The sequence below is a fragment of the Marmota flaviventris genome, chromosome 6 (assembly GCF_047511675.1).
Source record: "Marmota flaviventris isolate mMarFla1 chromosome 6, mMarFla1.hap1, whole genome shotgun sequence".
Lineage (NCBI taxonomy): Eukaryota > Metazoa > Chordata > Mammalia > Rodentia > Sciuridae > Marmota > Marmota flaviventris.
The window spans coordinates 158,540,411-158,612,499 of record NC_092503.1 but is presented as its reverse complement, the minus strand read 5'-3'; the positions used below and the strand labels follow the sequence as shown (position 1 = coordinate 158,612,499).

The 72,089-nt window shown below is 34.5% G+C and overlaps 1 protein-coding gene across 1 annotated transcript; it reads left to right on the top strand.

Annotated features, from left to right (window-relative positions):
- Positions 1–17,241: 17,241 nt before the first annotated feature.
- LOC139706087 (zinc finger protein 420-like) lies at positions 17,242–54,561 on the top strand. Its single transcript, XM_071613737.1, is given in 4 exon segments — positions 17,242–17,356; positions 40,836–40,962; positions 45,837–47,292; positions 47,294–54,561. Coding segments are annotated over 4 exon segments (1,905 nt in total). The 5' UTR covers positions 17,242–17,296; the 3' UTR covers positions 47,556–54,561.
- Positions 54,562–72,089: the final 17,528 nt, after the last annotated feature.

The window sequence follows — 72,089 nt, the reverse complement described above, 5'->3', positions numbered from 1 at the left end:
GAAGAGCTAAGCTGAAGTTCTGGAATTTATATTGTTGTTCTGAATTTGTGATACTGCTTCCCCTACATTTAAAAAGCTCAGGAGTCATGAGGAGCATTGAGTTAAATTCCAGCATCAGCAACTTAATGAGGCCCTAAGAAACTCAAAGGGACCCTGTCTGAAAGACCCACCGATTCCCTGTCCAAGAAAGACGCACGAGGCACTGGCTGCAAACGCAAGAGGTTTATTCAGACACAGACGCCTGTGGGTGCTCAGCGAAACCTCAGCCGGAGCTTTGGTGAAATGGCACACCGGGCTTTGGGGTACAGGTTTTTTATAGGGTCAAGGGGCAGGTTTCGCGCGCGCGGTAAGCAACAAGTTTCTTATTGGTTATTTTGAACCCAACATACAGGTTACCTAAAGGGTAAAGTTATTTTTCATTTTATGTTCCTGGAATTACACCATATGACAGTTACATATGAGCACTCTGATTTTTCTATTCCTGCTTATTAGCCCCTGTTTAGTCAGGCATGCCCTGGAATCTATTCTTCTGCTCTTTCCCAACCATCCTGTTTTTCCCTTTTAATCGGTTACACTTAACTGATTTCAAAAACACTTCTGGTGCCTGCGCAGGTTTGTGACATGCCCTGGTTATTCTGTAACTAAGCCTCGGGGTTACTGGGCTAGGGTCTTTCATGTCTTCATATAAAAATATTTTAAAAGGGCTGAGGATGTGATTCAGTGGCTGAATGCCCCTGGTTGAATTCCTGGTACCAAAAAGAAAACAAAACAAAAAAACCTCATGAGTAACAAGCTCTAAAAGTACAATCTCTCTTGCGCATGGAAACAACAAATGAAGTTGGGGTTCTCTCCAGATAATTATCCCAGCCTTCACCACACAATGTGGGGACATGCTGGACTCATGGCACTTGGATGCCCACAAAGGGCTTTAGAGACAAGCTGAAAACACCATACAATTATGGAACAAAATGCCCAGGTTTTTAACTGCTGATCTAAGCTTCACTAGACTAGTAAGGGGAGGGGGTGGAGGTTGATCTTCCACAGAGACCCTCTGAGGAGTCCTGTGAAGATGGCCTTAGGCCTGAGCCTACACAACTCTATTTTAAAAACTCTAGTTTCAATCCTGCAGTCTCACCAGGCACACACACAGAGCACTCCAGTATGGCCTCAAACAAGTTACTTCCCCTCAACCTGATAAACAGAGTGAAGCCCCTGGCAGGCTGTCCTAGCCTGATAAGAGAGAAAGGCAAAAAGATCAGGGTGGAGACCACCAGACCAGATGTTTCTGACCCCAGGGTAAATGATAAGGAGGAATCTGGTGGTAGCTGAAGAAGATAGCAAGGGGGGTTCAAAAGCCCAAAATTTTATGTAAATAATAGAGCTAATGAAGAGGGATTCAGCCAGCCAAAACAAAGATGCACTGGAGCTGGAGAGCCTGATGAGGACCTGACATCCCATCACTGGTCTTCATTTCCTGATCCTCTGCATAATCCTCACCACTCTCCAACTCTGTGCCCTTGTCTGGACCCTGGTGAGAGCTGCAACTTCTCCCTATCATCCTGTCCTCAACCAGTCATCTGCTCCACACCAGGAAAGGCCTGCCTTGGTTTTTGTCCTGATCACCCTGGTCTGAGTGAGTGTGCATATGCTGGACATAAAGCCTAAGGCTTGAGACTTTTGAACTTAGCATGCATAGGGGGCGTCTGTAATTAGCCTGTCATTATTACATGTGCTTTGCAGTGCTTAGAATTAATTTATAATTGTTTGCTGTGAATGGATTATGTCTATTGCAGTGCCTAGCATTAAGAATTGTTGTTTTTTTGATTAAGAACCTATAGAGTGAATTTGTATCCAGTAATTGTGTGAATAAAGCATTGAAAGGGGCAGAAGTGCATGGACATCCTTTATTTCTCTCCTGTACTGCATATGTCACAATTTTTGCCCCCTCACTGAAAGACCCACCGATTCCCTGTCCAAGAAAGACGCACGAGGCACTGGCTGCAAAAGCAAGAGGCGATTTATTGATACACAGGCGCCTGCGGGTGCCCAGCGAAACCTCAGCCGGAGCTTCGGTGAACTGGCACACCGGGCTTTGGGGTACAGATCTTTTATAGGGTACAGTGGTCAGTTTCCCTCCTAGCACAGTAACAGGTATCTCATTGGCTCTTTTGAATCCAGCATATAGGTCACTTAAAGGGTAAACTTGTTTTTCACTATAGGTTCCTGGAAAAACCACATAAAAAACATTTGTTATTCATTGTATGGTTTTTTCATTGTATGATCCTGTTTGCCCAATCGTGCTGGTTCCTTTCCCAACCATCCTGTCCTTTCTTAATCGGTTACACTTAACTGATTTTCTGAAAAATACATCTGACGTCTGTGCAGGTGTGGAAGCAAGCCCTGGTGATTTATTACTGGGCCTAAAGTTATTGGGCTGGGGTCTTTCATCACAACAAGTCCCTAGCCACAATTTTCATTTTTCGCCATTGCCACTCTAGCCAACTTCAAACAACCTACTTATCCAGTCTCAAGATAACAAGGCACATTTATCATTTTCTTGCTTTCAGGGTTTTCAGAGTTCTCCCTGTGATTTGTTTTCAGCTTCTTCTTAGCACAGAAACTTGGGCTCCTGATCCATGACAGAAAGCCTACAAAATGATTAAAAGAATGGCACCTAGGAGACTGATTGGACAAGTCTTCAGGCACTGCCTCCAACCTAAGCCGAGTGGGCCCAGAATCAAGTCCAAAAGGCAGGCTGTCGCATTTTCATTTTTAAAAGACTAAGGATCAGGGCTGGGGATATGAACTTAAATAAGAGAAATTAAAATACTACTTATAAGATATCTGCTGTTTTCCAGATATTCTCTGTATCACATGTGATTAAAACCTGACATTTTCCCTCCAGTGGGTATATTGTTGTCTATAATTGTATAAGAAGTCACTCTAAAACTTACTAGTTCACATTTGGATTGAACTGCATTCATCTGCAAAGTTTTTTTTTTTTAATTTTTTTTAATACTTATTTATTAGTTTTCGGTGGACACAACATCTTTGTTTGTATGTGGTGCTGAGGATCGAACCCGGGCCGCAGGCACGCCAGGTGAGCGCGATAAGGCTTGAGCCACATCCCAGCCCCATCTGCAAAGTTTTTGCTCCATGTGTTTAGCTGTTAAGATTACTGAAATTCAGAGGGTGATCTGACTGCCAAAAAAAAAAAAAAAAAAAGCACCCTGAATCTTCTTCACATGATATCTCAGAATCTAATAAATTAAGGTGAGCTTGTTCTCATTGAGGAGACAGTGTTCTAAAAGCAAAAGCAAAAACATTAAAAAATATTTCCTGACTAGGTACCTGACTAGTACTCTTTCATAGCCACAACTTTATATAAGCCATAGGAAAAAAAAAAAAATAAGAAGAGCCCTGACCCCAAGTTTGTAGAATACATTCTACATTTGGCTAGAGTAGGAGTAAAATCGCATTACCAAATTTCTGTACACAGATAAGGCTAAAGGACTGCTGATAGTATATCACTAATTCTGCCTTTTGTAATAGATGAGGTTTATACAGCTGTTCAGTGTCAAAAACTATTTTGAATATCCCACAAGTACTCTGTGTGTGTGTGTGTGTGTGTGAATGTATGTGTTTATATGAGTGTAGTACTGGTGGTTAAACTGAGAGAATTATTATCCCTGAGCTATATCCTCAATTTTTTTTTCTTTTATTTTGAGACAGGATCTTACAAAGATGCTTTCTTGTGTGCCCACAATTTTTAAGTACATATCAAGATCAAATATGCCTGACCCAAAAGCAAATCTTATCTCCTTTAGGAGCCATGATTCATCACTATTTTTAAATTCTCTTAAAAGTTAACTAGTGACATTTTTTTTTTCAAAAAGGGGGATTTATACACATATGGTGGCTCATGTCAGCAATCTTAATAATTTGGGAGAATGAAGCAGAAGAATCACAATTTCAAATTCAGCCTAAATAATATGAGAGAGTCCTAAGCAACTAAGCAAGACTTTGTCTGAAAACTAAAAATAAAATAAAATAAAATACAATTTAAAAAGCCTGGTGATACAGGGGTTTAGGAGAACTACCCTGGGTTAAGTATTCATTCCTCTCCCCTTAAAAAGAAAGAAAGAAAGAAAAGAATTTAAAAAAAGAAAAACAAAATTTTTACATCTGATGAACTCTTTATTCAATGGGGATAATATGTTTGAGAAAAACTTCTAAAGCTTATAGCAAGGATTTAAAATAAACTAGGGAAATTGCTGAAAGTTCAATTGAAAAATCAAGAGCAAGCAATATTTTTTAAATTTCTTATCAGGAGAAATTTGAAAACAGGCATATTTCATTTCAGTCATGATGAAAATGCAGGATGCTATGGAAACTGCAACAAAAGGACTGTATCTGTATCACAAAAGTTTTGTAAATGGAGAATATGAAACTACATAAAAAAAGTGAGGACGAGACAACATTAAGGCTATATATGTAATCTAAAATAAATAATATACTAAATCTCCACTATACGAATTTTATCTATGAGTATGTCTACAAAACAACACAATACTCCTTGCATAAAGCAGAGGATTTGTGATAGTCTCAAATTAAAAATGATTTCACATCTGTGGCTGTTGTGCAGGGGCTCATATAACAAAAGCAAGGTTTGGGGCTCAAGCAGTTGAAAGAAGATGTGGGATGGTAGGCATGCTACTTTTGAAGGCAGCAATAGCCCATAACCAGCCTCTAGCTTCTACCCTTCAGCCCCCCAAATTATTAGATAGAACTTTTTTTTTTTTTTTTTTTTTTATGCAGGTCAGACAAAGAAGGCACATCAACACATTTTACTGATGTAAGAACATGCTCACAAACAAATGTTTTTGACCTTGAGTACATAGCTTGAATATGAGTGGGGGTTTTTTTTGTTTGTTTTTTAATATTTATTTATTTTTTTTAGTTTCGGTGGACACAACATCTTTGTATGTGGTGCTGAGGATCGAACCCTGGCCGCACGCATGCTGGGCGAGCGTGCTACCGCTTGAGCCACATCCCCAGCCCCTTGAATATAAGCGTTTATGACCTTGGCTACTTGCTAAAAATACAGCCCTCTGGAAGCCTGGCCAGGTACTAACATACTTAGTCTTTTTTTGTCCTTAAATGCCTCATGGCATTGAGCATTTTACAACTTCTACTGTAAGGAGTAATGCTAACCTCTCCATTCTTAAGGTGCAACACAGAATGCTGTTTATCTCTAATTCTTACAGACAAAAAATAATAATCTTGCTCTCTTGCCACCTGGGTAAATTATTTTTTAAGTCCACCAGTTCTACTTAACAGGTAAAATGGGGTAAACTTGGATACCTGGGCTGGACATGCCAGTTGTTCACTTGGCTGCTGTTGTTTCATTTTATGCATCATCCATTGACTGGACTTGAAAGCCTTCATTCTTCTTTTTCTCCCCAGACTCAATCATCACAATGGGGAAGGCTGATGGGTATTTTCAAAATACAGAGATCTTACTCTACTGGATGTACTTTGGATTCCTAGACTTCTTGATTATCTTGCAATTCCTCATTCTAGTAGTCTCTCATACACTTGCATCAGTTTTTGCTGTCAGATCTATAGAAACCATTCATCCCATGGCCAGAGCAGCTGCACATGACTCATTTGACTACTTCTCCAAATCATCTATGCCACTGCTGCCACTTTTTTCTTTGGCCAGGGCCTGGGGCCTGGGCTTCAGCAATCCATTGATAGTTCAACTTCCAAGGTTCATGTTTGCCCACAGTGCAGTCAGAATCCTTATTTCTGTTTACAAGTGACTCATTCCATTATGTCACAGCTCTCCATAGGAGTTCACTCTAATAGGACTGAGGCAACTAAGTGTTGTATGCTTCTTGGTGTCCATAGGTGCCACTACTCCCCTAACAATCTCCATTAATCTATCAGGACTGAGATATCTCTCACCTGCAAATATCCTAAAGACTATGCCAGTTGCTGTCTGGGTGTTGAGACCCAGGATGTAAAATTTTGGTCTCTAGCAATTGAGAGATATGAGGCAGAGTTGGCAGTGTAGTCATGCTTATGCAGAGGTAACAATAGCTCCCAGGTAGCCCAGAGCCTTCAGCCCTCAGACTCCTGCATCATTCTATAGGTCTTTTCATATATAGGCCAGAAAACAAAGGTGCAGGATCAATATTTTACACAGTGAACACATCCTCAGAAGAAAATGTTTATGACAATGAATGCATACACTAAATCAAGTTATTTATTACTTGAATAAATGATAATAATATTAATCTTCATCATCATCATAATAATAACAGTAACCTGTTGGAAGCATCAACAACAGAGTAGCTATAGTCATGTCTGGCCTTTCCAATGATCCACCCTTTTAGGATTCATATTCAAAAAATCTACACACCTGAAGTCTCCTGCAATGATCTATTAGCAAGGAGGGAAGAGCTCTGCATCCACAGGCCTCAAAAAAATATGTTGTATTGTGATATGACTAGAACACAATCCCCCTGTCTAGGATTACTAAAAGCCATCTCCAGATGGTATCTAAACAAGCTCATCATTCTTGCAACATGTCATTGATCAACTGCTGTATGGCTGCATCTAATTTTTACATAGTTTCTTCTTATTCAGTGATAGATATCTAATTCACTAAACCTAGGCTGAATGTCAGGATTTAATCACATGTGGAACAGAAGTTATAAGAAAAACATATTGTGCCTTATAGGTACTGATTAAATTTTTATTAATTTAAATTTAAACTTTAATCTCTTGACAGGCTTTATTGAATTATATAGAAATATGTGTAGATATTTATGCCTTTAATGTTTGATGATATTCTCAGCGTACCCCATACTAAAGAAGAAAATTGAAATCACAACCCTGCATTAGGCTAAAGACAAAACTTCAAAATATATTTTTTTAAATGTTTAGATTCCAGTTTCTGGGTTACTGATGATCTGATGACCTAGAGTCTTCTCTCCAGTGATACCAATCTCTTTTGGTTAAAGTATAATATCTAAAATGAAAATGGATCTGTGCCCAGAATCCTGTGAGAAACAGAGTCCACTTTTGTACACTTATGAGATGTAGATGGCTGCTCTCTCAAAGTGCAGAGTCTCTCTCCTGTTCTTTGGCCCTGAGAGAATGTTGTTTGGTATGTTTATTCCATAACCTATGACACAGAACTGAGTTGTCCATTTTTTTCACCTTGTTGAGGTCAGGGTATTTATGGATCTCAAACATGGAATATAGCTGTGGTGAACATAGATATCCCTGAGAGGTCAAGAGTGAATTTTAGGATGAAGCTTGAAAAATACATTTATTTATTAGTCAATTTATATTTTCAAAAATAATAATATTTTGGATATAGTGCTTTAAATTATTAAATTGATTTAAGCTGTCCTTAATTTTTATTATGAATACTAGAAATTTTTAAATGATACTAGTGCATTATATTGTTTTTCCCTCTGGGAAAATATTACTGCCTTAGGTCATTGCTTAGAAGTTTAAAATAAAATTTGCTTTCTCATAAGACCAGACAGCACAAAAGTTAACTGAAATTTTAAAGTAATTTTGATAATTTTTTTTTCATAAAAATATATATTTTGGGTGTGTGGGAGACCTTGCCTCTTGGTTTTATTTTCCCAATTGGGTTTCTCCCCACTGAAATGAAGTTTTCATCACATGAGAAGAACATCACATACTCTTTTACCTTTCCCCCTCTCACTAAGGTGTGGCTGTAGAGGTCTAAGAGTGGTGAGGATAATGCAAATGATGAGAAGTGATGATATGTCATTCCAACTCCTCATCAGCCTCCCCAGCTCAAGTGCATTTTTTATTGAGCTGGCTGAACATCTGTTCATTTGCTCTATTATTTATACTAAATGTTGCAGCTTTTTTAACCTTTTTTCAATCATTGTTAGTTATCACCAGATTTTTCCATGACATCATTTACTCTAGGGCCAGAAACATCTGGTCTGGTGGTCTTCACCTTGGTCTTCTCACCCTTTCCTCTTATTAGGTGAGGACAACCTGCCAGTGGCCTCACTCTGTTTATCAAGTTGAGAGGAAGTAATTTGTTTATGTCTGAGGGCAATATTGCAGGGCTTCTTTAGGCATGCCTGGTGAGACTGCATGATTCAAACTGAAGTTTTTAAAATGGAGTTTTTTAGGCCAGGCCTAAGGCCATCCTCACAATAGTGTAGTTAATTTGTCCAAAATTAAGGTTTGTTTTTTTTTGTTGTTGTTGTTGTTTGTTTGTTTGTTTGTTTAATGTATTTGTCCTCAATTGAGTTTTTTTCTTTTCTCTCTGTCTCTCTCTTTTTTAACCAGGTATTTAACTCAGGGGCAGTGAGACACATCCCCAACCCTTTTTTGTATTTATTTAGAGAGAGGGTCTCACTTAGTTGCTTAGTGCCTTGCTTTTGCTGAGGGTGGCTTTGAACTCATGATACCCATGTGCAATTCTTCTGAGCCACAGGGGTTATGGCCTGTGCCACCAAGTTTGCTTTCAACTGAGTTTTTAAATATGTAAGACAACTTTATTAAAATGACATTAGAAACATTCCTAATAATAAAGGAAACTCCTTTGTCCTGGTGTGGCAGGAAATAAAAGTGGAACTGGACTTTAATTTAAATAACAAGAAAGTTCAATTGCAAGGGCTTAATTAGAACACAGTTAATTAGAAGATTATAGGCCATAGCACTGTTGTACTTTGTTAAAATATTTTTATTCTTAGTTGTAGATGAACAAAGTATCTTTATCTTTATTATTATGGTTATTATTATGATTATTATTAATGTGGGTCCAGTATCAAACAGACTGCCTCATGCATACTAGCCAAGCACTCTACTACTGAGCAACAACCCTGGACCATTACCTGGTATTTTTTAAAATATTTATTTATATTTTATTTATTTATATGTGGTGCTGAGAATTAAGCTCAGGGCCTCATATATGCTAGGCAAGCACTGTACCACTGAGCCACACCTTCAGCTCTTTCTTGGTACTTTTTAAATACCTATTTTACATAAATTTTAATTAGTAGCTTTGACGCTTTTTCCAATATCTGTTTGGATTAAATCAATAACCTAGAAATCATTCAAGCAAAGTCTAGTTTTATCTCAAACTCTGATTTTACTTTCTCTTTCTTCCCCAGACTCAGACACCTTATCACAGTGTCTGAATTAAGATTCCTGCTTGAAGAACTTACTGTATGTTGTTCACATTCCAAACTCCAAAATTTACCTGTTCCTTAGTTTTAAAAAAGTCTTACACAATTTTTCCAGAGGTACCAAAATCTCTTGGAGTACTCAGAAATATCCTTATCTGAGTCTTTCCTTTTAGGGAGCAGTTTGAATTATAAGTATGCAGCCTTTAAGGCAAGTAGATAAGAGGAACATTTTCATCAATACCTTGTATCTAAAATGCACTTCATTTAATTCCTTTTATTAGATACTGTGAATAAACCTACAGTAAAAATGGAAATAAAGTAATGTCTTTAATAAAAATGTCCCAATTTCTTTAGATATATATCCAGAATTATAATTACTGGGTTATAGGGCATTTTGTAAACCAAGAATTGTTATTTATTTTTATTTATTTAGGCACTTATCCACTGTGTTACATCCCTATTTTTTTTTTTTTAATGAGACAGGATATCACTGAATCACTTAAGTCATTGCCAAGTTTCTGAGGCTGGTTTTGCATTTAAGTTCCTCCTGTTTCATCCTCCAGAGCCACTGAGAGTACAGACATTCACAATAATACCCTGCTTTAAAAAATATATATATATATATTAGTGGATTATATGGCATTTTTATTTTGAGCTCTTAAGAACCACGATAGGGGCTGGGGATGTGGCTAAAGCAGTAGCGTGCTCGCCTGGCATGTGTGCGGCCCGGGTTCGATCCTCAGCACCACATACAAATAAAGATTTTGTATCTGCTGAAAACTAAAATGAATAAATAAATCTTAAAATTCTCTCTCTCTCTCTCTCCCTCATAAAAAAAAAAAAAAGAACCATGATAGTTTTTTCAAAAGTATCTTTATTAACTTTATATTGTAACCAAAATTTTTATCCATACATATACACATATACTCTGGAGTCCCTACTATCTTTCAGGTATTTGTTTGGTTTGGTATGGTTTGGTGGTAGGAATTGAACTCCGGGGGTGCTTACCACTGAGTTATGTCCCCAGCCCTCCTCCCCTTTTTTTTGAGACAGGTGATATATCACTAATATCTCACTAAGTTGCTTATAGCCTTGCTATGTTGTTAAGGCTGTCTTTCAAATCACAATCCTCCTGACTCAGCCTCTCCAGCCGCTAGTATATTTACCACCACACCTAGCTCTTTCATATTATTATAATAACCTTTTCAACAACACTGCCCAGGCTACAGAAAATCTCTTTGACTGATGCATTTTATCCCTGTGGAAAGTTTATATGAAGTAGCCAATGTAGGACTATTCTGTAAAGATTTGTTGGAATAAACAGGGATCATTGGTTTTCAACCTCCTTTTTAAACTACTGTTTGGTATCATAGTTCATAAAAGTGCTGGGAAAAGAATGTAAATTCATTTGTTTGAAATCTGCATAAGCTCAGTCACCTTTTGTTCCAGAGTTTGGAACTTCAGGACACAGTAACGTAAACAAAATATGTTAAAGTTGAGACATTCAGTACACACATCCACACACACACACACACAAAAATAAATAAATAAATAAATAAATAATAAAATTAAATTAAAAAAAAAACCTTTCTAGGAACAATTGGTTGCTCTGGCATTATTACTAGTGTATCAGGGACATGGTAATATAAACAAAATATGTTAAATTTGAAACATTCAATACACACATACACACACCCACAAAAAAAACCAAAATTTTTTTCTAGGAGGAATTGGTAGTTCTGGCCTTATTACTAGTGTATCAGGGTTGGGGCGAGATTCAAGAAGTGCTAAGATCTCACTCAAGCTAAGAGTAGTTTACTGGATTCCTCCCTATATCACCTATAGTACAAGCTAGAGTGAACTTCATCTGTCAGCAATAGCAGTTGGGAAAATATGCTGGCAGATTTTTTTTTTTTTTTTTTTGAGATAAGTTGACAACTTTGATATTTGGGTATTTTTGTGTCTTAGTCACAGCTGATGAAACACTTGTGAAGGCTTTTATGGCTCCTAGATATCACCACATTTTTTTGGTATCATTTCTTTCATATTTCCTTCTTCTTCTTTTTTTTTTTTTTTTTTTCTTTTCTGGTGCTAGAGATTGAACCCAGGGCCTTGTGCATACAAGTCAAGCACTCTAAAAACTGAGCTACATCCTCAGCCCCTCTCTCACATTTCTGTTCACTAGAGGTGATGATGGTAATTGGGGATTTTGTCCCAAATGTGGTACATTTCTTAAGACAGGACTAATATCCAGTGTATGTAAATCTCTCTACTCATTCATGATTTTGCCAAAGAGACACTCATAGTAGTTTTTTTTTAAATGTATCTATAGATGGAGGGAGAGTGTCTCATTTAATATTCTGCTTTATTTTCAACATCATTCCCTCTTAATATTTGCTTTTTATAGTGTTGTTAAGGTTGGAACTGACTATCTTGCACATTCTGCATACACACTCTAACAGTGAACTTTGCCACTAGGTCCCAATTCTAACTTTAGGTTGGATAGATTCATTCACGTCTAATGTTATTTTTTATATGATCAGTTTTACATATGCCTTTCTATTGCTCTTAACAATACTATTGATCTACATATGGTTTCAGATTTGATTAATATTATGATTTATTGGTCTGCATTATTGCAATATAGTTTCATAATATACATTAAGTGTGTCTCATAAAAATAACTACATTATTTGTTTTTTTTATTAAAGGTTTTGGGGTATTTTACATATATTTTATTTCAAAGATAATTTTTTTGGTCCCTTCTTTTCTTTTATTTGCTACTTGGAATTAAACTCAGGGGAATTGAGCCACATCCCCAAACCTATTTTGTATGACATTTAGAGACGGTGTCTCACTGAGTTGCTTAGGGCCTCACTTTTGCTGATGCTGGCTTTGAGCTCACAATACACCTGTCTCAGCCTCCCAAGGTGCTGGGATTACAATTGTGCACCAACACGTCCAGCTCTCTTCTTGTATTTAAAGAAAAACATGCTAAAATTTTGATAGGAAAATATTGTATATTAAATTGAGTTAAAATTGTTGTCTTTGTAATGATTAGTTTTATTTACGTACATGGTATTTTATGTGCTTTTGTAAATTGTTATTTAGTTTGTGATAAGTTCCACATATTTTCCTTGAAAGCCATTATACATGTGATGTATTTAACAGATGTAACTTCAGTATAATACTTATGTGGTATTTTGTTCTCTAATTAAACCAAAAATCTTTCTGGGCTCTAGAAACCAATCTTTCTCAAACTTTATTATTTTTATTTTTCTGAATCACCTCCTCTTTCCTCCTAGGCCCCAGATTTCCACTGTATTGACAAGTATAGCTCTAGATTTATGCTATCACATAACTGTACACTGTCATTGTACACACATATTATAATTTCTAAAGGTCTAAGCTGCTTGGTGAGGAGTATTTCATCTTTATATAAACAGTTTTCATGATGAAATAACAGCAATTTCTACTCCATCTTTAGTTCATGAGAATTTATTTTGTGTCCTCATCAATACTTTGTATTCTTTTTGTTGTTATTGTTTCTTACTGGAATTTTAAATCAGGGGCACACAGAGATTGGGTCACATATAGTTGCTTAGGGCCTTGCTAAGTTTATGAGGCTGGCTTTAAACTCAGGATTATCATGCCTTAGCCGCACAATCCAATGGGATTAGAGGTGTGTGCCATGGAACCTGGTTCTATTTTACTTTTATATTGAAATATACATCACTTCTGAAAATAATTTATTCTTGATATTAAGAAAGCATAGAATACCATTTCCCCCCACAAATAACCCTTCCTTTTTTTTGGAAAAGATGTCTTTTTTTTTTTTTTTTTTTTTTTTTTGGAAAAGATGTCAGTAGTGCCAGATGTATAATTTATTAAAGTCTAAATGGCAAGGTTGTTATTATTATTATTATTATTATTATTATTATTATTATTATGCTATGTATTAGTTACAAAACTTTACCTGTTCATATTATTATAAGGTATATACTCTTTTCTATAACTTCATAGCATACATCAGTGTGTATAAAAATGACATTTGGGGGGTTGGGAGGTGAGGGGAGGGATCATGGGGTTAGAAATGATGGTGGAATATGATATATATTATTATATAAAGTACATGAATAAAGGGGTGAATTCATGTAAATATAATTTGTATAAAACCAGAGAAATGAAAAATTGTGCTCTATATGTGTAATAAGAATTGTAATGCATTCTGCTGTCATATATAATTAAAAAATAATTAAAAATTAAAGATAAATGATGTCATTATGTTCTAACTGAAAATAAATACCACTCCTTTTAAAAATTGAAAAAAAGGTCTGTTGGTCAGTTGTAAACTTTATAAAGTACAAAATGTATCCTGAACATTGGTAATACATAAACCTAGATGTAGGTATTTATAGTGGTGTCAGCAAAATTTAAAAAAAAATACTGTAGAGTTAATTTTTTGCAATGTATACTCATAATTATATGAGATGCATTTTGTACATGTACATGTATACTACCATTATACATAATTAATAAATGATTACTACATCTCGCATTAACCACATATATTTCAAATTAATTTGTTTTTTGAAAGCACCAATATATGACACTCTTTGATATATACACATGGTGTGTCTTCAAATTTGTCACTTTTATATATTATGTTCTTTTCTTTATTCTCATTTTTATAGAATTTCTTTTTCCAAATTATTGAGATTAATGAATTTTAGACACTTCAGTTTAACAGTGCAGTCTGTAGATTTTCTTTTTTAACCTCAGATAAAATACATTCCAATTTTAATAAGCTTATTGTTATGTAAATGACTTCTAAAAACCTGCATATATAACACCCTAGCCTGACCTTACTCTGGACTATTGATATCTGGGTGGAGGGGATCTCAAAGTGATTCATGGAAAAGGCAGAACAGGGATGGGTCAGGATGTGAGATGATAGATGCTGAGTATGTAGTAGTGAGTATTAATGAAAAAGTATTGGTAGAATAGATACGGGTAGAGAAAAAAAGTGCTGTGAAGAAAAGAGGGAAAGAATGACCAGCTCAAGAGTTCAGATTTAAAAAGTCTAATGGTGGATCAATGGTAGTATGAGGGTAAGGGGTAGTTTCTTTGGAGGCAGAAATAAGGTAGAAGTGAAAGAAGAAGGCAACTCTGGCACAGTCCCCACAAGAAAGAGTCAAATGAATGGGTTATGTGTTTATTTCTTCCCACCTCCAAGTGGAATTGATAAATCAGAGTATAGGTAGTATAAAACCATTTCCAAGTAGCTTTACAAATTTATATGGCCACAATCAACATTTGATAATTCCAGTCACATAAAATCTGTGTACATTTTTATCTGTTTTGTTTATTTATATATTTATTCATTTCATTTTTTTCATTCACTTTTGCTTTACTATTATTGTGTAATAGTAAAGCAAAAGTGAATATATATATATATATATATATATATATATATATATATATATATATATATATATTGCAAACTTCTATAACATTAGATTAAAGTCAGCCAGCCTCAGCAACTTAGTGAGGGTCTAAGAAAATCAGCAAAACCCTTTTTCTTTATAGAATAATTTATTAAAGGCTGAGAGTGTTTCTTAGTAAAAAAGCATATCTGTTTTCAATTTGTCATATGAGAGAGAGAGAGAGAGAGAGAGAGAGAGAGAGAGAGAGAGAGAGAGAGATCTTGCAAAAATAAAAAAAAAGTAATCAGTGACACTCTTAGTGTCAAGGATGTAAATAATTTCAAAGTAATAGTGAGCTAGTTGGAAAACTCATCTAGGTTATTAACTACTGCTTGGGAAGTTGGTCTGCTCTCCAAAATATAAAAGTGAGAGAGGAATTCTTTATTAAAGTGTGCATAAGAAAAAAGAGGAGTTTTGACACAGCTTTTAGTTGATCCAGACTGGGTCAACTTTAGCGGGTGATTAGGGTTCTGCCAAGATGATAAATCCTTGAGTTATTTGGAATAATGTGATTTTATCTAGTCTTCATAAATGAAGATTGAGGTATAATATAAATAAGGCTTGGCAAAGGAAAAACATTTCAATGAAAAGTAAATGTATGAATAAACACATAAAACAATATTTAACAAAAAGTTAACATTCAGAATATTTATGCAATTATGTAATCACCAGTAATGTAAAAACAATGACAACTAAAGAAAAAGTGAATTAATAAAAAACAAATAAATAATGTAGTGAATGAATTAATTAATGAATAACTAACAAGTACAAAGATTTAATGTGACTGAAATTGTCAAAGTCAGCTTGTAGCCATGAAAAAGTGTAAAGGTACATAGAAGTGGTGTTTTACTACTTACTGAGACATATCCTATGAACTATAAATTCCACTCCTAGGTGGGAAGAGTTGAACACAGAACCCATTCACCTGGCTCTCTCACTTGGGAACTGTGCAAAAAATTACCTTTTTCTTTCCCCTCAAATTTTATTGCTGCTTCCAAGAACACTACCCTCTATATTCACGTTATCATTGTAGACTTGTAGCATCTGAACCCGTCTACTGTTCAAGTTTTTCTTCTGTTTTTTTTCATTGCTCTTTTTCTCCCTACCCCCATATCGTCCACCAATACTTATTTTGTATAGCAAAATCTACATACTCAGCAATCACTAGTCTTATATTTTACTGTATCCATTTCCTACCTTGTGCATGACCACTTTGAGATCCCCTCCATCAAAACATCAGTAGTCCAAAGTGATCAGAATGGGGGTAAAATATGCAGAATATTAAAGGTCAGTTACACAACAAGAAAGCTATAAAAAGTGGGCCTCATTTAAAGGTGAAAATAAAAAGAAAATCTTTAGACTTCACTAGTTAAAATAAAGGATCCAAAATTTATGAGTCTCAATAATTTGAATTATACCTGTGAGTCACTTTTTTGGGGGAAAGGGATATAAGGACATTGCTAATGAGTTTAAAGCTCAAACTTTTTTTTTTATGAGACAAAAAACAGAAAAATTAAAAAAAAATATTAAAGTAATTGTTATATAATTTTCATATAAAATGCATATTTATTCACAAATTGCTTTAACCTTATAAACAGTTATAAGTGTCAGTACACTTCTCTCTGGGCTAGGTCCTATTATTGGAAGAAAACTTTACCTTAAAATAACCCCATACAGAGGCACTTAATGCAATTAACAGGCCATCAAATAATAATAATAATAATAATAATAATAATAATAATAATAATAATAAGTGAGGTGTGGCGGATTTCAGGGTTGTGAAACATACCTGTAATATAAGTTACTTGAAAAGCCATCACAGGAGAATTTTAAACACTGTCTGAAGACATATATGTAAATATTATTTATAAAAAGTGTTAATGGGTTCTGTAGTCAGGGTGCACAAGTCCAATACACAGTCTTTTTGTTTTCTTGAATATTTTTTGTTGTATATGGACACACTACCATTAGTAATTTGTTTGTTGGTTGGCTTTTTAATGTGGTGCTGGGTGTTTAACCCAGTACCTCACACATTCTAGGGAAGCACTCTACCATTGAACCATAACCCTAGGCCCCAAAGTCCTTTACTTAATTCATTTTTTGGTGGGATTGTATGCGTGTAGTGCAGGGCATTGAATCCATGGCCTTATATAAGCAAAACAAGCACTCTACTGACCTAGCTATATACTCAGCCATGATCTGTAGTCTTTTTTTTATTTAAAAAAAAAAAAAAAAGCGAGAAAATGTATTTGTGCAGACACAGCACCTTTCTCTGCATGTCATAGGAGAGGATCGAACCTGGGATTCATGGATACCAGGCTAGCGCGCTACCGCTTGTGCCACATCCCAAAACCCTAGTGCGGTCTTTTAACCTTGATAATGGAGCCGCATGTCATTCAGACTTTGATTCTGCACCCACTTGGCTCAGGTTGGAGGCAGTGCCTGAGGCCTTGGCCAATCAGTCTCTTAGGCGAGAACTGTCCAATGCGCACCCAGCTGGTGATGAGGGGGCGGGCTTCCACGAACTTACGTTCCCTTCCCGTCTGGAGCCAGCCATTTTTTCGATCATTTTTAGGCTTTCTGTCCTGGATCCGGAGCCCAGGTTTCCGTGCTATGGAGAAGCTGAAAACAAACCACAGGGAGACCGCTGAGAACCCTGAAAGCCAGGAAATGGTAAGTGTGCCTTGTCATCTTGAGACTGCGTAGGAAGGTGGCTTAAGGCTGACAGGAGTGGCAATGGTGGAAACTGGCAGTTGTGGCTAGGGACTCCTCCTGGTCCTCTCCAGAGGCTTGTAGCCAGAGGGTCTCTCTGTAGCAGCTTAGCCTTCACCTCCCTCTTACTAGTCTAGTGAGGCTTAGATCAGCAGTTGAAATCCTGGGCATTTTGTTTCATTATTGTATGGTGTTTTCAGCTTCTTTCTAAAGCCCTTTGTGGGCTTCCATGTCCCATGAGTCCAGCATGACTCCAGATTGCATAGTGAAGACTGAGATGATCATCAGGAGAACCCCAAATCCTTTTGTTGTACTCATGCATGAGATAGGCTGTTGATTTTAGGGCTTGTTACTCATGAGGGTTTGTTTGTTTGTTTATTTATTTATATATTTATTTATTGTGTGTGTGTGTGTGTGTGTTGTTTTCTTTTTGGTACCAGAGATTCAACTCAGAGGTGTTCATCCACTGATTCACATTCCCACCCCTTTTTTTTAAAAAAAAATATTTTTATTTAGAGACAGGGTCCCTTTGAATTTCTTAGGGCCTCACAATTTGATGATGCTGGCTTTTAACTCATTCTCTTCATGAGTCCTGAGATTTTTAAATGTAGGGGAAGCAGTATCTCAAATCCAGAACAGACATCTGAAATCCAGAACTTCAGTTTAGCTCTCCATAGGTCTCAGAATAAACCCCAAGTTTTCTAGCTCTCTGTTCACATATCCAAAACTAGGGTTCTCTGTTCACAGAGAATAAGTAATAGAATAGAATAGATAGTATAATGACCATGTAATGTGGATAATGTGTCTCACTCAAACACATGTGGCCGCTAACTGAAAGATATGTTAATGAGCACCATTAAGGCCTATTTCAAATGTAAAAGACCTTGAAGCCCACTTGTGGGAACACCTTCAACAAAGTCCTTTGTCCCAGGGGTGATTCCTGATTGAATTTGAACATAAAAGAATTGGTCACAGAAAGAATGAAAGTGAACCCCTGTGGTAGTCAGGATGCCTTTTCCAAAGCCTATTCTAAATGCATTATGCTCAGGTGTTCTGCCCAAAACCATTAGTAAACTTCTAAGATGGCACATCAAGATGAGTTTTTTTTTTTTTTTTTTTTTTTTTTCTTTTCTGGTATCATTCCTCATATCACATAGTGGGAATTCTATTTCTTAGATTTTTTTTTCTTCAAAATTTATGAGACAAGCACCCAGGTGCAATTGGCAAACTGAGAAATTTTGGTTCTTCTCAAAACTCCACTTTCAGCATTATCAATCATTATTTTTTCATATTTTATTTTAATTGGATGCATCATTTATGTTTTTCTACAAGAAATGAAGGGCATTTTTAAAAGAGTTTAATTTATCATTCTGAGATTTTCACATCATGAGAAGAAAGCAGAATAAAATTTGGTGACATTAAAAAGAATGAATCTCTCCTAAATGAGGTTTATGTGTCCCAATTAATAAATTTTAAAAACTGTAATGGGTCATCAATTGATGTTTTATTTATTTATTAATGTATTTGTTTACTTATTTATGGCCAGACCATTTTATTAAAATAACCCACAGAAGGGGCTGCTGTTGTGGCTGACCTATAGAGCACTCACATAGCACGTGAAAGGTCCTGGGTTGGATCCTCAGCACCACATAAAAATAAATAAATAAATAACCCACAGAAACATTCCAAACATTTCAGGAAACTCTTTTCCTGCCTGGTGTGGCAGGAAAAATAAAAGTGGGACTAACTTGAATTTAAATTACATGCAAATTCAATCTCTCTCTCTCTCTCTCTCTCTCTCTCTGTACTGGGGATTGCAGGGCCTCATGCTTAGAAGGCAAGCACTCTACAAGCTGAGCTATTTACTCAGCCTCATTTATTTTTGGAGGGGGGGAGACCAGGGATTGAAGTCAGGGGCACTCTACCACTGAGCTACATTCCTACCCTTATTTTGTATTTTACTTAGAGACAGGGTTTGAGTTGCTTAGTGCCTCACGATTGCTGAGACTAGTTTTGAATTCATGTTCCTTATGTTTCAGTCTTGTAAACAGCTGATATTACAAGCATGCACCACCATGCCTGGCCAATTTCAATCTTTTGGGCTAAGTCTTACACAGCAAATTAGATCAAAGTCCATGTCAATAACGCCGTACATTATTTAAAAAAAATATATATATATATATATATATATTTTTTTTCTTAGTTGTTGATAGACCTATATTTTATTTACTTATATGTGGAGCTGAGAATTGAACCCAGTGCCTCACATGTGCCAGACAAGTGAGCTACCACTGAGCCCCAGCCCCAGCCCCCTGGAACATTTTTTATGGGGGATATTGGAGATTGAACTCAGGAACACTTGACTACTAAGACACATCCCCAGGGTTTTTTTTTTTTTTTGCTTTATTTAGAGACAAGATCTCACTGAGTTTCTTAGCACCTCATTTTTGCTAAGGTTGGCTTTGAACTTTTGATACATCTTCCTCAGCCTCTTCAGCAACTGGGATTACAGGCTTGCACCAACACACCCTGCCCCTGGTACATTTTTAATACCTGTTTTACATAGATTTTAACCAGTAGCTTTAACTTTTTTCTAGTATATGTTTGATTTGAATCCATAACCCAGAAATCAGTGAAACAGAATCTATTTTTTATCTCTAACACTGCTTTCAGTTATGAGAGTGTCTGAGTTAAGATTTCCCATTAAAGAATCTACTATGTGTTGTGTTCTCATTCTGATCTCCCATATGACCTAGTTCTGAGTTTTAGAATATCTGAAACAAGGTTTCCAGAGATTCCTTTTTTTTTTTTTTTTTTTTTTTGGAGTATTTAGAAAACACCACTCTCTGAGTCTTGCCTTCTAGGGACCAGTTTGAATTTTAAGTGTGAGCTTCTGAAGGGATGGACTAATTGGATGCTTTGCAGCTGGGAGGCATTTTCTGATATACTTTCTATCTAAAAGGTACTTCATTTGTTTCCTTTTATTAGATACTGTGAATAAAGATACAATGTGGCAATCTTTAGCAAAAGGATTCAAATTCCTTTACATATATCCAAAGTTATTATTAGTGGATTGTATGACTTTTTTTTTTTTTTTAACCAAGAATTATTATTTATATCTTTTTATTTATTTAAATAATGGAGATTAACCCCAGGGCACTTTACCATTGTGCTACATACCCAGTCTCCAACACTTTTATTTATTTATTTATTTTTGAGAGAGGGTTTTACTGAGTTTCTTAGGACCTTGCCAAGTTCTTGAGGCTGGACTTTAACTTGAGAATAAACCCCTAGTTTTCTACCTCTTATCCTCCTAAGCCACTGGGAGTTCAGGCATGTAGAACTTTGCACTGCTATCCCAAATTATTACTAGTGGATTATGTGGCATTTTTATTTTGGGCTTTTAAAGAACCTTAACACTTTTATAAAAAATATATATTTATTGGTTTTATATTGTCATCAATATTTTTACATATTTGTCTACCCTGGAATCCCTATTAATTATGGCATATTTACTTGGTTTTGTTTGGTTTGGTGCTGAATATTGAACCCAGGGGTACATACCACTGAGACACATCCACATTACTTTTTATGTTATATTTTGAGACAGGCTGTCACTAAGTTGATTGTAGCCTTGTTATGTTAATGAGGCTGTCTTTGAACTAACAATTCTCCTGCATCATTTTTCATAGCTTCTAGAATTTCAGGCATATGCCACCATACATGACAATTTTAGATTTTTATAATAGCCATTCCAACATTTTCTGCATAGGCTGCAGACAATCTATTTGATTAATGCATTAAATCCCTGAGGCAAGTTTATGTGAAGTAGCCAATGTAGGAGTGTTGTGTAAAGATTATCAAGGATTGTGGAATGTGATAGACATTATTATCTAAAGTACATATATGAAGATAGGAATTGATGTGAACATACTTATGATGTGAATATACATATGACAAATTGTTCTATATGTGCAATAAGAATTGCGATGCATTCCGCTGTCATGTATTTAAAAAATAAAACAAAATTAAAGATTTCTTTATATGTATTGCTGAGAATCAAACTCAGTGCTTTGCACATGCTAGCAAAGTAGTCTACCACTGAGACACAACTCCAGTCCATGTACCCAGCTTTTTATACTCTTTGTAGTAGTCAGAAACAACTTTAAAAATTGCATTTATATCACTTTTCCTAGTACAGTAATGTATTGCTAACTAAACTTATCCTTAGTATTTTTAAAAAAAATAATCTAATGGATGACTGTTATTTTTTTCCAGAGATTATTTTATCACTTCTTTAGGGCTTGGTGAAGGGTCTTCTTTTTTTCAGAATGTAGATGTCTCCTATTATCAAATGGTTCCATGCTAAGTGTGTTGAAAATAATGATTCTAAAAGTTTACAATTCACACATTTCCAAGACTATAGGGGAAAGGGAAAGGACAATATTCACAACCAGGAAACCATTTCCCATGGAAGCATAGTATCAGTGTCCAACCTGGAGTGTAATCCAGATCTTTCAGTGATAAGGTTGTTTAAGAACTACAAATGTAGGTTTTTGGGATCCTCTAAAGTACACTGAATGGCTTTAAATCATTTACTCTTCTTCAAAATAAAATTTCTACTACCTACTTAAATAATAAAACAAGGTGAATGAGATTTAAGTTCTATGGAGGTACTAAGATTGACCTTTAATTATAGTTTATAAATAGTCAAATAAGAAGGGCCTTAGAGTTGTCTCATCTTTTCCAATGCATGATATGGAATACTTAGATGAACTGACATGAAATAATGAAAATGCATTTCCGGGAAGTGATATCACAGAAATTTTCAGGGTAGAATCTTGGAAATGTGGGAAAAATATATTCATATACATATGCATTTCTACTGAAAAAATAAGTGATAAATACATGAGTATGAGAGTAAATTCAGTGTGCCTCATGCATTGTAGGTTGAAGGTAATGATAAAGGAGTAACTGAGGGATCCAGAACTCTATAATTGTGGGAGACATTAATAGCAATTTAGAAAAAGAAAATATAGTTAAATCCTTTTAGACTTGCCTCTGTCCTCTGTTCTTCTTATAAATTTAATTCTGTCAAATGAGATTATGTGGGTATGGTTGTCTCTGAATTTATGTTTTCTCTTATTTTTAGGATTTTGTCAGCTATGTCATGTAAAGCCCTGTCCTAAATTCACTTTGGGGCTCTTTTACCACCTGTTCTGGACTGCAGAGCAGAGACTCACCTCACTCATTCTGTGCAATGAATTGACTTTTGTCAATCTTTGCAAACAATGGTTGGGAGAACAAGGATATTGGAGGTCTTTCATATCCTATAATATGGTTGTCAGACCCTGTGGGTTAAAGGGTAGTTACTTGCTATGTTAGAAACATCTTCCCTATGAGAAGGGCTTATCTATATTTTATGTTTTGGAAGCCCCATAAACACAGTAGAGAAGCATTTATGGTCACAAACAAAGGAATGCCAGAAGCCATTAGATGTGAGAAAAAAAAAAAAATCTTAGAGCTTTCAGAGGTAAAAAGTTTATTACTGTTTTCTGTAAGAAAACTAAAATTTCTCTTTGGCCTGACAATATTTTGATGTTTTAAACTTGCTTGCAATTTCTACCTGTGTTTTGAATTCACCTATGCCTGGCTATCCCTTACCAGATATCAACCCTCTCTAAAACCTTACTGGTGCCTCATAAATCCTGGCTCCCACTGACCAAAATACAATTCTCTCTAAATCTCAGTGGCAGCTCATAAATTCTAATGTCTGCAGCTGAATTTATTCCCTCCCTTGAAATGTTATCCATGTAGATCCTTAACCAGCTATCTGCCTTTGTATTATGATTGTCAAAATCTTGTTAGCTGTAAGTACCTTAGACACCCACTTCCTTTGTAACCTTTTGTGCTGTAAAAACTTTTTCCTGAAGGTCAGGGGGATGATGTCTAGCATGGGATCTTGTAAGAGACAGTCCTGGCCAGCTTTTGTGTACACGATACAGTCTTGATTTAATTTGATTTAAAATTTGAGTTGGTGGTCTTTTCTTTGTGTTTTGGTTCAACATTAACTTTTTTTTTTTTAACTTCACTGTAAATAAAACCAAAGAACACAACAAAACTCCTGTAAATGAGCCAGATGCATAATAATAGTCATTCTTTCCTGAAAGCACAGTATTCATTAAAGAAATAATATAAGCTTAAAAATTAAAAGATAGCTCAAATATCAAGGGAGTTTAGGAGTTAGAAATTTTTTCTTTCAGAATATAGGTAGTAAAATAGGAAAAAAGATAAAATGTGAAGCATAAATATATAAAGTAATATGCAAAAAATATCACCAAAATATTTATTACAAAAAAATCATATCTACAGAAATGGTTCAAAAGAAGCAGTCTTTTTGTCAGGGAATAAACATTTGGACAGGAATGGAAATTTTGGTTCTCTTTTTAAGTAGTTTTACCAATAGTGAATAATCTTTACACTATTTCTGCATTTTACTGGTTGGAATTAATTATAATTCATATATCTGTGAAAAAGGTACTGAATGCAGAAAAATATTATTGCTCATGTTTAAATCACCTACATTATTTGATCTTTCCCTTTTTAAACTAAAAATCTGCATAAAACCATCTCTTAATAAATATCTCTATCTCTGTATATTAGCAGCAACTGAGTTATAAAATTTGCTATGATAACTTGTCTCTTCATGTACTTAAAGACTATGAATTTGCTGCTTAGCATTTAGGTATAATTTTTTTTATGGTGTTCTCTAGTTATTTACATCTCTGTGCCAAGTTTTATACCAAGCTCTTAGTATGTGCCTTAATTACTCTGTGTAGCAATGTAGGATCTATGACTTATTTGTGACACTTTTTTCCCAGAACTGTGTCTAAAGGGAAATATGTACAAGATGATTATTCAGGAAAAAAAATCTATCTAATATTTTATTTTATATTTATTTATATATTTATGTATACATATTATTTTTATTATTTAGAAACAATTTGGTCTTAAACTACACTGATTCTAGTGTATTTTAGCTTGAATTGGTTGTGAAAAACAAACTAATAAGACTTTTCTCTTTGTTGTTTGGTGATTTCTGCAACCTCAGGAACCTAGTGAATAATGGCAGAAATAAATAAGTAATTCTCTAGTTTGAGGCAGAATCATTAAACTAGATGATGATTTGCTTCTGCTTTCTATCTTGATCATTAGACACATACCTTTAAATTTACATGGAACACTTTTGGAATTCTGTTCTGTTAGTTCTTCTAAAAAAAATCAAAGAAAGTGAAAAATAATGCAGGAAAGATAAATGATTAATTTAAAGCAATTCATTTCTTAAAATAAATAATTTTTTTAAATTACAAAAAAATTCTGAAAAGTTAGAAAAGTTAAAAGATTTAGAAATAGCCTAAGGCAACTTCTCTTTTGCTCAGGACAGTAGACTATATCTCCAACTCATTCCTCTCTAGAATTGGACTGTGTGCAAATATGAAAAAAAAAAGTGCTAAGATGCCCCACATGGCTTATAAGTTTTAAAATCCTGACAGGAGCTCAAATCTGCCATTTTTCTACTTTACAAAATACAAAATCTTAAATTTGTATACTTAACAAACATTTGCAGAAGTGTAATTTAAAATGACCTAAAAAAATGAAAAAAAAATCATTGAAGGACTGACCCACTGAACATGAGGGACTTATAGTATTGAAGCCCTTATATTAAATGTCTTTTTATCATTGTCAAAATTTTCCACGTTTATATTATCAATATATTAATCAAAATTTTTATGCATTTAATAACAAATATCTTAGTTCCTCTTTTACTCAGTCTTTTAAAAAATTAGTAATAATTAATATTAATAATTTAATGCTCATGCTTGTTAAAGTATGAAACATATACTTTAAAAGCTATGGCTATAGCAAGTGAAAAATCCAGCCTAATTTCCTCTTAAGATTGGAAGCCATCTCATCACAAAGGCATGAAAAGTTAATTTCTGCTTTATTATAAATTACTGTGATTTGTAAACTTGCTTGAAATGCCTGCCAGTGCCTTGAACTCACCCATGTCTGGTTTTCCCCAATGAGATAACAACCCTCCCTGAAACTTTAGTGATGACTCATAAATTCTGGCTTTCCCTGACCAAATAACAACTCACTCTGAAACTTTAGTGGTGCGTCATACATTCTGATGTTGTGATCTAAACTTACTCCCTAAGTGCTGAACCATTTAGACCATTAACCTACTATATGCCTTTGTATTATGCTTGTCAAAACCCTGTTATCCGTGTAAGTTCTCAAGTCACCCCGCTTTTGCAACTTTTTGTGCTATGAAACTGCAATCCTAGAGAACTGGAGTGCTGTCTTCTTTTCCCATGGGTTTCAGGAGAGACTGTTATGCTCAAATGCGGGACCCCCAAAAGACCACCAGAGACCAAGATAGATGTATGCAGCAAATAGGTGTTTATTGTGAGCTAGCTCAGTCCTCGACACACACAGCAACTGGTGGCTTAGAGGCCCTGAGCCTGGGGTTTGGAGCAGTTGTATACACTCTTTGGGGAAGGTAGGTACCCCACATACATCATAACATCTCTTAGCAAATCATCACACACCTTGGGAAAATCATAACTCTAAAACATGATTAGCATATTCACTGGTGGGAACAAGTTGGATAAGGGTGATTGGTTAGTAAAAGATGGGGATTCATTTGAACAGATTGGCTTAGGCCATGAGGGGAGTATGTGCTGAACTATATGATTTCCCAAAATGTTATCAACCACCATAAAGTACTGGGAAGGTCATCTAGCATCTCAGGTATTTTCCCTGTCTCATGCTGATTGGTGGCTGCTAGGGGTTTGCTATGGATCCCCACCTAGCCTGACTGAGTCAGGGACACCAGGCACAGCAGATCTCTCCTGTTATTTGTAGATAAACAACTCAGCAGGGTGGGTATGAGCCTAGGAGTGCTCTGTGTGTCTTTGCAAGGACAAGAGTCATGCCCCCTTCCTTGGACAGTCTTTGTTCTGAGGTAAAGGTTAGTTTCTCACCTTGTACCTTATGTTTTTTTGTGTGTGTGTGTGTGTGTGTATTTTTTTAGCTGTAGCTGGACATAATACCTTTATTTCACTTATTTATTTTTTATGTGGTACTGAGGATTGAACCCAGGGTCTTGCACATGGAAGGTGAGCACTCTACTACTGAGCCACAATCCCAGCCCCTTGTGTGTTGTTTTTATTGGGCCTTTTTACTTTAGGGGGTTTCTTCCCAAAATCATGGCATTTGCAGGGAAATGGATGGCACTAGAGCAGATTATGCTAAGTGAAGCTAGTCAATCCCTAAAAAACAAATGCTAAGTGTCATCTTTGATATAAGGAGAGCAACTAAGTACAGAGCAGGGAGGAAGAGCATGAGAAGAAGATTAACATTAAACCAGGATGACAGGTGGGAGGGAAAGGGAGAGAGAAGGGAAATTGCATGGAAATGGAAGGAGACCCTCATCGTTATACAAAATTACATATAAGAGGAGGTGAAGGGAAAGGGGGAAAAAAACAAGGGAGAGAAATGAAGTACAGTAGATGGGGTAGAGAGAGAAGATGGGAGGGGAGGGGGGGATAGTAGAGGATAGGAAAGACAGCAGAATACAACAGACACTAGTATGGCTGTATGTAAAAACATGAATGTGTAACAGATGTGACTCTGCAATCTGTATACAGGGGAAAAATGGGAGTTCATAACCAACTTGAATCAAATGTATGAAATATGATATGTCAAGAGCTATGTAATGTTTTGAACAACTAATAAAAAAAAAGAACTCAAAAAAAAAAAAAAAAAAAAAAAAAAAGCAGCACTCAACGACCTGAGATTCTAGCCCTTATCATGTCTGGATTGGATCATATTCCCTGTCACTCAAAAAAAAGGCTCACTTCACTCATATTCAGTGTTCATGATCTGAAGCTCCTTCCAATCAAGAGCATTTTGTGGGAACTGTCCAATCCTGTGTGTCATCAGGGAGGAGGAGGGTGGGCTTTCACTTCTTATCTCCTGAGTCCTCCATTTTTCCATTTGAGTCTCACACTTCACAGTCACAGTTTGTTCTGCTGTACAGGAACTGAGGATCCCAAGTAGTCCTACTCCTGAGAACGAGGCAATGTTGAGTGTACATTAGCCTAGCAAGGGAGGCTGGGGCAGAAAGACTATTGGAATCACAAGACTGGCTGTGTTGTAAACAGGAGCTAGCAGATTGGGACTCTGGGCAGTGTTTGGAGTCTGCAGACTTAACTCATCCACTGGGCCACTATGTCCTCAGTCCTACTGGCCAACCAGGTGGGGAACATGTCAGTGGCAGAGACTCTTTGCTGCCTTCCTTATGTTCAAAGGGCATCCTCGGCACCTGCATCAAATACTATGTGGCAGGTGTGTTCCTGCAGCCCAGATGCTGGAGATTGACAGGTGGAATAATTATCAAAATCAAATCTTCAAGGGCCATTTTCCTGCAGGAGAGGAGCTGTCATTTTGGGGTACCTAATTTCCTCTTGAGCTAGCTAATTTTCATTTTGACATTCTTTTATTTTTACTTTCTTCATTATTATTATTTTGTTAAAGTTAGGTGAACTGAGGGATACTGTACTACTTAGCCATATCCTTGGTAATGAAGCCAGATTTGCAGATAGGTAGTTAGTGTAGTTAGATAAATTGGGTCTAATATCCAGTAAAATCAAGAATGAACACCATATTGAGAATGGAGTCCAGGAAAAGGGGAATTGAAAATGTGCCCAAGGCCCTGAGCCCATCCCAAGGAAATTTTAATGAAGCAGCTCACAGCAAACATGGAGATGCTAATCCAAAAACCCCTCCTGCCCAGATTATTCCTTCTGCCCACCTGTCCTCCACACTTTGGGTCTTCCCACCATCACTGCAAGAAAGCAGAATAAAGGACAACAATGTGACAGGAATGCTGGATAGCTGAAGGAAGACCTTAGCTATAAAAAAGCTAAAAAGACCTTAGCTTAAAAAAAAAAAACAAAAACAAAAACAAAAAAAACCTTCCATGGATTCTACATCTTGGGTCCCCTTTTTCCTCTGGGGAGAATTCTTTTCTACTGTCCTTTAATAAAGCTTCTCTTTTCCACTCTAAACTTGCCTTGGTGTACTTCTCTGGTGTTATACTTCAGCATTGGGGAAGAAAGAACTCTTCACCAGTAAAGAGCCCTAACATGTTTAAATTTATTTTGAGAAAGGTCCTAGCTAAGTTGCTAAGATTATTTTTGTTATGGTTTGATTTATCTAGACTTTGCTATTGCAATAAAGCATACTGTTTTTACATGCATAAGTATTCATATGGGGATCTTATTTATATTGTGATTCTTTAATGATTATTGTAATATTATAATTTCACAATATATATGAATACTTGGTCATGATAAGTTCTTTTTTATTTGCTCTTATATTTAAAATGGTTTTTGGCTAAAATTACTTATAATTTTGTAGATGAATTTTAAAAATGTATGCTTTACTTTCTTATTTCATTTAAAGTAAAGCTTGTTGATCTTTTTTATTATTATTGCATTATTCTTGTATTTAATAGTCAGATTTATTTTGACATAACCATAAAACATGGAATATAATTTGCTCCACCTTAAGTATCCAGTAGTTCCCCTTTCCCTATTCTCATACTTTCTTCTATTGTATATTTATTTATAGTTTTTTTAAAAAAATATTGCTTTATAGAATACACATAAAAATAGATTTCACTGTGATATATTCATATTTGTACATAGCAATTTTCGTGAGATATATTGTAGGGTAATTTGGGGGAAAATTATCACCTTTATAATGATGAGTTTTATCATCTGTACATGGGATGTATAATTTAGTCTTCTATGTGCTTTTTGTGACTTTTATTTTCTCATAAGTTCTACAGATTTTGTTTCTAAAAATGTACATATGTGAAATACCACTTGCATAAGGCACCTATGTAAAATTTATATATAGAGTGTTTTCTGCTGTGTTCTAGACTGGATATTTTATGAACTGTGACTGGCCCTAGTGACCATTTTTTTCCTACAGATTATTTTTTATCTCTTCCAAGATGTGTATTGTATTGAGCCATGCCCTTGGGCTTCAAGTGTTTGGATGAGTACCATTGTATACTTATATGTTATCAAGGTCCCATATGCTCTAATTTCAGTAAGTCTCTGTGATGGGGAGTATCATGTATATTCAATAGCAAAATAGTTTCCACAAATAGATACTAATTTAAACTTCTTTTGAGTTAATGATTATTCATTTGTCTTAAATGTTCATCAATATTACTTATTTTTTCCCATGATGGGTTTTTATTTTGCATTTCTTTAATTTGTAAATATTTTGAATTTTTATAGTTAATAAACATGTCTCTTGTATAAATTTGCATTCAAATTTCTGGCCTTTACATCCTTTTGGCTTAAAAGATGAGAAAATGGATCAAAAAATGCAGCTAGAGTTTGATTTCAAGAAAAAGAAAAAGGTTTAAATTATTTTTTTAAATTGCCTTTTTTCTTTCCTCATTATTTATTATAGGTTTCTTGTATGATTGTAAGTGTAGGTTATGTAAAGTGCATTCTAGGGTTTATCTTTGGAAGTTACTACAGGAAAAAAAAAAAAAAAGAAATATCTCTACACTATGGCTGCAGCAAAATGAGTACATTTCCTAAAATCATATGGTAATTAAATTGTTAAATGACAGATTTACTAAATATCCACTCCTTAAAGAATTTTCTTCTGGAATATTTTTGGCAGTGAATCATGAATTCTATTATCTGGATTTGGGGGTTTAATATAAAATCATATGGACTGAAATTTGGCCAATCCTAAAAATATTCATACATAATTTGTTGTTTACTTAATGATATGTTGTGGAGATAGCAACTAATGAACATATCTATTTTTAGAAATAGTTACTTTTTTTTCTTTTCAGTTTCTAATAACCTTTAGATTTATTTCCTTACTGAGTCACTCAAGGCCACTGATGTGTTTCTTTTCATTTTGTAATCTCTAGGCATTTACTCTTCTAAGAAATCTGTCTTGAGAGCTCTGTTTCTGAAGAGTATCTTAACATGAAAGAAAAAAAAAGTATTTGTGTTGCCCCTGAAATGTATTCTCAACGCACTCTCTTCAAAATGGAGAGAAAATAATATTTCCACCAACTGGCATCCCTGTGTTAGAAACTAATAATACATTGATGGTCTTTGAAGAAATTTCATACAGTTCTGTCTTTGGGTAGTTTTCTGTGGGCTGCTGAATTTCCATTTAGTATCCAGATACCCATGTTTTTTCATCTGTACAATGAGAATAATTTTAGAGGGCACAGAGGAATAATGCTCTTCATGGAGGCTATGAATACCTGTATGTTCTGTAGTGCACAGCTGACAAAGGCCCTGGGAGACACTGTGCAGATACTAATTGATTAACAATTATCTGCCACTCACATAAATTTTCTTTCAAAAGCTTGTAATAACTTTAGGCATCTATGTCATCCACATTCCCAAGTATAAAAGTTTAAATCTTTCTTTTCTGAATTCCAAGTTCCAATTCTCTTGTGGTTCAATGTGGTACAAATAATTATGTTTCTTTTTTCTTTTTTTTTTTTTACACTATGTTTCTAATAAAAATGTTCTCAGCTCCAAACCTATATTTCCCATGTCCAGCTATGTTTAGAAAATGACATAGATAATTGTATTTGATAATTTATAAAGGAGAGTTGAGAATACTCCTTGCTTGTGTCTCCCTTCCTTAGAAACTGAACCAGAACTGTTCTTGGTCCTGAAAAGGGAGGACCATAACCAATCAGATAAAAAAAAAAAAAAAAAAATGTTGATTGATTGTATATTCTCTTCTCTGTTCAGATCCTTGGCCCATTTCTCGATTGGGTTATTATCATCATCATCATCATCATCATCATCATCATCATTATTATTATTTGCTTAGTTTTTTTTATTTCTTTATGTACCCTAGAGATTAGTGCTCTATCTGATGTGTGAGGGGTAAAATATTCCTCCTAAAATGTAGGCTCTGTCTTCACCTCACGGATTGTTTCTTTTGCTGAGAATAAACTTTTTAGTTTGATTCTATACCATTTATTGATTATTTGTTTTAATTCTTGTGCAATCAGTGACTTATTATAGAAATTGGGGCCTAATCCCACATGATGAAGATTAGAGCCTGTGTTCAATTCCATGAGACATAGAGTATCTGGTTTAATTCCTAGGTTCTTGATACACTTGGAGTTGAGTTTTGTGCATGGTGAGAGATAGTGGTTTCTTGAAGAGGCTATCTTTTCTCCAGTGCATGTTTTGGCACCTTTGTCTAATATATAATAATTATAATTTTGTGGGTAAGTCTCTGTGACCTCTATTCTGTACCATTCATCTACAGTCTTTTTTTTTTTTTTTCCAAATGCAATGCTGTTTTTGTTACCATTGCTCTGTAGTATAGTTTAAGGTCTGGTATAGTCATGCCACCTGCATCAATCTTTCTGCTAAGGATTGCTTTAGCTATTCTTGGTCTCTTATTTTTCCAGATAAATTTCATGATTGCTTTTTATATTTCTATGAGGAATGCCATTAGGATTTTGATCAAAATTGCAGTAAATCTGTATAGTGCTTTTGGTAGCATTGTCATTTTGATAATATTAATTGTGCCTATTCATGAGCAAAGTAGATCTTTCCATCTTCTAAGGTCTTTTTTGATTTTTTTTCTTTAGGATTCTGTAGTTTTCCCTGTATAGAACCTTCACCTCTTTCATTAAGTTGATTCCCAAGTATCTTTTTGGGTTTTTTTTGAAGCTATTGTAAATGGGGAAGTTTTCTTCATTTCTTTCTCATAAGATTTTCACTGATATACAGAAATGCCTTTGATTTATGGGTGTTAGTTTTATACCCTGCTACTTTGCTAAATTTATTTACTAGTTTAGAAGTTTTCTGGTGGAGCTTTTTGAGTCTTCTAGGTATATAATCATATCTGGCATTTGCAGGTAAATGGATAGCATTGGAGAAGATTATGCTAAGTGATGTTAGCCAATTCAAAAAGAAAATGCCAAATATAAGGAGCTGATTCATAATGGGGTAGGGAAGGGGAGCATGAGAGAAATAGATGGATTCACAATAAAGAAGAGGGGTGGGAGGAAAAGAAAGAGGGCAGGGGATTAGCAAGAATGGTGGAATGTGATAGAGACTATCATCAAAAGTACATGTACGAAGACACAAATTTGTATCACCATACTTTATATGCAACCAGAGATATGAAAAATTGTGTTGTATACATGGAATAAGAATTGTAATGCTTCTGTTGTCATTTATTTTTAAAAATCGATAAAAATATGAAAAAAATTGTTCATAAATTATATACATTAAATATGTGCATGTTATATATAGAATATATGTATACACATACACATATATATACACGCACACATATGTTTATATATAGATCTAGGGAAAGGCAAGTCTCTTTCCTGAATTTTTAAAAATCAATTAATTTATTAATTTGTTCTAACTTGCTAATAGAGCAGAATGCATTTCACTTCATAGTACACAAATGGAGCACAAAATTTTATTTCTCTTGTTGTACAGAAAGTAGAGTTACAAAACCCATGTAACTCTACTTTGTGTACAACAAGATTTTCATCTCATTCCACCATCTTACCTACCTCTATACCATCTCCCATCACCTCCCTCCACTTTGTCTTATTCAAAGTTTCTTCATTTCTTTCATGCTACCTTTCACTTCCCTCGTTGTGGATCACCATCCACTTAGCAGAGAAAACATTAGGTCTTTGGTTTAGGGGGATTGGCTTACTTGCCTTAACATGATATTCTCCAACCCTTAAGAAAAGAAAATGTTATAGACAGGCCATTGGGTCTAAGGCCATGTCATAAAATAAGAAATATACCATTAATCAATTTAAATAATAGACTCAAATCTTTGGATCTGGGGGAAAATACACACACACACACACACACACACACACACACACACACACACACTTGCACTTTCTGGTTAAATCTCCTTGCCATCAATCAGGGCAGTTTCTCTCTAGTTTTTTATATCTCAGGAGAAATATTGGTTAAAAAAAGTGTATCTTTTACCTGTAGCTTAAAAAGAAGTGATCATGTCCTTCATCTTCCTGAACTCAGGAGAAGCATAACTCTCAAGTATGGTTCTGTGAACTGAGATTTTCTGTAGTCTTGACATAGTTTTGAGGGTGCTGTTCCAAAAATACATATACTTTATTAGTAATATTTTAAATACATAATGGTAATTTTCACATAGTGGAAATTTTGGGTTATAGTATAAAATTCAATTTTTACTATTTTTATATGAATTCTAAAAAAATAATTATCTTTCCACCTCATACAATTTTAATGTTCAGTCTGTTTCCATACAAGAGAAGTGAACTGAAATTTTACGGGATTGTCACTGTATTATTTCCATCCATAAATAATGTGTTTACATGTATAATCTACAAATTCAAAAGGCCTCATATGCAAGTTTAAATTCAAATGCTTTTCTGGGTTGGCTAGATTTTACTTCTCCAAGGATACCTTGCCTTAAATTTGCTGCAGCCTGAGGATCTGGATTTCAATTTCCAGAGCCTCAAAAATAAATAAATAAATAAATAAATGTACAGACAAGACCCTACAATTGTGACATCATTTATTTCTGGATTTAAGGTTATGTCCTGTCTCTCAAAAAACTCACTAGGCTCAGATTGAGCATATGAAGACATAAGTTGTGTCCAATCAGGAGCCCTTATATAAGTATTGTCCAATCTACACATTTCAGTAAAGAGAAGCAAGTTTTGACCATCTGGTGTAAAGTCTGCCAGAGTGGGTATCCATTTCTATGCTCCCTCACTAATGTTCAGTGCACCTGATTTTTTCTCCTGTATAGGTACTTTGTGATTTATAGAGAGGACGTGTGGTTCCTAAAAATACAGTAAATGATGAGTGTGCAGTTAAATCCTGAGACTGGATGGTGAGTCTGGTTGAAACTGGCTGCACTGACTATGGTGGGAACTGGCAATGGTGGACTAGAGTCCCTGGTGTAATCTTTGGTTTCTGCAGTCCTGCATCTTCTGAGAAAGGTCAGCTATGAGTCTCCACTGGCCAGTCAACTGGACCATATATTAACAGTAGACCCGGAAGTCCTATGTATCCTATAGAATATCTTCAGCCCTACCTTAAATTCTATGTGAGAACATTTGTGGCAATATTTCCGAATCTTCTCAGATTGTGTTGTGGATTCTGGAGTGGGGAGATCATCACAATCACAACTCCATATATTTTTTCCTCCAGGAGGGGGGTGAGATACTCTATAGGTATCTCAGTTTTTCTTTCCTCCTGAATTCATTCTCCTTCTTTTTGGAGATTGTGGTATTGTGGATTGAGCCAGAGGTACTGTACCACTTAGCTACATACCTGGTAGGTTTTTTTTTTATTATTTATTTATTTTTTTTATCTTCAGACAGTTGCTGAGTGTGATTTTAAATTTGTGCACCAGTATTGTGAGTTGTATTTATATATAAAACTTTAGCTTCCTGTTCAATGACAACTTCCCCCTTTCCCAGTATTATCAGTTACATTTTTGCAGTATTATCAGTTACTTCATCTTATATTTCAAATGAACATGGTATTTTCAATTGTTATACCAAAAACTGGATGAGACTTTAAAGTATTTTTTTCTCTCTGAGTGCAATGATGCATGCATATTAATTCCAGAGACTCAAGTGCCTAAGTCAGTAAGATTTCAGTTTCAAGTTAAACATCAGGAACTTAGGTAGACCAATTAGACAATTAGAAAAACCTGTCTCAAAATTTTAAAACATGGCTGGGTATGTAGGCCAGAATTAACATGCTCCTGTTTCAAATCCCCAGTACCATAGAAAAAAAATCAAAAGCAAAATTTTTTGTTGTTGTTGTTGTTTATGAGCATTTTACATGATTGAAAAGTAAAGAAGAATTGCTTGATCTTGGAAAAATCATGTGTTTCTATTCTTCCTTTGTGTCTCCAAAGGCAGACAACCTGTCAGAGTGTCTTTATGCTCAGATTTCCTTTTGTGGAATGTATATGAGAGCATTCTCATTCCCTACCCTGATATTTTCCTGGAACTGTGTTTCAGAACTATGTAATATGAGGACCCCACAGCTGGCAAATCTAATGTCTCTCGCAAGTCCAGACCAGTACTTGGGGCTTTTCTTGTTCAAGAGCAGTATAAATGTAGACAGCTTAGTTTCTCAAAGAAGTAACTGAGAGAACTCTCAACTTCCATTTTTTTTTAAATGTCTTCACTAATTTTATAGTCTAGCACAGTGTTTCTTTCTTCCATATTCATATAATTGGAGTACTACTTACTATTCCACTTTTTCAGAGTAGCCATTCTAACAACTGTTCTCAAGCTGCAGAAGATCTTATAGTTGGCTGGTGCACTAAAATTCTGATGCAAGCATTTTAAATTCCAGGGTGTCTTATGCTCACTGGGAAAAAAAAAATGATGTGCACCTATTTTAGAAATAAAGAGGGATCTGTGATTGTAACCATTTTTCTTCACTAATATTTGAGATTGTAGCCCATTACAATGTTTGCACACCAATGTGAAAACACTCCTTTTTGATCTAGGGAGATTTGCACCTGCACAGTTACCAGTGCTTTCAATGCTTTGAGGTTTCAGATATAGTCCATTGAATGTAAAAAGTTAATATCAGGACAAATTACTTACAGAAAGAATTGGTTAGGTCTGGTATTATTAGTAAAGTGAGCTGGGTGAGAGAGCTCAGGAAGTGCTAAACTGCCACTTTGGATTTCAGTGGTGGTCTGTATTTCCCTGTTAATTTTTTGGTACTGTCTAGATAAAAGTTCAACTGTCAGCAACAGCTCTTTACATTTTTAGAGAATGTTGGCAAGTCCCTCTAAGGGATTAAGGGGTTCCCCTAAGATTTAACACCTCTTCCATCTGGTCTAATGGAATAAAGCCCATGGATCTTGCATGGCCATAGAAAACCACTTATTTTTTCCCCCCTGGAGTTGATACTCATGTATATCTTATTCCTTCCTCTGTGTGTACAGATAAATTAGCATTCAAACTACAGGCAATTTAGAGTTAAATAATATATTTCAAACTCAAATCAATCTTCCTTTATTTATATTAACACTGGATTTGGGCATTTTGTTCCAGTAATTTTGCATATTGCTCAAATCAGGAAAATCTTCAAGTGCATTTTACTCATCTCGGTAGATATTTTTTTTTTCCCAGTTTTCCAATGTGTGTGCCTCTAATTCCTTTACAGTTTTAAGAAGGACTCAAAACAGGAGTATATATTTATTTGGTGTATCCATAAATGGAGGGAGATTTATATTCTGCTTTTATTTATTTTTATTTTATTTTTTTTAAATTATCTCTCTTTATATCTGCTGTTTGGTGGATGCTTGTGTATAATTCCAATGTCACACACATTCTGAATACAAGTCCCTTCTTGTGATCTATGCCTTTTATTCTAACATCTACCTTGAGGTTGGATTGTAGCATTCACTCACATTAAATATTTTATTGATATGTTTTGATTTATATACTTATAATAATTAACAATAAAAAGATATTTGCATACATATGAATTGCCCTATGTACTTTTCTGTATTGTGATTTCTTTATCTTAAAATTACTACACTCTTGTAATATTATAGCATGCATTAGTGTCAGGTAATGATCACTAGTACATTTGCTCTTATTTTTTTTTTTAATATTTATTTTTCAGTTTTCGGCAGACACAACATCTTTGTTTGTATGTGGTGCTGAGGATTGAACCCGGGCTGCATGCATGCCAGGCGAGCGCACTACTGCTTGAGCCACATCCCCAGCCCACATTTGCTCTTATATATGAGGGAGTTCTTGCCTAATTTTATATACATTTATCTTTCCAGGAAAATTTTAGAAGTTTTTGCTTTGAATTCTTCTTTAACAAAAAGTAAAAAATGGTAAAATTTTGACCAGTTATTATTAAAGTGTACCTTGGGGAAAATGATCATTTTTATAATAGTTTTATCCTTTGTAAATATGTTGAATATTTGAGTCTTTTATGTTCTTTTCTGTATTGTTATTTTCTCAAATACTGCATATTCCTTTTGTAAACATATTTACATATGAAATGCAACATTCATGTGACATCAGCATAAAACATACATGGTATTTTATAGTATTTGTCAAACTGGATATAATACATCAACAAAAATTCTAGCTCCTAGAATTTACATTTTACAAAATTTAATAATTATTTCTTCCTCTTTAGCCATGCCACTTGATTTCACCTCTGGAAGAATATGGCTGTATTCTCATGTACAGTTGCTGTAATTTTAGTCTCTGTTTCCTGTGTGGGTGTATCATATACATTTTATTACAAAACAGTTTCTACAAATGGATAATAAAAGCTTAATTATTATTTTTCTCTTTTGTGAATGCATTTATTCCACATATTCATCAATGCTATTTAATTCATCTATATGATGTGATTTTATTCAATGTTACCTAATTTCTAAAGATTTTGAGTTTTTATGATTATTGAACACTTAGATATATCCTTTTTTAAAGTGACTCTTCAAGAACTTTTTTCTGTTTTTCTTTTGCAATCTGTATTATTTCTTCTTATAAGCGTTTGATGATATGTGAGGAAAATAGGGTTTCTTATTACCTTGTCAGTTTTGCACCTTTTAATGTAATCACTTGATGAATATATTTTTTGTATTAATATTTTGTAATTCATAAGTTTAAGCCTATTATATTCTATAATTTTGAAAACAAAAACTATTTTTTTCTTTTGTGATATTAGGGATTCAACCAAAGTGTCTTATTGCTGAGCATATGCTCAGCTCTGTTTTAAATTTTATTTCTAGATGGGGTTTGCTTAATTTCTTCAGTTGGCCTTAAATTTTGAACTTCATGCCTTAGACTCCAGAATAGTAGATAGTTCAGGTGTGAACCACCATATGAACCCTATCTTTTGTATGTAAACTTTTGAGCTTTGTACTTTCTTATATATTTCAGTATTATTTATTAATAACTTATATTTACCATTTAGTGTGTCAAAATATGTTGTTATGTTTTATGAGTGAAGGGATAAAATAGCATTTTATTATTACACTGTTTTCCCAATATCCTAGCAAGTTTTAAGAGTTTTGTTGTTGGTGTTTTCTGTAGTTCCACCATTTATTTTATTATGAGGTTTACCCTGATTGATTTTACTTCATAACATCAATCATGTGGCATCATGGTATTTTGGTCAACAGTAGACTTTATGTACAACCATGGATCTAGCAAATATCTTAGCCATGTACTAGTCTATACCATCTAGATTCTGTCATTGCACTCAGAGAATTGGAAAATTGCACAAGATTCTTAGGATAAATTTTCCAGAGTGTATTTCCATAAAGTGAGAAATCATTATATATGCCTATATTTGCAATTATACACTGTATAATTGATATAATTTTTATTTGTTGAATTTTCAAATTTGCTAGTGCTTTCTTTTTTAATTTTATCTGCTTTTTTTTTTTTTATTTGTACTGAATATTGAACCCAGGGGTGCTTAACAATAAAGCCACATACTCAGTCCTTTTTTTTATATTTCATTTAGAGACAGAGTTGCTAAGTGCCTCACTAAGTTGCTCAATACAATATATATAAGACAATATTATATATATAATATTATCTTAGAATTTATGATCCTTTTTTCTTATCCTCCTCAGTCACTGGAACTACAGTTGTCCATCACTAGACTGGGCTCATTTGCTTTTTAAAAGCACCAACATTGATATTGGTAACTCTGTGTTATTTTTATCTTAAATAGCTTCTAATTTTGCTCTTTTCCTTAAGACTTTCTTTACTTTTAGTTTTTAAACTTTACTTTTTACTGGGATGGATGATTCGATAAGAAATTCTAATCATTTTGTGGATTACTAATTTTTTGTATGTTGTATTTTCACCTCAGGTATAGATGAATTCCAATTTTTGCAGCTGTATGGAGGTCTAAGTGAAACATAATAACCTGTATGGATATTGTTAAAGAAATGGAACCACAATTTTACCCAGTTTTTCGACTGCACTGTATATGCCCAAAGGACATAAAATCAGCATACTACATTGACACAGTCACATTAATGTTTATAGCAGCACAATTCACAATAGCTAAGCTATAAAACTAACCATTCAATGATGAATTAGTCCATTCAGTGATGACAGGATAAAAAACTGTTGCTTATGTACACAATAAACAATGAATCAGCCATAAAGAAGAATGACTTTATGACATTTGCCAGGAAATGGATGAATGTGGAGATTTTATGCTAAGTAAAACAAACCATTTCTTTAAAACCAAAGGTTGAAAGTTTTTGCTGATATGTGAAATCTAAAGCTCATAAAGTGGGGAAGGAAAAGAAAAGAAGATCAGTAGGTTGCACAATAGTAAACAAAAAATAAATAAATGAATAAATAAAAGGGACAGGGATAGAAATAGAAAATATATATCTCTAAGTGAATCCTACCATTGTATCCACCAACAAGAACAGAATTTTTATTAGGATAAGATATATCCCATGCTTGCATAATACCATAAAAATCGATTTTACTGTCAAGTAGATCTAGAAAGAACAAATAAAATAAAAAACAAATTATATTTGTTTGAAGAGCTATATGTATATTCTATATAAATATCATACAATATAAACATCGATCAAAGTTTATATATATATATATATATATATATATATATATATATATATATATATATAAAGTTCATATATATATAGTATGTTAAAAATGTTAAATTATAAAAAGGAAAATTCAAACAGGATTGTTGTTGCTATTTTTATATTAATAACATACATAAATACTATAAAATGTTTGAACTTAAATAAACTATTAAATATTTCCATTAAGTGGTCTCTCTACTTTGTTACATTCCAAAATTTCTCTTATACCATTGGTATTGGAATTACTAGAGATCTCACTACACATTCAGAACAGCCAACTCTATAGAGAAATAACAAATAAGATTCGACACATTAGTAAATCTCTGATTAGTGGTTGTACAATTAAAATTTGAGGATTTCCTTTCTTAATTACCATAACTTTCTCATCTGAATAATATACATAATTTAGATCATGATATAAAAAATTAGAAAATATATATTTTTAGGGTAATGCCTGAGTTTTATATTATGTTTCATAAATGTGGAGTACGTATACTTTTTTGAACTTAAATCACTTTTTCTTCAGAAGTAGATAATAGTATCATGGTGTTCCAAAACACCACCTACATGATAGTCTACTAACACTCATTTCAACTTCAATTACATTATAGACTGTGCAAATGTTTATGTGGTCAATGTGTTATTTATTTGCCTATTCTTATTTTAGGAACTGTTAACATTCAGGGATGTAGCCATTGATTTTACTGAAGAGGAGTGGGAATGCCTTCAGCCTGCTCAGAAAAATTTATATAGAGATGTGATGCTAGAGAACTATAGAAACTTGGCCTTCCTGGGTAAGTTTAATTTCCCTTTAAAATTTGAATTAATAATTATTATTTAATTTACTTCTGTTGCAGAGTATCTTCTGGGAACTTCTCAATAAGAATGAGTTTCAGATTTTTGTTTCAAAGAAAAAGGGTATTTTTATACAGATATTTTCTCTTTCTCTCTCTCTCTCTCTCTCTCTCTCTCTCTCTATATATATATATATATATATATATATATATATATATATATATATATAATTTTACTCTTTAATCTGTCTCTTTCTTTGTGTGTTATACATCCTTCACTTTAGATAAGTAGTACCTAGTATAATTTATTGATGTAAATTATTGTAGACTACACATAGCAAGGGACACAGTTGAGTCATTCAAATGTCACGGAGAAAACCAAACTAAAAAATGTTGAAAGAGTAGTTATCCAGCAGAAGAAATTTTCAGAAGCTTAGGTTTATTTATTTTGATTGTAATCATTGAGTACATACTGTCCTATATTTATCACATTTTCAAATTCCTTGTTGTTCTCTATTTTCTTCTTTAGTGATGTCCCAGTTTATTCAGATTCACCACCAAAACTTACCTTTTGTTGTGAGGGACAGCATGATCTGTTTCAAATCCTCTTGTGAGGAAGCCTTTAAAGAATAAAACAGAAGAGAGAGACACACACACAGTGAAAAGGAAAAAAGAAAAAAAAAAAAACTGGCCACCCCTCTTAACAGCTGCACATATAATACCCCAAAATTACATAGCTTCTGATACCATGACTACATTCTAACCCAGTGTTTCTTTAACCCCAAGTGCTAGATAACCAAGATTGGGTACAGTTAATACAAATAAAGAGCCCCTTCTCCATGAGGACATTACCACAGAAACTAGATAGTGCACCTGTAGAGTTGTCTTAATAGCTTCAGGGAGAAAGTGCTGGGCATTACAATTGTGGGACTCAGGGTGCCAGTTACCATCACCACCACACTTTCCTGTCTATTTCCAAGGTCAGAACACCTAATACCTCCCCTCTTTTTTAAGGCCTTTTGAATAAATAATATTACTTATCTCCTTAATGCTGATGGGGGCAAAAAATAGGGCAGGCATAGACAACAGCAAGTTCCAACATCAGTAAACATCCACCTATGAAATTGAGTAAACATGAAGTTAGCCATTCCAACAAGTCTAAACATCCATCAACTTGTTGAACCTTATTAATTATATCTTTAAGGTAATCTAAGTCTTTTGAAATAAAATTACTATTATAACTTAAATTGAAGGAACACATGTTATTAAACTTCTGATATCCTTTATGATGTAACAATAACACACAATCAATTGCAGCATGATTGTCAAGTATGGCTTGACAATGTTGTTTTTGTTCTTCATTAAGCCTATTTACATCCATGGAGGCATGATTAATACTGTTTATGATAGCATAGGCGAGTTTCATAGTAGTTTGCACAACTACTGAATCATTACAGTTTTTATCAAGAGGAATAGACCTTTTATGAATAAATTCCACAGGATGGTGACCTATTAAATACTATGTGGATGGTAAGGACACATTATTCTGCTAAGACAACAATGAATACCATGAGACATTTTTACAGGTATATGACAATTTCATGCAAGTGAGTCAAGATATTGTAATGAGTTCTAGAAGTCCAGGATCTGACAGTACTGAATTTCCCACAGCTGGTGTACAAAAAACAGAGCAACATTGTTATTAAGACTAAAGCATTTACAGAGTTTTGTGTGAGTTTAGCAATCAAAGAAGTAACAAAATTATCTAGAGTACATTCTAACCCCATTTTAGCCAACATCTGTTGAGCTGAGGCTGTTAATGATTTTATACCCCCCAAGTAACTAGAATTCAAGTATCTTGGGGTCCTCTTTTAATGTATCTCCTCTTTTGAGGAGAATGATTATTCTCTTGTTTGGATGGACTCTTCTCATCCAGGGTTAAATGAAACTTGGAAATCAGCTTGTGAAGTCCCTGATGTTCATTTATAATTGCTATTTTTCATACATGAAGCTAGAGTCCAAACAGGACATGTTGGCATAAGTGTAGCACTCTATGCTTTTCCTCATGTGATCAAAGGCATAGGATCTTGTCATGCTGGTGAGGTGGAACCTCATATATTACATAATTTTTTTGGTAATGGCTGTTTGAGAATAAAATGTCTCTATTCAATGCAGATGACCAATTTTGAGTATTTACTTTATGTTGTATATTGAGCACATTAACTTAAATAAAACAATATTTAATGCATATTAATATAAGAGAGGATAGATCTTTGTTTGTTTCTGTTTTAAAAGGCAAGTATTAGGATACAATTTGCTCACTCAACCAAAGCGCGTCCAAAAGAATTATGAGAAATTTCATGATTTAAAACTATATCTCATTGATTAAAAATTGTGCGAAAGGATGAGATGTAAAGGCAGGGGCATTATCCATCTTTAAACAAATAGGGCCTCTAGGAGAAGATCATGCTTGGTTTCTTTCCATGCTCTCTGCTGGAACTGACTTGACATTTTCTTTTTTTAGATTCAATTCTGGTAGTAAAATTTTTTCTTTTGTTTTGTGTTTTGCAATAATGCATTAGTAATCATAAATATTTTGAAGTGAATAAATCATTATACTTCTACTTTGTAATTTTTTAATGTTTTTTGTTTTTTTCTATTTTGATTACTGATTTAATTTCTGGATCATTGTTTTTTTATTGTGGCATGCTTGGATTCTTTTCATACTTTCTATATCTATCTATATATATCTATATATCTATATATCTATATCTATATATATATATATATATATATATATATATATATATATATATATCTGAGAGAGAGAGAGTCTTTGACTATAATATCAATCCTACACAAAACACAGTGTGTGTGTGTATAATATATTTATATATATATAATCTCACTTCTCTTTATATATCCTATAGATTTTTAATTTTTACAGTATTTTACAAGTTGCTTAGATTTGTCTTAAACTTGGTACTGCTTGATAAGCCTCTCCCATATTGGTAGTATTTCAGATTTGCACACTAGGCATGCCCCTCTCATTTTTTTCTTAAAGAATTATTCACATAAACATTCTGCTCATTGATGTTAATATTTTTCAATTTCATTCTCTAAACTTTTTAAAATAGTTATTTAGTGTTCTTTGAGTAATTCATAACTGTCAGTATTGTAATGTTAAATTCTTAATGTTTTTTTTTTTCTTTTTTTGTCACTTGGATTTAGCCATGCTTCTCTTTGTTTATATTTGCTGTACTATTTTTTATTTGTTCATTAAAGGAGCTATAAGTAGATTATATGGTCCATTTTTGGGAAAAAGATATAAAAACTTTTAAATAAATAAAAATAGGCAAGAACAGTGCTGCATCCTTGTAATATTTGCTAATTGGGAGGCCATGCAAAAGTACTTCATGTTTGAGAGAAGTCACAGAAATTTAGAAACAGCATGGCTCAAACAATTTTAAAAAGACTTGTGTTGTAGTTCATGATATAGAATTTTTGGAGTAATCTCAAGCATTACACATGAAACATTAAAAGTTAGATGACCTAAAGACCCAGAATTTCCAGTACTAAATATGTATCCATGAACAATTAAATCTGAAAATTGAAGAGATACCTCTGCTTTTGTGTTTAGTGCAAACATTTTTCTCAGTATTAAAGCTAGGGACTCAATGTGTGTGCCCATCAATGTCAAATGTGTAAAAATATGTACTTATATACTATTATTATTTAGTTATAAAATATTTTGTCTCTTAAAGTGTTATAAGGAATATATGCAGGACTTTCAATTAAATGAAAGGTGACAGGCAGATATTAAGTTGTAGGAGCATTTGATTCACATGTGGAAGTCAGAAATTTAGTGAGCAACATTTTGCTCACCAGGTACTGTGTTTTGTGTAGGGTTGATATTATAGTCAAAGTCTCCATATTTTTATTTTATTGAGCATAATAGGGTCAAGAGTTTTATTTTACCACATAGTGAGTGTATTATGTTCTTCATAAATACTAGTAGAAGGAATACAATACCTTGTAAGAACAAAACTGATAATTATATGAAATCATGATTGTGTTGATTCATTCTATTTAGTCATTTTACCTTGTATATATAGTATAAAATACCATGATATATTTATAAATAAACAAATTTGTATTTGTCAATAAGGGAAATTCTCATATCACACGAATGTAAAAACATAAAAATCAATTTATTATACTTGATGGTCATGTGTTGAATCCATCCAAGTATTATCGCCATAGGCTATGCAAGGTTTTTATACTCTTTTAAAATGTTTTTTATGAAAAATTTTATAGACATATATGTGTATATTTCTTAGTAAATTTTTTGTTCATATTTCTTTTTTAAGATCCCATTGCCTCTTTACCCTTGTTGAATATTTATGGTATTATCACTCAAAATCTACTAGTTATTTTCATGTCTCTATGTCACGGTAGACAAAAACCATTTTTTGGACACTCTTTGAAAAAGCCAGAAATGTTTGTATATGTTTTACATTTCTCTTATTCTACTGACAGTGAAGGTAGCTGGTAGATATTTCCTAAATACACAATACTATCTTATGAACGACAAAAGGCTTTTAACTACACTTTATTATATTACTCTTCTTAATGATGTACTCCTCTTGGATACTGTGGTGTCTACAAGAATTTGGGTAATATTCTCAAGGTAATTTTGTCTGTACATTTTTATTGAAGTAATATATTTTTTTGGATTTATGGTGACTTTGGACTTACTAATCTGCTACACTCCTGATGCACTTATTTTACCTTAATTTCATGTTATGTATGCAAAATATATTTATCCCAGTCTAATAGGTATTGTTTTTTTTTTTAATTTTTGTTTCTTTCAGCCATGACTTCTAATCACACCCAAGAATATTCACCAGAAAAGGGCCTAAAACATATATTTCATGAAGTGATAAGTGCAAAATATAGAAGTTGTGATCTTGACTATTTACAACAAAAGAAAATATGGAAAACTACAAGTGAGAGTGAACACCAGAAATCATATAAAAGATCAGGCCTTGTTCACCACCAGAGAATTTATACTGGAGAGAAGTCCTACAAATATGAAAATTGTTGCAAAGCTTTTAGTAAAAACAAAGGTCTTATTTACCACAGAGGAACCCACAATGGAGAGAAGCTCTACAAATGTAAAGAATGTGGCAAAGCTTTTGGTCAAAAATCACACCTTAATTGCCACAGTAGAACTCACACTGGAGAGAAGCCCTACAAATGTACAGAATGTGGCAAAGCTTTCAGTCGAAAATCACACCTTACTTGCCACATCAGAACTCACACTGGAGAGAAGCCCTACAAATGTAAAGAATGTGGCAAAGCTTTCAGTCTAAAATCAATCCTAATTTGCCACAGAAGAACTCACTCTGGAGAGAAGCCCTACAAATGTAAAAAATGTGGCAAAGCTTTTGCTCGAAAATCAAACCTTATTTGCCACAGGAGAACTCACACTGGAGAGAAGCCCTTCAAATGTAAAGAATGTGGCAAAGCTTTCAGTCAAAAATCACCCCTAATTTGCCACAGGAGAACTCACAATGGAGAGAAGCCCTACAAATGTAAAGAATGTGGCAAAGCTTTTGGTCGAAAATCACACCTTATTCGCCACAGGAGAACTCACACTGGAGAGAAGCCCTACAAATGTACAGAATGTGGCAAAGCTTTCAGTCGAATATCATACCTTGTTTGCCACGGAAGAACTCATACTGGAGAGAAGCCCTACAAATGTAAAGAATGTGGCAAAGCTTTCAGTCTAAAAGAAGGCCTTATTTACCACAGCAGAAGTCACACTGGGGAGATGTCCTACAAATGTAAAGATTGTGGCAAAGCTTTTCGTCAGAAATCACACCTTGTTAACCACAGCAGAACTCACACTGGAGAGAAGCCCTATAAATGTAAAGATTGTGGCAAAGCTTTTGGTCAAAAATCATACCTTACTTACCACAGCAGAATTCACACTGGAGAGAAGCCCTACAAATGTACAGAATGTGGCAAAGCTTTTGGCCACAAATCACACCTTGTTTACCACAGCAGAACTCACACTGGAGAGAAGCCCTACAAATGTACAGAATGTGGCAAAGCTTTTGGTCACAAATCACACCTTGCTAACCACAGCATTATTCATAGTGGAGAGAAGCCCTACAAATGTACAGAATGTGGCAAAGCTTTTGTTGCCAAATCAAACCTTATTCACCACAGCAGAACTCACAGTGGAGAGAAGCCCTACAAATGTACAGAATGTGGCAAAGCTTTTGGTCAAAAAATAGGCCTTATTCGCCACCACAGAACTCACTGGAGAGAAGCCCTACAAATGTAAAGAATGTGGCAAAGCTTTTACTCAGAAAACAGGCTTTATTTGCCACAGGAGAACTCATACTACAGAGAAGCCTTACAAATGCAAAGAATGTGGCAAAGCGTTCAGTCAAAAATCACACCTTATTTGCCACAACAGAACTCACACTGGAGAGAAGCCTTACAAATATAAGGAATGTGGCAAAGCTTTTATCAATAAAACAGGCCTTATTCACCACAACAGAGCTAACACTGAAGAATAGCCCTACAAATGTAAATAATGTGGCAACCCTTTAAAAAAAAATAAAACTTTATTCACCACAACAGAAGACATCCTGGTGAATGTGAAATGTGAATAAAGTGATAATAACTTTTAAAGAAAAACTAAACCTTGGGGCTGGGGTTGTGGTTTAGTGATAGAGTGCTAGCGTCACATTTGTGAGATCCTGGTTCAATCCTCAGTTCCACATAAAAATAAATAAGTGAAATAAAGTTATTCTGTCCAACTACAACTAAAAAAATAAACATTAAAAAAATGACTAAACCTTATTAACAACAGAATTTATACAGAAAAGAACCCCTACAAATTAAAACAATGCAGCAAATCTCTTAATAAGAAATCAATTCTTATCGCCACTAGGCTATTTATTCTGGAAAGAAGACATGTAAATGTGGAGAATGTAGATACATTTTAAGTTACTTTACTAGACATCAGAGAAAACACTGGAGAGAAGCTCTACAAATGAGACCATTGTACCATTATTCTAAGAAAGGGACAACATTTAATCATCACCACAATAACCGTAGCATATTGAAAGTTTTGAAATGTGAGAATTTGACAATTTTCACATTGACCATGTGACAATGCCTCCAAAATTTATTCACCAATACTCAGTACCTGTGGATACATACTGGTTAGAGAAAATACAGATGGGAAAAAAATTGTAGCCACATGTTTCTTAAGCACTGCTTATTTTTGGAGAATTCATTGTGCCCAGAAACCCTAAAAAGTTAAATAATATTTCCAAAACATATTTAAATTTTAAATTCATTGAACATCTGAAAACTCATACTAGTACTGAACATTGAACAGATTTTGTCCAAAATGTATGCCTTATATAACAATGAAACATTTATAATAAATGTGAGAGTAAAGTTGTTATCTATACATTACACCTTGATGTATATGAGGATCAGTAAAATACAGAACTCATTTAAGTTTAGAAAATAAGTAGTTGTCTTTAACTTTTGCTTAAATTTATTAAGCATTATCAAGTTATTTTATAGAAATATCAGTCATAAATACCATGCATGAATAGTGAAGAAACCTCATCTTTGAAAGGATATAATTGTTTTTCTAAATCAATATTTACTATTTTCACTTTTGAATACTGAGAAAAGAATTATATGAAATCTATTTTTGATGTTTAACACTGAAGCGTAATATTTTGAACTTTATTTTTTTTTAATTTCAGTTTAAATTTAGGTATTTTTAAACACTGAGCCACATTCCTAAGCTCTCTCTCCACTTTTTCAAATTTTGAGACTGTCTTTCTAAGTTGCTTGAAAGCACACTTAAGTTGCTGAGACTGAATTTAAACTTCTGAAACTACTCAACTTCCCAATTTGCTTGGATTACAAGCACGGACCATCATGCCAGGTTTACAGTGCATTTTTTTAACCTATATTTACCTTATGTAGGCAATATGTCTTTATAACTGAATATTTATTTATATGTTAACACTCATGTATTGCATCCTGTTGTTAAATGACAGATATCACAGTGTTTCACTTGACTAAATGTTCTATGTAACAGTAAAACATACTATTGAGTAAATAATACTCTAGCATCTCTTAATACTTTTACAGATTTTAATCAAACTTAATGTGGAATACAATTTGCATAAGTCAGATCATTATTTTTTTCTGTTTGTATTTATGGTGAAATTAAGAGTTATAAGAAGGATATAGATATAGGAAAATAAGCCCCAGATTTTCATATCTTGAATTATAAATTTTAACTTTTTAACATTTTAACATTTCCTAGAGATTTGAATAGACTGAATTTCCACAAACTTAAAGGTAGCTCTTACAGGAGAGAAGAGCTTTATCTTTCTTGTGTGTGCATAATGGCCTTCTAGACTTCAGCCTCATTGGAGACATTTCATTTTTCTGTGAATGAGGTCAGTGATCAGTGTTTTCATGTGCATAAGTAAATTCTGACATCATTTTTATTCTATAGGTAGTATTATTTCAGGGCAGGAATCAGAGAAATGGATGTGGAGTCAAGGTTGAGTGAGGCCTTATACTTATGACAAAATAATCAATGAGCTATGTTGTATAGTCTCATTTTCTGTGGACCAAGTAGTAAGAGGTTAACTGAGAAGGTTGTATGTAAAGATTAAGTTTCTTATCATAAAATGTTGGCTTACCAGCTACAATAGGGTAAAGGCTTCTTATACATAGAATCCATACAAAAATCATATTGAATATCATTCACAATTTTATTAACATTACATATAATTCATGAAGAACTGAGTTTACAACAACATATGCCTAAGAACAAGAACTGAGAACATTGTACACTCTCCAATATAGACATATTTATACCAATTTAATTATACATGAAACTACACTAAATGAGAAGAAAAATCAATTGGATTAACACACAACAATATACAAATAAAAACTTGTAAAGACTTTAGCAAGAGACCAATAGTGGATGAAGTATGGCTTCCAAATGCTAGGGAAAAAATGGACATATAATCAGTTAAAGGTAATTGAAGAAATATAAGTTACCCACTTTGAGCTAGACCAGCATTTGAAAGAAAAAGAGTCACAAAAAAGCAAAGATTATTCACTTCCATTTGTATGCTTTGTAATATTTTCCAAAAGTTTTCTGCATATTTTATTGCAGTCAAATTGGAAACAATCCAGAAAGTTAAAAAAAAAGACAAGTATTGCTCCTCTGGTTTTAAAAGCAAGAAAAGGAATAGAGAGAGATTTATTGAGCTAGAAAAATTTACTAGTTAGAGGTTAAAAAAAGAACTGAGATTACCAGAGTCTAAGTATAATGTATTTCAGCCATCCCTGGCTGCACAGGGCATTTTTGCTTAACAAAGAATTTGTTCACGTATGTACAGCTTAAATAACATTGCTGTTTTTACTCAGTCTTTTTCATTAATAACAATGATGCACCTTTCAACAGTTTCCAGCCACAAAAATACATAATTTCAGAAATCTTCTGGTTCATCTTCCATATATTCTGCCACAATATTCACCAGGGCAAGATAATATAAACCTTTTGGCAGCCCATCAAGGCATTCACTACTTTTAATTTTAAGGCCAAACATATACTGCATAGAAAAGTATGATACATGGAACAACATAATTTTACATGGAACAACATAATATTACTTAGTAAATTTTTTTTTTTCATGAAAAATATATCCCAACTCCTTTGTCTTGGGATTACATTAGAAAAATATGAGGTAATTATACTGTGTTCTATGACCTTAGGCTATGAGCCTTAAAATTACCTTAAAATACAAAAAAAAAAAAAATAATGTTTATTTTTAAATATAGTTTTTATATTTCAAAACATTCAAATCAAATTCCACAGCAATCAATGACACAAAAAAGATGAGAAAAACAAATGCAGTTTGGTGTCTCATCATGACATTACAATATCTGCTGTAGATTTCCTGTGGCTTCCACTTTTAATTTAAAAAATAATTTTTCCATACAATTTGGGTGAAGTGGAGGACAAAAATCTCCTGCATTGCTTTCCTGAGCAAGCCATCATACTTAAAACAACTGAACCCCAAGTCAAAATATGTTTTCTCTACAATCTAATTATACCAGTCCTTAACTCATCTAACATAAAACAAATCCACTTTCTTCTGGTTGAATATATTGAGCCCAAAGATATGAAACCTGGGAGCTAAAAGAAGTATGACATAAATAACGAGGTCTTTTTGCGCATAAGGCAAATTGCACTTTTTGTATTTGATTTTTCTGCCTGTGAAGATCTACATTTCTCTTCCTACAATGGTATTATGATTGATGATTGATGGTGACTTGTGTGATAACAGGAGGCTTAAAATGCAGCTACATGTCTTTGAGTCCTTTCACTGGTAAAAATTACTGTAATTTGTACTCTAATAGGAGACTCAAAATGGTGCTATACAAACCTATTTTTTTTTAATCTGCCTCTTTATTCATGGTTTTCTAATGGTTTTGATCTAGTCAGTTCAGACCATTTCTGATTAATTGGTGTCATCAAGGTGTAAATTCCCTCTGATCAGTAGCAATGAGACAATTCTTCCCATTAAAAATAAAAACATTCTCATAGAGTCTTTGCTATATTCCAAGGAACAACTCTTGCTTTTGCTTTACTAAACAAAATAAATTCCACATATTTGAGTCCCAAAGTAAATGGCAATACATTAACCTAAGCACCATGAGGAATATAAGAAATACAAGATATCATCTTTGAAATATAAAAAAAAAAATAAGAATCATAAATGCTAAGCCATTACCATCTAAACCATCCCAGAGCTTTTAAATTGTAATCTTAGATGTTCTACTCACTCTCATAGTAAGAGGCCTTAAACTCAAAGATATTTAATCACTCACTAAAGATCACTCAGTGAATGCGTAACACTTCTTATTCTAAAGCTTTTCCAGAATTTTTTGATAATACATTGCAAAGTCTCACCTGTCTTCTTTAGAAATAAGACACAGAACTTTTTTAGTCTGTTTTATAATGCTATACAAAATGCCAGAAACAGGCCAATGTATAAAAAGAGATATAACTGCATAAAAATATTTTCTGAGGGGCTGGCATTGTGGCTCAGTAGTAGAGTGCTCACCTGTCACATGCAAGAAGTTGGGTTTAGTTCTCAGCACCACATAAAAATGAATAAATAAATAAAATAAAGGTATTGTGTTCAACTACAACTTATAAATAAATAAAAATATTTTTGAGTACATAGTTCTGAAAATCTAAGTGCATTGTACCAGAATCTTCTCAGCTCCTGTGACAGCCCCTTCACCTGCATTACATTTGAGATGGCATTATGGTGAGGGCTCCTTTGAGAAGTAGAGAGAACATAATGAGAAAGGAAGTCAGAGAAATTCAGAAAGAAGACTTGCTCTTTTTGTAACAACCGGCTTTAATAAGAACTATCTTGTGTCCCATGAAAGTTCCATTAACCCTTTCCAAGAGCATCTCCCCCAATGATCTAACCACAATTTACTAGATCTCACTTCTTAAACATTCCACAATTTTCCAACTCTCTCCCTTTGAAACTAAGTTCCAAACACATGAGCATTTGGGGGACATACTCAAATCATAATGAAAGTAATATGAGAGAGATAATGGTAAAAATGAGACATAGAATGTCATTTCTTAGTAGTTATAAAGATTCTACATACTACAATAAAATGCTTTAGAGTATAGAAATTATTTTAGGTTGATATTTTAAAGACAATAGAGAATTTCACTAAATTACTTTTTGAAGAATGAATGAATTTGAATGTGACAAGACTAATGGGCTAGGTATATTAAAATAAGGGAAAAGTCTGCAAAACTCAACGGATGTTTAGTAAACCATGCCTAGGTATAAAAAGAGAATGCTGGGCTTTCTGATTATGCTATATCAAGCCAAATTTTACTGACTAAAATCCGGTGGCCCTCAAAACCAGAGCAAATATTCATATGAAAGATGCTGTGGACATCAGTCTCAAGAACTTCCTACTTAAAATATCTGCTTCCAAATACTACATGATTCATAGTAATTCTCAGGAGTATTATCTTTCTTTCAATTTCAATTTTTAGCTTTCTATATAGTTACCTCACCATATCATGTCCAGATCAATATTTTCTTGAACTTCTTCATATATTAATCTATACACTATCTCATATATGTTTGTTTCTAGATTGTCAGGGATCCCTCCTAGTGAATTCTGAGATGTGCGAGAGGTTGAACAAGCATAGAAATTTGCTTATGAAAAATAAGCCATGTAATAGGTGGGAAGTAAAAGGAGAAAAGATGCAAAAGTCCTCATCTAAACTTGTATGTGCTGATACTACACAAGGTTATTCCAATGATGTCTGGTTTGGGGTAGGGAACTAACTTTTCTTATACACTCACTATGACACAAAGTTCATCAAAAATGGTTGTTACAGACTTTTTGAGAACATCTAAATTTATCTTAATAATTTCTACATTGAAAAACTACTGTTACCTTTAAACAAAACTCTCCATTGCAATAAATCTGAAATAGTTCTTTAATATTGCAGAACAGAAAGTTGATGGCATTATTCACTGAATGGTATTTTCCAATAACACCTCACACCACAATATATGTACCTTATATAGTTTAACACCGATAGGAGTTCTTAACAAAATGCATAGATAATTAAACAGTGAAATGAGACTCAAACAACTAATTATAGTAAAAATTATTATTACCTTATTTCAAATACTAGTGTACCCTTTTGCTTTTTTCCCCAAAAGTTATTTTTTTTAACCTTTTGGTATGATATTTCACTTCATTTATATAACATGATAAATAGCACTGTTTTTTCATATGTACTCTCTGATGCATCTCAAATATATTGGCATACCCCAAGACCTTAGCAGATTTCTATACACATTATTCACTGGAGAAACAGTAGTTACTTCTGAAATCTATATTGCTCTTTTCAAATGAGGTCTTGCAGTTTTTTTTTTTTTTTTTGAAATGTCTGAAATAATTATAATGAACTTATTTCTAATTAGCATATAGTAAGTGCCTGATAAATATTTGTGAAAAGGATGAAGAAATAATAAGAGCATTTATATAATCTATACAATATGGTATGTGGTATTTCATGATTGTAGCTACAAATTATTGAATATTATAACAATCTTACTATGTGAGTGAGATGTGGGTATGATGAAACAATAATATATAAAAATTGCATGCTGCATTGTTAGTAATTCACCAAAAAATATTTTCAAAAACAGACACTCTGATGTGTGTTTTTTGTCAACTATTATATTATGAATGAATGAAGCTCAGTAAATGAATAATTGGAACTACATACTTGCTTAGGGTGCCTATCATTCATTGTTAAAAAACTTTTAGCTATATAAAATTTTAATACTGTATGTCACATTGTGATAAAATGGAATTTTGATAAAATGTACATTAATAATGCTGAAGTCTTTCATTGAGTCTTATATCAGTTTATGAAATAAACTTGCTATATGTGATTTACTCAATTCTAAGTGTCTTTTGTTTTCAGAAACTGTATGGACAATGCAAATTAAAGTTAACATACTAATATTAATAGCAGAAGCACCACAGGAAAAATGAAAACAAAGAATTGGGAGATTCCACCATTATAGATGTAATTTTCTCAACATCTATTCAATGTACCTAACCCACTATTGATACCAAAATTAATGAGCAACCTCTTCTCATGCTGAATGTGCATGATGCTATTATATAAAATGAAAACAATTGCAAATGTGTCAGAGATGCATTTTGCAACATTAGTTAAAAATAAAATTGATTGATCAGTATCTCACTGTGTTTGACCCCAGCAAATACCCTCTCAGTGTGCAAGATAAATGGGTTAAAAATAAAAAAAAATTCAAGTAAAATCCATGATAAAGAATAACAACTATTTTTTCATAAGGAAACTGTCAGTGTCTTTTGAAAACAACATGAAAATAAACTGTGCCCTATCACATAAAGGAAAGCAACAATTCTGGTAAAAATCTTTATTTTATTCTTTGAATATGCCAAGTATTCTTTGGCAAAATGCCAAATATATTGTTTAAATTTCACAGGTGTAAATTATATCTGGTTTTCTCTAAATTGTTACTTATTTCATATAAATTTGTTGAGGAATTATTTCTGCATGTGCTGATTATTAAAATATAGTGAGAAATGTAAGTCATTTAAAGTTCTATGAATTGCAATCCCAGAATTGTGGGAGGAAGCTGTATATAATCATGAGAAACATATTGAGTATGATTAATTTGTTCCAGATATTTATTTCTCTTAGTATCCACTTTTTACATAAACCAGTGCTTTTAAATGGAACTGACTATTAAATATCATAGGAAAGGCCACCCGAGTAATCAGAAGAAGAAATTTAAAAGAAAAACCATCAAATCATAAACACCTGGTTGAAACAAGAACTGGTTAACTGTTGGATCTTAGCTTTTGACTTTGCTAAATTTCCTCCTATCTTTCTTTTGATGATGACTAAGAGGAAGGTAATTCTATTAAGAGCATGACCAGAAAAATTTATGGCAATTTGTTTTTCTAAAACATATATAAAATTGACTTGCTAACTCAGAATAGAATCTAATGAGTATATTTTGTTATGGTCAAAAAAAAAAAAAAGTATAACTACTCAACATGAAGATTGGCCTTTTGAAGAAAAGAATGTGAGGGTGAAAACCAATTTGGAAAGGTAATATGAAATATTTTATATAAAAGTAAAGGCAGGAATAATTAAAATCATTTTGTTATTAGATGCATGTAAAAAATAAAAAGGTAGTGTCCAGGCCTGATACGGTGGTACATACCTGTAATCTCAAAAATCATAGAGGCTGAGGCAGAAGGATCACAACTTCAAGACCAGCCTTGGTAACTAAGTGAGAAGAGCTCTCAAAATAAAATATCAAAGAACTGTGAATATATATGAGTGATAAAGCACCCCTGAGTTCAATCCCCAGGACCATATAAAACAGTAGTTTCCAAAATTTACACACAAATCAGCCACCTCCACTCTATCTGAAACCATGTAAAGTTCTCATAGGCAACTAAATTTAGCCATAACTACTACTAGTTGTCTGATTTTGACCATAATCTTGAAATGTATACATAGAAGACCCTTCACAATGTATTCGGTGTTCCCATTGTTTTTTCCAATTATAATGAGAGAGGGAGGAAAACCAATTTAGCTTATGGGGCCAGTTCTTTCTCTTCAGGCCTAATGAATCAAATATTAAAAGGCTTTAGTGTTTAATTGATTATCATTTATGTAATCATAATGATATGTGTTCTGTGATTTCATGCTTAATCTACATTGGACACTATTATTTCTGAGTATCAGCATCTGTACAGACCACCACACCCCACTCTATTTTTTAATAGTTACAAGTCCCTGCATTCATGCTTCATCAGTTAGTTATTCTCTCTTAAAAATAATCATGTGTTGCATTTTTGTCAACAGAAAATTTATGAAGGTTAAAAACCAGTAAGCATTTTCACAGATTTGACTTTAAAATAGTTTTCATCACAAAACACACACCAGAAATAAGAATAATTTTTTTTCCTCTAATTTATTAGCCTTTCTGACATCCAATATCAGGACATGAATGCTGCTCATGGAGGGATGTTCTAACCATCAAGAAAAATCAATACTACTTTCTTCTATTTCATTAAGTGTTTCAAAAAGTGAACATTTTACTGGTTTTCATATGCAGAACTTGACTTTCCATTATTTGTGTTTAATGGGTTTTTGCTTTCTTTTTCATCACTTTGTTTTTCCTGTATTTTCTAATATTCAATTTTTTTGTGGTGAGGAAAATAGATCACTAGAATCTTCTATCTTTTACTACATTCAATCACTTGACTACTCACTAGCTAATATTACTATTAAACCATCATTTTAAAGGTAGGACTGAGATTTGCTAACACAACTATTTTCAAGGTCTACTACAGAATCAGCATAACTTTATTGAGCTCTGAAGTTAGAGCCATTGTTTCTGTCCACAAACTCTGTTCCCTTTGTTTTATGTTTCTTCTATATTGAGTAACTCTCTTTTAAATGAGGCACAGAAAACAGCTTTTTAGAATTTTATCATTTATGAAAATCTATTTTTATTTATCATTGATGGACAGTCTGCTTCAGTTTAGAATACAGGTTGAATACTATTTTTCCTTTAAATCTTGAGGTTATTATTTATATATCATCTATAAGCCATCATTAATGATAAGTACTTGGGTTCTATTCCTGCTTTCTTGAAACTGACTGTGGTTTTTCTTTTCATAATATTCTCTTTGTTTTAAGCATAGCTACTTGAGAAATTCTGGATATATATTTATCATATTTAAATATTATTTTCTTGATTATAGCATTCAATCAAAATGGAATATTTCCAGACCTGATTTTCTTTCCAGCATATACATGTAGGAAACAGGATAAAATATGGAAAATAATATGTCTGTTTTTCAGACACAAAAAACAGGCATAGCAGGTGAGTGAAACCATAAGCAATAAGTGCAGACTGGTGAGGGGAACTATAACTTTATTTTTAAAATTGTTCTTAATAAGTGCAGTTTGATAAAATGCTGTTAAAACTTATGTGTAAAGGGGAAGTAAGAATAATCAAAGTATACCACTGTAGAAAAACTTGAGGTCTGGCACCTGAGAGCAGACTATGGGGGAAACTTCATGTTATGATTGTAAAGAACCCCCCACTTTCCTTTCACACTCTCACCCACTTAACCTCACAAGAAACCAACAAGACTCTCAAGTTTCAAGTTCAATAGTCACACTCTCTCCAAATACAAAAAGCAGTTACAATTCAACTGAACACAGAAGCTTGTGTGCAGAGTTACGGGGATCTGAGACATCATATAAAAAATTAGGTTAAAGATAATTCTGTGCTTTTTTTTTTTTTGTGTGTGTGTGTGTGTGTGTGTGTGTGTTTTATTATGTTCTGAGGGTGTGGCTATTCCTTGGTCACCTGAGCTCAGCAAAGAAACTGTTATTTTGATGAACTATCAGTGGCTGACTCACAATTAAAAACAGACAAATGTTAAAAAAAAATTTTAAAGCCTAATTATCAAAAAATATCTTGCTGCTTTCTCCCTCCATATTTTGCCTTTTAATTTTTTTTAATTTTTGATTTTTTTTAGTCCTGAAAAGTAGACAGTAAAACAGCTTCTGGAAGAATTTACAACCACTTGCATGAGGGTCTGGGAAGCTGAGAGTCTGGAGCAGGGCTGGGAGGAGCAAACAGGAAGGGGTCTTTCCCTTAGTCACTGGAGGTCAACTATAACTAAAAAGTATCAAAAATCAATAAATGTTTGTAAACCAGGAAATGACACAGATTATCAAGTTAGAATCAGTTATAAAAAATTATACAATGAATAAAATAGAGAAATCATTAACAGGATTAGAAAAAACTTGATGTAAATTTTATTTTTAGAAGTTTATTGGTGATACATAAAAATAAAGATGAATTTTATATTTTGATTTTAAATGGAAGGCAGAGAGATATGCAAGTCATATAGTACTTCAAAAACCTTACTTCAGTTACAAAAGTATAATCTATTGATAGCTTCTACTTATTTTACTCTCTATCTTCCTTGGCATTTCACCTGAGGTCACACTTGTAGAATGTGACCAATAACTAAGCAAATAACTAACCAAGAAGACAATCACTGAAGTTACACTCTTTCTCAGAAAACACCAATCAATTTCAGAGCAAAGAAGTGATACAACACCTATTCATTTCCTTCTTTTGGAAAAAGTCCCTTTTGTGAATCAGATAGAAGAGGAAAATGGGCAACCTTTATCAAAATGTTACTAGAAATAAATATGAGTTAGCTTCATTTACAAGTAAACTGAAAAAAAATAACACCATTGTACAGTATCTTTCAGGGTTAACCTTGAAAGATAAAAAATAAATAAATTAATTAATTAAAAAAAAGAAAACAAACTCTTTCCAAAGAGCAGAATACTTGGCAGCACACTTCCTCCTTAATTTCACATGGAAAAAAAAAGTTTCCTCAGGTAAGAAGATATATAAACTAATAGGAAGATCAAGACCTGGTCAAGGGTCTAGAAGGAAATTTTGAAGTGTATAAAATTTGGGGGGTACAGTAATCAGGTTAGTCTCTGAGAGAGACAATGCAGTGTAAATATTATGGGATTTCATGCTATCACATACCAAAGCACAAACATCATGGACATTGTACAAGACAACAAAATTGACAACTTGACTTTACTAGTTGTTTTTATCCAGCCTCGGATGATGCACAGGATGAATGAGGACTGAGTACCATAGTGGTTTCCAGTCACTGCATTTTATCTATCAAATGATTCTTCCAAATATCCAGCCAGCTAGGAGGAGAAGTCTATCTCTTGGTTCTTGTGACAGCATCATTCTTTTCATCATTCTCTCATAATAAATTGACAAGTGGACCTCTTTTAATGCAGAAATAATTTTAACCAGAAAAACCCAAACATTTTTTTTTTTTACATTTTGCTTTTACAGACAATAAATGCTAAGCAAGCACCACTAATAAAGTGCCAATGGATCATGCCTAAAATTGAATCAGACCACACTTACCAAAAATAAAGATATTACTATTGGTCTATGACCATGGTATCCACTGTGTTATCATCTACAAAAGAAATAAAAAGCTGCTGGCCTGGTAGAATTCTGGAACAGGTGATGGTGTTGCTAACACTTCTTAAATTTCATATCATTATATCAGGTTTTGCTACCAAGAGATAAACTACATAGATCCAGGAACCAGAGTATCAAATTTGAAGAGTCTTCACTCACGATCACTTCCATTAACCCACTTGGCAATTATATTTTCTTACGCCATGCCTCTGCATCCTCCAGTTTTAGAAATCTTAAGTATTTAAGAGGTCACTTTTCCAACAGGATGTCTAACAAGATTCCAACTAAAATTTAAACTGCAACTGAGGACTCTAAATTCTAAGAAAACATGAAGCATGAGGAGAAATTACAATCCTAGCTAGGCCAATTCACTCTTTTTACCAGAAGAACATGGATTCAATGTTGCACTGGAGATAAAAATCAGATGATTCAATTTGAAAACAGATGATCCAATTCTCTAATTTTTAGTACTCACTTGCCCTACAGGAATTGTGAAAGGACCAGTACAGTAGCTGTGTCTTGAGAAAATTATAGTGAGGAGGCTCAAATGATTTGGGGATGAGTATGAGTTTCACTCAATTAGCTAAATTATAGAGACCAAAAGAAGTACATTTAGGGGATTTAAATGAACAGCAGAAGAGACACAAGATGACCATTAATTTGACATTCAGTCTACACAGCTGTCAAAAGTGAAATTAATTGCAGTGTTTTCCCTTCTTATTAGTTTTTTTCAGGAATAGTCTCACCAGACCATAAACTAAGTACAGAACTTAGACTGAAAAGTGAATTTTTGTGGTGTCACTATAGGGAACTGTGCTTTATGGCACCATTAGGACTGAAGGATCCATTTTCCAGACAATTGATGAAAGTGGTCTTTTCAAAATATTTTCATCACTAGAAGAGAGTTTTTCTGGCTATGACCATTCAAGGCTTCCTACACTCAAGACTGTTTGAGACTCATTTAAATCACACTCCATGTCTCAAGTAGGAACAAATATTAAAGTACAAGACAGGGCTGGGGATGTGGCTCAACCGGTAGCGCGCTCGCCTGGCATGCGTTCGGCCCGGGTTTGATCCTCAGCACCACATACAAACAAAGATGTTGTGTCCGCCAAGAACTAAAAAATAAATATTAAAAATTTTCTCTCTCTCTCTCAAGAAAGAAAGAAAGAAAGAAAGTGCAAGACAGCTCCAAAACTTCAGTTTGAGTAAGCAGAAGCCTCCTTTGAGATTAGACTGCAACCCCAGATTCTGTGTGCCCAAACGCACTTCCTTCCCTTTATTTCCATTGTGCAGATCTGAAGCACACTCACTTATAGACTTCCAAGATGCCTAGTCATGGTCTTAATCTACCTCCTGGGGAGCCCTAGTTAGAACTCAAATGCATCCTTCATTTACTTCCAGACTTTCTGTTTTCCAGAAGTTCTTTGAAGTCTTTTGTCACTGGAGATCACCTCTTCTTTTCATTGTAGGTGTTTATCTCATTTTATGTGTCTCTTTGACTGTTTCTTTAATTCATTGTGGGTAAAATAGACTTATATATTTGAAGATCCAGATCTCTAAGTAAAATAGTTAGTTTAGTTTATGGGCTTATAATACACAGTCAAAAATGTTCAATGCATTTTAATATAAATTTAGATCCATGATTAAAATTGGAGGAAATAAAATAGGCTTTATAAGGATGTAATTTTGCACTACAAAGTTATCATTGTTTTTCACAAAGGATAGGAATTTTGGAAGATAACATGGCACCACAAAAAAAAAAAAAAAAAAAAAAACCACTATTTTTTATATATAGTTATGTTTGAAAGAGAATAATAAAGTCACCATAAATTAATGATATAATATAAAACAAAAAGCTTTATGACCAAGTTCTGCTTATTTTTGACAAAATATATTTGAAGCAAATATACCAAATCCATGAATCTCCTCAAAATACTATAAAGATACAGTGAATAGCATTTTTACACAAATCATGTAATTTTATGATATTATGTAAATTTTCTAGACATAGATGTAGAAGCTAAATATACTAATATTCTCTCTCAAGGCACATTTATTTTGAAGCATAGTTCCATAAATCTGCAAATACAATTAAATTTTACTTATTATACACAGATCAGTACCTCAAATGACCAAATACTTGGAAATAATTTCTTTTGAATATTTCTATTTCCTACACAATAAGGTCAGCTTTAATATATTTTCTCCTTTTCAGTGACACAGAATTTTAAAATTCTAAATAAATTTCTCCTGTAGGCTCAAAAATCACCATATAACTATGGTACTAATACAATTAGTGATGGATTTTACAAGAAAAATTCTTTGTACTTTTAAGGGAGTTGTTGGAAATGAAACACTAGATCAACACATGATCTTTCAAAAAATTATAATAATGCATGCACAGCAATAAATTTGGAATAAGGAAGGTATAGACATTTGTTAGCTACAGGACTTTCAGAACATATGCTTTGGATCTAAAAGACAATTATTTTGCTTTGTAATTACAGCACTTTTCATAGCTGTGTGAGGAGTTTTAGGTCCATGTTTTTGTTTTGTGATCTCACATGCTTCATTTATTCAGATGTATTTATGTAATACATGCTTTTAAGAGTAATTTGAAATTATATGTAACTTTCTAATTATAGAATATTGTTTTAGAAAATCTTGGTAATCACACAGTTTCTAAATTAGAGAGCAATTACCATGCAAGATAGAAAATACACAGTGGCTAAAAGAAGTCCTCATTCCAGAGTCTAGCCTTAGCATTTTCACAGAGTTGATTGTGAATAAATTCATATGGTTCATAAAGTTAAGATCTGTTGAATCTTATCTTGACATTCAAGATGGTCAATGTGAAAGCATAATGTTTAAGACTGTATGTTCTTTGAATATTATGTAAAATACTCAAGGAAAGAAGATTAAGTGACCAGATAAGAGTTTAGCATTTATAGATTTATATCTAAAAAAACATCTTCTAGTGTGTATTCTCAATTGAAAACTGATGTTTTAAGCCTATGTTCTATACTGAATGTTTTTACTTAAGTTTTGTCTGTGGCAAAACATGAAAATAGTCATATGAAAGTAGGCACTTTTCCTATTACTTACCATTTAACCACAACTCACATTTTGAGACTGCACATACTAATTGAATGGACAAGTGTATGCCAATGTCATATTTCAGGGAAAATGCCTAGTATGGTGTAATAATTGTTAATACTCCTGTCTTTTCCAGGACAGTAATCTGGTAGGTAATATCTCCAACTAAGAATATAATGTTGTCCAAAAGATTAATTTTCTAGCATATTTTAAATATAGTCTCCAAGGCAAATTTTTATTTAATGTGAAATGTTCTTACATTTTAAAAAAGAGAGCTATGTTAGAGCAGTTATGTAATCCTAAACACTCAAAGTTAAAAAAAAAAAAAAAAAAAAGTTGAATTTCTAAAGGGTTTCCTTTTTCCCTGGAGAGAGTTAATCGCCTTCTCCTTCCTTCTTTCCTTCCCTTCATCCTTTCTTTCTTCCTTCATTCCTTCCTTTCTTCCTTCACCCTTTCTGTCCTTCCTTCCCTCCTTCCTTCCTTCCTTACAGCTCTGCCTCACACAAACACACAGTGCCTCTGGCTCACTCCTCCCTGCCAAAACTGCCCTGCCTTCCCTGGCTTCCTTCCTTAGAGTCTCCTGCACTGAATGGGGAAGACATGTCCCATCTTGAGAAGGATACTCTGCATCTCCCTGTTTGCTCTCTGAATGATGCCACTTCCTGTGATTGTTGGTATTCAAATTCCAGACTGATATTGATGTTAGGGATTTAGAAACAAAAGACCAGAATTGGCACCCCTAAATACCCACCTAAATCACCAATTGCTGTTAAAACGCTTCTGACACTCTTCGTGTGCTTAACTTGTTATGAGAGACAGTAAAATTGTGTAATTAGTACGATACACAGGTATGTTTGGTACTATTCACAGAGAGCTGTAGCCTGGGTTGAATATGCAAACATAGGCACACACCTGCAGGTATTGCTGGGTGGTTTTTAACTAATGTGCTTACTTTGTAAGATGTCACCTTTAGCAGCAGAGAGGGCCTATGACATGGGTTTATCATGTGGTCACGGCTGCCCACAACCCCAAAGAGAGCCAGCATGCTGGCCCCTTCTCTCCTGCCCTGGCTGGAACCAGGACGCTGACCTTGATTTCTGCCTGTTGGCGCCCCCTGCTGTCTCTTTCTTCTTGCACAACTGGGTCCCTTTGAGGAGCAACATCTCTGTGTGGAATGATGCTCTTTTGTTCTCAGTGGAAAACTGTAATCCTTTTTCCTATTTCTCTCACTTCCCAAGCTCAATTTCTTAGAATGTGGGATTCAGAAAAATGCACCTATATCATTTTCCCAAGAAATGCCGGAAAGAAATCCCCAGGTGGAAGCTAGTATCATAATAAATACCTATTGCTTTGGCCTCGCCAGGAATTATCTTTCCTACTTTCAGAAGACTTACCACAGATTTTGCTTGTGGAACTTTCCCTGTCCTGCTCTGCCAGGGTCAGCCATGGTGCCTGCTTCTCCATGTTTTTTCCTGTTCTACTCCTGGCTGCATCCTGATTCAAGGGTGTGTGCACAGTGCCACAGCTGACCAGTCAGAGCCACTGACCTCTCACTAACTGAGGGCACAAAACCCCAGCTTAGGTGCCCAAGACACGGAGTCAGAGAGTTGAGTAACATTAAGGTTCCAGAGCCTTCCTTCCTTTGTCTCCAGTCTTCCCACAACCCAATGTTGTAACATTCCAGCAAGTAATTAGATTTGCTTCTTTTATTTATTTATGTTTCCTTGGAACCAAGCAAAACCTGATCTAATGACTATATATATATGCATATGTGTGCATGTGCATGTATGTATATGCATGTGTGTATATAGACCTATATAATAAGTACATATCTATTTATATATTTTGTATTGATGCTAATTATATCATTTCATTTACACATTTATACATAAATATATCTTAATATATTTAATATCTATTTTTTATGTTTATATGAATAAAGTGTATCTTTTCATCAGTGGCCCACATCGTGCTGGTTCAGACGTTGGGCCAGATGTCTCTTGCTTGGGGGCTTCCACCTTCTTCCTCCCTATCTATTTGCATGTGTCCTGGAACTGACTTATCTTACCAACAAAATCATTACATTAGATGCCCTGTGTTTTAGTATGGGACTTCACAGGGACTCAAAAACATCCATCAAACCATAGAGCTTTGGCATAAATTAGTTTCATTCCAAGAGACAGAGAAATTTTCTGAGCCTGAGCCTTTAGGGCCTTATCATGCAGATTTTGTGTATGTGTACGAGCATGGTGGTGGTGCACACATGAGTCAGAATTCCCCAAAGAATCAGAATCAATGTGAGGGTGGGGGAGAAAGAGGAGGATGAAGGAGGAGAAGGACTAGGGGAGGTGAGAAGGGAGGAGAGACAGCATGAAGCACTGGTCACATAAATATGCAGTCTGAGAAGAGCCACGGTCAAGCTGGAGGCTTGTGGCAGGTGGTGTGGATCAGAGGCCTGAGAGCTGCAGAGCCAGCAGTGAAGACCCCAGTCCAGACCTTCAGCCTGTGCACTCAAGGAAGGCACAGAGGGATGCAAAACTGTAGCATTCTGGGTCCAAGTTGAACTTCAGTGTCTTATCAACCCAACAGGTTATGATCAGGGTAGAAAATAAATTGCTAAACAAAAAAAAAGTAGGAACAAAATAGCAACTAGAGAAGTAGCTGAAACAGACCAGTAGTAGGCTCCCTGCTGCTCTCTGGCCCTCTAGCAAGGTTCCCTCCAGTGCATGCATGTGGCTCACACTGCTCACCCACATCACCACTCCCAGGAGGAAAAGGAGGGGAGATATATCTGAGGAGGCCACTCAGGAGCACATTCTTGCCAGTGCTTGCCCCACAGTAGTGGCTTGTCCCATGGCCTCAGTGGGCTGGGTGAAGCAATTCTAACTGGCAGCCATGTGATCCCCCAAAGTAGGAAATTGTCATCACCAAAAGGAGGAAAAAGCCAATGTTCATTGGAGATCAGTGACTGTTCACTGCACCCTGGGCCATTAAGAGAGGGCTGGGAGACTCACAGTATTTCTCTTCGGGGACCACAGGTGCACAACCCAGCACCACCTGAGCTATGCCAGAGATGCCTGAAAACCTGGATATGCCCTAGACCCCCTTTTAAACAGACTCCAACATGAAATTGAGGGGAAATCATCTCCCTCTCAGCTGTAGTTTATACACCAAACTCTGGCTTTTAGCATCTCTTTAAGGTTCTTCCTTTTATTTATACACCTGATCAATAAGACTTCTTGTTTTGTTAGGGTAGAATTATATGCTTTCTGAAGTCTACACAGTAGAAGAAATCCTTCTACACCCAATTTTGATTTCAAAGCACTAAACCTTTTTAAAAAATAACTAAACTTCATGCCATGCATAAAATCCTCTGTGTGTGTGTGTGTGTGTGTGTGTACATGTGTACACCTTCATGGATGTGCTGTGCCATACCCAGTGTTTTAGTGGGCTTTTGCATCACTGTGACCAAAATACCCAATAAGAACAACTTAAAGGAGGGGAAGTTTATCAGGAGCTTATGGTTTTAGAGGTCCCAGTCCATAGATGGCAGACTTCATTTCTCCAGGCCTGAGGTGAGACTGGAGGATATCATGGGGGAAGGATCCTGGAGAAGAAATCTGCTCAGTTTATGGTGGGATCAGGTAGCACAGAGACAGAGGGAGGGGAAGAGGCAGCAGGAAGGCCCAGCTCCTTCAGCCATGCCCCACCTGCCAACAGCAACCACCCAGCCTGTCCATTCCAACTGGGATGGACTGATTAGGTTCCAGCTCTCACAGTCCAATCACTTCACCTCTGAATATTTCTGCATTAACCCAGGAGCTTTGGGGAGACACCTCACATCCAAACCATAACACCCATCATCATATCCATCAGGGCAGAGGGGAGAGAGAAAAGGGTGTGGCTGCCTGGTGATCTTGCCCCCTTGGCCCCTGCAAACCTTGGATCAGGGTTGCCTAGAGTGCCTGGAACAGAGGCATCCTCATCCTGAATAATGCTGTGCCCACCATCTAACTTTCAAGCTGCCCCTGGAGGCTTTAATTCCATTGGGAACATTTTCAGAAACTTTACATTTAAAGCCAATTTCTAAGTTCTATTTTATTACTTTATTTATCAATTTGTGTAGTGGTGCTAGGGATGGAAGCCAGGGTCTTAGGCATACTGGACAAATGTCTCACCTGAACTACATCCCTGCCCTCAAATATCTCTTCACAGGGAGAGCCTCCACTTTCACTCTTGGTGTAACGCGGTGCCAATCCCAGAAACTCATTTACAGAGTCCTTGTGGGGCAGACACAGGTCCTGGTGTCCTGGAGAGCAGCCTGGAGCTCCAGCCACTGAGCTCCCTGTCACCTGTGGCAAAAATCTCTATGTCTTTTTGCAGAATCCCTGGTCACTCTTTGAGTACTGTCTGACAATCACACTCCAGTGTCTCTTTGTTTGGCCTGAGGCTCTGGGGTAGGATAAGGAGAATGAAACCACCCAAAAGTTGTGAAGGTCCTCTCTGTCCTGTCTGTGTGTCTGGCTCTTACTCCATTGGCCCCAGAGAGCAGAAGAGCTCAGCCACCCTGGGCAGTCTCCAGGCAGGGTACTGGCATTAAGAGACTGGCCTAATGTGTGGGGTTGCAAGCAGAGCTGCTGGCCCCATGTGGTCCCAGCTGTCCCCCACCCATATCTGTTTGGTCTGGGAAGCAGATGCCATGTTGGGATGTAGTGGGATCATCACCTCTCATTAAACAAGAGACACTGGAGCTGCTGGGTATCCCTCCATAGAAGTGGAAATCTGCTGCTCTCTCTGCCTGGACCTGGGACTCAGTCTCTTGCTCTTTGCCCTCACCAGAGGTCTCTCTGAATACCCTATAGTGCCCACATTTTGTTCCACCATTCTTGCTTCCCTGGCCTTCTTGGTTTCTACCCACAGGCCCTATAAATACCTGACATCATGTATATGCATCTATCGTCTCTCTCCCCCACTAGGATGCAACCCCATGGCAACAGAGACTTGGATTGATTTCACTTGTTGCTGTCTGCCTGGAGCCCTGGAAAGTTTCTGGCATGCAGTATGTGGGCAATAAAAATAAATGAGCTGCTTAATGAATTATGAGATTGTTTTAAAAAAGAGAGGGAGATGCGTCTGTCAAGGATTTCACAGGGTACCTGGCCTGTGGCAGGTCCTCCACAAAAAATAGCTATTTGTATTGCTGTCATCAGACTTCCAGGGAAAGACTGAGCTGGTGACTCTTCTCAAACCTTAGCTCTGTAGTTTCATGTATAGGGAACTTGTTTACCATTGTCATAGTGTTCAGAGGTGTGGCCTTTGGGAAACAGAGCCCTCAGGCATGGGTTAATCCATTCCTGAATTATTGGATTAAACCATTCCTGAATTAATGGTTTAATGGGTTAGCCTTGGAGTGAGCTCTCTCTAGCACCTGTCTTGCCTGGGAAGCCATCTGCCATGTTGTGTTGCAGCCAGAGATGCACCAGATACCACACCTGGGAATTTCTGGCCCCTGGAACTCTGAGGTAAATCAACTACTGTTCTCTATAAAGTGCTCAGTCTGTGGTACTCAGTCACCTTTTGTCCCAGAGCTTGGAACTTCAGGACATAGTAATGTAAACACAATATGTTAAAGTTGAGACATTCAGTACACACATACACACACATACACACACAACTTTTTCTAGGAGCAATTGGTAGTTCTGGCATTATTCCTAGTGTGTCAGGGTTGGGACAGGATTCAGGAAGTGCTAAAATCTCACTCAAGCTAAAAGTAGATTACTGGATTCCTCCCTATTTCCCCTAAAATACAAGCTAATGTGAACTTCATCTGTCAGCATCAGCAGTTGGTAAAATATGCTGACAAATGTTTTTTTGAGATAAATTGACAGCTTTGATAATTGGGTATTTATGTGTCTTGATCACAGCTGATGAAACACTTGAAAAGGCTTTTATGGCTCCTAGATATCACCACAATTGTTTTGTATCACTTCTCCTATATATATATATATATATATATATATTTTTTTTTTTTTTTTTTTTTGTGGTGCTAGAGATTGAACCCAGGGCCTTGTGCATACAAGTCAAGCACTCTAAAAACTGAGCTACATCCTCAGCCCCTCTCTCACATTTCTGTTCACTAGAGGTGATGATGGTAATTGGGTATTTTGTCTCAAATGTGGTACATTGCTCAAGACAGGACTAATATCCACTGTATCTAAATCTCTCTACTCATTATAATTTTGCCAAAGAGACACTCATAGTAGTTTTTTCTTAAATGTATCTATAGATGGAGAGAGAGTGTCTCATTTTAATATTCTGCTTTATTTTCAACATCATTCCCTCTTAACATTTGCCTTTTATAGTGTTGCTAAGGTTGGAACTGACTACCTTGCACATTCTGCACACACACTCTTACAGTGAACTTTGCCACTAGGTCCCAATTCTAACTTTAGGTTGGATAGATTCATTCATTGAATCTAATGTTATTTTTCATATGGTTGGTTTTACATATGCCTTTCTATTACTCTTAACAATACTATTGACATATATATGGTTTCAGATTTGATTCATCTTATGATTTATTCTTCTGTATTGCAATATAGTTAAATGTGTCACATAACAATAACTATATTATTTGTTTTTTTATTAAAGGTTTTGTGGTATTTTACATATTTTATTTCCAAGATGATTTTTTGGTCCCTTCTTTCCTTTTCTTTTATTTGGTACTGGGAATTAAACTCAAGGGAACATAGCCATTGAGCCACATCCCCAGAACTATTTTGTATGACGTTCAGAGATAGTGTCTCACTGAGTTTCTTAGGGCCTCACTTTTGCTGATGCTGGCTTTGAGCTCACAATAAACCTGTCTCAGCCTCCCAAGGTGCTGGGATTACAATTGTGCACCAGCACATCCAGCACTCTTCTTGTATTTAAAGAAAAACATGCTAAAATTTTGATGGAAAAATATTATATATTAAATATAGTTAAAATAGTTGTCTTTGTAATGATTAGTTTTATTTACACACATGGTATTTTATGTGTTTTTGTAAATTTTTATTTAGTTTTTGATAAGTTCTACATATTTTCCTCGAAAGCCATTATACATGTAATGTATTTCACAGATGTAACTTCAATATAAAACTTATGGGGTATTTTGTACTCTAATTAAACCAAGAATATTTCTGGGCTCTAGAAACCAATTTTTCTCAAACTTCATTATTTTTATTTTTTATTTTTTTGAATGTACCTCCTCTTTCCTCCTAGGCCATAGATTTCCACTGTGTTGACAAGTATAGCTCTAACCTTATGCTATCCTGTAACTGTGCACTGTTATGGTACACACATACTATAATTTCTACAGGTCTATGCTGCTTGGTGAGGAGTACTTCATATATACATAAACAGTTTTCATGACGAAATAACAGCAATTTCTGCTCCATCTTTCTTCATGAGAATTTGTTTTGTGTCCTCATCAATACTCTGTATTCTTTTGGTTGTTGTTGTTTCTTACTGGAAATTTAAATCAGGGGCACACAGAGACGGGTCACACATAGATGCTTAGGGCTTTGTAAATTTCTGAGGCTGGTTTTGAACTCAGGATTATCTTGCTTTAGCCTCCCAATCCAATGGGATTAGAGGTGTGTGTCATGGAACCTTGTTATATTTATTTTTATTTTGAAATATATATTACTTCTGAAAATAATTTATTCTTGATATTAAGAAAGCATAGAATATCATTTTTTTCCCACAAATACCCCCCCCCCCTTTTTTGGAAAAGATGTCTTTTTTTTTGGGGGGGGGAAAGATGTCAGTAGTACCAGATGTATACATTATTGTTTTCTAAATGCAAAGTTTATTATTATTATTATTATTATTAGTAGTAGTAGTAGTAGTAGTAGTAGTATGCTATGTATTAGTTACAAAAGTTTATCTGTTCATATTATTATAAGGTATATACTCTTTTCTATAACTTCATAGCATACTTCAGTGTGTGTCAAAATGACCTGTTGAGGGTTGGGAGGGAAAGGAAGGGCTCATAGGGTTAGAAATGATAGTGGAGGGCTGGGATTGTGGCTTAGTGGTAGAGTGCTCACTTAGCATGGGTGGGACTTGGGTTCAATTCTCAGCACCACAAAAAAATAAAGGCATTGTGTTGTGTCCATCTCCAAAAAAAGATTCTCTCTCTCTCTCTCTCTCTCTCTCTCTCTCTCTCTCTCTCTCTCTCTTTAAAAAAACTTTATTAAAAAAATAAATGATGGTGGAAAATGATGTGTATTATATAAAGTACATGTATAAAGAAGTGACTTTGTGTAAATATACTTTTTATAAAACCAGACAAATGAAAAATTGTGCTCTATATGTTTCATAAGAATTGTAATGAACTCTGATGTCATATATAATTAAAAAGTAATTAAAAATAAAAAATAAAAGATGGCATTATGTTCTAATTGGAAATAAATACTACTCCTTTTAAAAATTGAAAAAAGGTCTATTGTTCAGTGATAAATTTTATAAAGTATAAAATGTATCCTGAATATTTGGTAATACATAAACCCAGATTTAGGTATTTATAGTGTTTCAGAAAAATTAAAAAAAACTTACTGTAGAGTTCATTTCTTGCAACATGTACTCATAATTATATGAGATGCATTTGGTACATATACATATATACTATCATTATATATAATTAATAAATGATTACTACATCTCACATTAACCACATTGATTTCAAATTAATTTGTCTTTTGAAAGCACCAATATATGACACTCTTTGGATATATATACTTGGTGTGTCTTCAAATTTGTCACTTTATGCATTATGTTCTTTTCTTTACTCTCCTGTTTGTAGAAGTTCTTTTTCCAAATTATTGAGATTAGTGAATTTTAGGCACTTCAGTTTAACAGTGTGGTCTGTAGATTTTCTTTTTAACCTCAGCTAAAATACATCCCACTTTTTATAGGCTTATTGTTATGTAAATGACTTCTAAAAACCTGCATCTATAACACCCTAACCTGACCTTACTCTGGACTATTGATATCTGAGTGGAGGGGATCTCAAAGTGATCCATGGAAAAGGCAGGATCGGGATGGGTCAGGATGTGAGATTGGTGGATGCTCAGTATGTGTAGTGAATATTCATGAAAAAGTATTGGTGGAGTAGATAGGGGAAGAGAACAAAAGTGCTGAGAAGGAAAGAGGGAAAGAATGACAAGCTCAAGGGTTCAGATCTAATAAGTCTTGTGGTGGATCAATGGTAGCAGGAGG